Source organism: Citrus sinensis, chromosome 3 (assembly GCF_022201045.2).
Source record: "Citrus sinensis cultivar Valencia sweet orange chromosome 3, DVS_A1.0, whole genome shotgun sequence".
Classification (NCBI taxonomy): Eukaryota; Viridiplantae; Streptophyta; class Magnoliopsida; order Sapindales; family Rutaceae; genus Citrus; species Citrus sinensis.
Window position 1 is genome coordinate 27,677,980 of NC_068558.1, and position 65,187 is coordinate 27,743,166.

The 65,187-nt window shown below is 31.2% G+C and overlaps 3 protein-coding genes across 8 annotated transcripts; all 3 read left to right on the forward strand.

Annotated features, from left to right (window-relative positions):
• The first annotated feature begins 10,234 nt into the window (after positions 1 to 10,234).
• LOC102625624 (disease resistance-like protein DSC1) lies at positions 10,235 to 26,831 on the forward strand. Of its 2 annotated transcripts, none has more exons than XM_052437243.1 (5): positions 10,235 to 10,836; positions 21,545 to 22,616; positions 24,523 to 24,822; positions 24,947 to 25,939; positions 26,038 to 26,831. In XM_052437243.1, exons 1-5 carry the CDS (start codon positions 10,358 to 10,360, stop codon positions 26,536 to 26,538), a joined length of 3,345 nt encoding a protein of 1,114 aa, XP_052293203.1. In that variant the 5' UTR covers positions 10,235 to 10,357; the 3' UTR covers positions 26,539 to 26,831. The 2 variants fall into 2 exon arrangements, with proteins under 2 accessions (XP_052293203.1, XP_052293202.1); XM_052437242.1 differs by lacking the exon at positions 10,235 to 10,836 and adding an exon at positions 20,654 to 21,252.
• Positions 11,521 to 26,831, forward strand: LOC102625266 (disease resistance-like protein DSC1). 3 transcript variants are annotated; one of them, XM_052437245.1, is made up of 5 exons: positions 11,521 to 12,201; positions 14,116 to 14,415; positions 14,526 to 15,518; positions 15,903 to 16,449; positions 26,797 to 26,831. In XM_052437245.1, exons 1-4 carry the CDS (start codon positions 11,656 to 11,658, stop codon positions 16,401 to 16,403), a joined length of 2,340 nt encoding a protein of 779 aa, XP_052293205.1. In that variant the 5' UTR covers positions 11,521 to 11,655; the 3' UTR covers positions 16,404 to 16,449; positions 26,797 to 26,831. The 3 variants fall into 3 exon arrangements, with proteins under 3 accessions (XP_052293205.1, XP_052293204.1, XP_052293206.1); XM_052437244.1 differs by lacking the exon at positions 26,797 to 26,831 and having other exon boundaries at positions 15,903 to 16,911; XM_052437246.1 differs by lacking the exon at positions 26,797 to 26,831 and having other exon boundaries at positions 15,595 to 16,042.
• A 19,115-nt stretch (positions 26,832 to 45,946) lies between these two features.
• Positions 45,947 to 55,390, forward strand: LOC107177066 (disease resistance protein RUN1-like). Of its 3 annotated transcripts, none has more exons than XM_052436606.1 (6): positions 45,947 to 46,537; positions 46,711 to 47,791; positions 48,097 to 48,399; positions 48,486 to 49,429; positions 49,554 to 50,098; positions 55,242 to 55,390. In XM_052436606.1, exons 1-4 carry the CDS (start codon positions 46,035 to 46,037, stop codon positions 49,089 to 49,091), a joined length of 2,493 nt encoding a protein of 830 aa, XP_052292566.1. In that variant the 5' UTR covers positions 45,947 to 46,034; the 3' UTR covers positions 49,092 to 49,429; positions 49,554 to 50,098; positions 55,242 to 55,390. The 3 variants fall into 3 exon arrangements, with proteins under 3 accessions (XP_052292566.1, XP_052292564.1, XP_052292565.1); XM_052436604.1 differs by lacking the exon at positions 55,242 to 55,390 and adding an exon at positions 53,418 to 53,623; XM_052436605.1 differs by lacking the exon at positions 55,242 to 55,390 and adding an exon at positions 53,046 to 53,360.
• The last annotated feature ends 9,797 nt before the right edge of the window (positions 55,391 to 65,187 follow it).

Here is a 65,187-nt window from a genome sequence, read left to right on the forward strand (position 1 = left end):
ATAGATTTTTTCAGATATCTAGATCTATATAATGTTAAGTTTAATTATAATTTAAAATTAAACAAATTTACCTTATAAAATCAAATAAAATCTAATTGTAATTCAACAATCAAAAATTCAAACAACACTATTAGTCCATAAATAAAAGTACCACACATAAATCAAACATTCAAAATAATACAAATCCAAGTTTAACACCACCACAAGTCCACATTGGTTTCATTTTTTTCATTTAACTTATATATCTTTTAATTTAACAAATAATTAAATTAAAAAATAATATAGATCCAGATATCTGATTTTTTGGATGCACTTGTATCTAGATCCCGATCCGGATATATGAATCTTAATTTTTAACATCCGATATGTATTTGTTAATGTAAGGATGTTGGAGAAAAAGATCAGTTTTTTTAAATTTTTATAAAACTTTGTATGACTAATCTCATGCAATATATAGGAATACGTAATCTAAAAATCGTACCTTGAAAATTCGATTTGGCTTTTTCCTCTGAAATGATTTAAGCTCACAGATCACGATCCGTCACCACCACGTCTGTTAGATCACGATCCGTCACCACCACACTTGTTAGATCACGAATTGTCACCAATGATCTTCCAGGTTACGACTCAGGTTTGATCTGCACTTGACGTGTGGGCGCCTTTATCACTACTAAAGCAACTAGCACAAGAAAATTTTCTCTCAACAATTAAGAGAAAAATTTTTTCTCTGATCTGTATAAAGTGGCTGCCGTATTTTTCTTTAGAGAAAATAAATCTTTATATATCTCCCTTTAGTAAAAGTCCTAGGCTCCAAATAATAAAAATCAAAAGTCACGTTACTTGTTTTTTTCTATAGGGGACCTACTTTGTAAAATAACATAAAGCCCCTTACACACAAACTAATTAAATAGAGCCTCCAACTAAATGATATATTTAGGCTTTTGACCCAAATAGCTAGTTATCTTACTTATTAATCCAGTAGTGAGTGGTGCTGTCAATTAAATGAGCTAACCCGGGGATCATTTGGGAATATACAATAGTGGTTACAACAATTAACCCTGTAATTAAACAAGTCTAATCATTTAGTTACAACTCTACTCCACTATAAGATTGAAACTGACCTCCATAATTGTATGTTCGAATAATAATTCGTCCCAAGTCACATTGATTTCTTTATTGCATAATCCTTTGTACCACACCGTTAATTAATAAATTTATACATGATTAAGACAAATCATTCAATAAATTCATTACAGTCTATACCTAAATAAAGTACCCAACTTTATTTATCAAATGCGAACTAATTTTATTTAATCATAAAATAACTTGTATTTATATCTTCTGTGAATCCACATGGTGATCATATAAATACATTTAAAATGATTAAATGGATTTTAATCAAAATATTAATGCAATTAAGATATTTGAATAAAATACCTCATTTATTTTATTAATCAGAAAAATTATTTATTACAATTAAATAAACACATATGCTTTTAAAGAACATATTTTCCCAACAATCTTCTACTAGCTCTCAAAGCATATTTGGCATCTCACACATGCCCATGGATTCTAAGTGCAAGTTAAAAGGTTTTCCAGGTATGGCCTTAGTAAAAGGATCTGCCAAGTTTTGCTGTGACGCAATCTGAGTAAACTTCACATCACCTCTTTGCACTATATCCCTTATAAGATGATACTTGCTCTCAATATGTTTTTGTTTCTTGTGGTTCCTTAGTTCCTTAGATTGAGCTACCGCACCACTATTATCGTAAAATAATTTAAGGGGTGCAGTTATAACAGGTACCACCTCAAGATCTTGTAGGAACTTGTGGAGCCATACAATTTCTTTTGCAGCTTCGGATGCAGCCACATATTCAGCTTCAGTTGTGGAGTCTGCGATATAAGATTGTTTCACACTCCTCTAACTAATAGCTCCACTTCCCAAAGTAAACATATAGCCAAAAGTTGATTTTCTAGAATCCTTATCTAACATAAAGTCAAAATCAATATAACCCACTGGAATGTGTTCATCACCAGAATACATAAGTATATAACTTTTAGTTCTTTTCAGATACTTCATTATATGTTTGACCGCAGTCCAGTGTTCAGGTCCAAGATTATATTGATATCTACTAATCATCCCTACCGCAAAATAAATGTCTAGCCCAGTGCAAAGCATGGCATACATGAGACTTCTCACAGCTTCGGCATAGGGAACTCGTCTCATTTTCTCTATCTCTTTAGATGTTTTAGGTAATTGATCCTTAGATAATGTAATTCCATGTCTGAATGGTAATAAACCAGTCTTGAAATTTTCCATACTAAATCTAGCCAATATCTTATCGATATAGACCGCTTGAGACAAGACTAAAGTTTTATTCTTCTGGTCTCGTAGTAACTTGATACTAAGAATATAACTTGCCTCTCTCAAGTCTTTCATATCAAATTGTTTTGCTAACCAACTCTTTATTGTAGTCAATACTCCTATATCGTTTCCAATTAGGAGAATATCGTCAACATAAAGAATTAGGAAGGCTACATATTTTTCTTGAATTTTCTTGTACACACCTGGTTCATCAATGTTCTGAATGAATCCAAACGATTTAATCGCTTGATCAAATCTAATGTTCCATGACTGGGATACTTGCTTCAATCCATAAATGGATCTCTGCAACTTACACACCATGTGTTCTTGGCCTTTTTGTATAAATCCATTTGGTTGCTGCATGTAGATGTTTTCTTCAAGATGCCTATTAAGAAAGACAGTCTTGACATCTATTTGCCAAATTTTATAATCTAGTACTACAACAATGGAGAGCATAATCCTGATGGATTTAAGCATAGCAACCAAAAAAAATGTTTCCTCATAATCGATTCCCTCTTTCTGAGTAAATCCTTTGGCTACTAATCTTACTTTAAATGTTTCCACCTTTCCATCTACTCTTCTTTTTCTCTTGTAGATCCACTTGCACCCTACAAGTTTTACCCCATTTGGTGCATCTATAAGTTCCCAGACTTTATTAGAATACATAGATTCCATTTCTTGATTCATGACCTTTTTCCAAAATTCAACATCTCTATCTATTAGAGCTTCGTTGTAGCTAGTGAGATCTTGTACATGTTCATCTGAGATAACCGTATAGGTTTATCCCAATAAGATGTATCTTGCAGGTAACCTAGTTACCCTCCTACTACAACGAGGTTCTAAAAGTGATGGTTGTTCAGGGATAATCATGTGTTGATAAGCTAGTTGTTGTTACTCTTCCTGTTCTGTAACAGGCGTTGAAAGCTGAGCATCAACCTAATCACCTGACAGTTCTTGAAGTATTACCTTTCTCTTAGGTTTAAAGTTATTTATATAGTTTTCCTCGAGGGAAGTGAAATATGTGCTCACGATCACTTTCCTATCTTGAGAACTATAAAATAAACCTCTCTTTTTTCCTTTGGGATACCCCACAATCATACAAACCTCAGAATGTGAATCCATTTTGTCTGTCTTTGGTTTTAGCACATGTACTGATGATCCCCAAATACGGACATGTCGTAAACTTGATTTGCGACCTGACCATAATTCTATTGGAGTTTTAGGCACTGACTTAAATGGAACTAAGTTGAAAAGGTAAACTGTAGTTTCTAGTGCTAGTCCCCAAAAAGAGATTGATAATGACGAATAATTAAGCATAGATCTCACCATATCTAAAAGAGTTCTATTTCTCCTTTCAACTACCCCATTTTGTTTTGGTGTTCCCGGGGTAGTCAACTGAGATATAATCTCATTTTCAACCAGATACTCTTTGAAATCTCCTAAGAGAAATTGACCTCGATCAGATCGAAGTTTCTTTATGTTCTTATCTAATTGCTTTTCTATTTCAGCCCTATACTCTTTGAATTTCTCAAGAACTTCAGACTTGTGATGCATCAGATAAACATAATCGTATCTCGAGTAATTATCAGTGAAAGTGATGAAATACTCATAACCTCCTCGAGCTTGTATATTGATTGGTCCACATACATCTGTATGTACCAATTCAAGTGGTATTGTTGCACGTACTCCTTTGGCCGAGAATGGCCTTTTGGTCATTTTCCCTTCTAAATAAGATTCACAGAGTGGCAATAATTCATTTTCTAATGGACCCAAAAAGCCCATCTTTGATCGTTCTTTGTATCCTATTTTGGTTTATATGACCCAAGCGTAAATGCCAGAGGTAACATTAGTCGGAAAAAATATTTCTTTTCTTAGATAAATGTATATGCTCATCATTATTGATCACTGTGTCATGCATAGAATAGATCATTGGACTTAAATGATATAAATCATCTTCCAATGTACCAGAACAAATAAGTCTCTTATTATAAAAAATAGAAACAGAGGATTCAAAATTTACAGTGTACTCTTTTTTGACAAACAAGCTACTGAAATTAAATTAGTCTCAATGTCTAGAACATAAAGACAATTATTCAAAACTAAAGTCTCATTATTAAAAGATAATAAAACAAATCCAGTCTTCACTGCTGACACGCACTGTCATGTCCCTAACTGCAGCTTGATGCTTCCTTCACTTATTTTCCTAGTTTCCTTAAACCAATAAAGTGAATTACAAATATGATTAGTTGCTCCTGAATCCAACACCCAAGTGTAAATAGGATTCTGAACTAAACAGGCCTCAATTACAAAATGATTTTCCATACTTGATTTTACAATCTTAGGACAATCTTTTTTCCAATGACCTTTCCGTCTACAGTTGAAGCATTTGCCTTTCGGCTTGCCATCTTGCTTGATAGACGGTCTCTTTTTCCTAACTTTCTTTTTACCTTTGCCTTTCGACTTAGGTCTAGAAGAAGAAGCTTTTTCAGCAATATTTATGCTTCCCAGAGATTTCTCATCATGATAGGTCTCTTCAGCAGAATGAAGTTCGTTCATTAATTCAGTTAAGGTCATGTTTCTTTTGTTCATGTTATAATTGACCTTAAACTCTTTGAATGTTTCTGACAGAGACTCTAGCACTATATCTATCTGTGAGTTATCGTTGATTTGTGCTCCCTAAATCTCAGCCTCATTCAAATAGTCCATTATTTTGAGGACATGATCACGAACTCTTGTGCCCTTCCCCATTTTACTGTTCATAATTCCTTTCAACACCGCTTGTCTCGTGAAGCGAGTACTTTGCCCAAACATCTGTTAGAGACCATCCATTATTTCAGTGGCAGTCTCCAAGTTTTGATGTTTGGTCTGCAGAATATTAGAAATCGAGACTAAAATGTAGCATTTTTCCATTTCATTAGCCTTTTGCCATTTCTCATAAAGTCTTCTCTGATTTCTATGAGCATGGCTGGGTTAAGACATATTTATAATTTTCCACTGGAACTGGAGGGCATGGCTGGGTTAAGACATATTTATAATTTTCAGCAGTCAGGACAATGAATAGGTTTCTTTTCCAATCTATATAGTTCTCTCCAATGAGTTTGTTTTGACTTAGAATAATAGTAAGTGGGCTCAGGGAAGACATTTTCTAAAAAATAAAATATCCATGCATAAATAATTTGAAATAATATTCACAATAAATGACAAAAATGCATAAAACCATAAATGCATTTTAATTTATTGTAATGATAATCTAGTTCCGCTTTGACAAGCTATCCGTTGGGGAAGTCATGTCTATACTTATTAGACCCAATTACATATTGATTATTTACTTTCATGTAGAGACATGATAAATAGTTATCGTTATCTTTTTTGGGCCTAAATTTGTTAACAGAGCTTCGTTGGGAAGGTTAATAACAAATTTTAGTTTAGTGTATAACTATTGTTTCCATCTACGTATTTTTCATATCAATAGTCACCATTGGGGTGAATAATCAATTGAAAAATATTTCAATTTTATCTTTGAAGAAGTTCATCAAATAAAATATTTAATATATATACCCTCCGAATGGAGTATCACCGTATTATGAAGTCGAGGTATATATATAATTTTATTATTAAACTAACAATGTAGCCCGTGTGAAAATTATCTTGAATTTTTCCTCTCCCACCCAATATTTTAAAATTAGTTTTTCCTTTTAAAACATACATATTGTTAATTGCATGCTTCCTATAATATTATCTAGATGATATCTAATATTATTAAACATACGCAAATTTCAAACAATATAATGAAATTCATTATTAATGAATGACATGTATCATTATGCATAGAGTGACACTACTTATTCTATATGATATGTTATCATGGCATGTTATCATCCAAAACATAACATATAGAAAAACAATTAAATAATCTTAATTCATGACTTTCCTAAAATGAAAAATATATTAACCCTAAGCCTAATTTTCATTGGGCTTCTTATCAATGTCCATCTTCCATAAGCTTATCTTTATTAATGGACTAGGGGAAATTGAGCTTTTATATTTTTTATTGGTCTAATTTTAATTTTGAAAGGAAATAAATAAATAATTAAAAAAATTTATTAAAATAAAACTTTTGGACCAAAAATAAATTTAATGTGTTCAATTTTATCTATGTATTTCAATCCATTAAGCTCAATTGAAATTGGGTCTAAAACTATGATTCATTAAGTCCAAAATTGTTTTTGGATTTAAACTTAAAAAATTAGAAACTTTTCTGCCCGAAGGAAAAATTATGAAACTATAGGGATCTCCATGATAAAAACCATGAAACCCTAAAATCATATTTTTCTTTCTTTCTTCTTCCCCAGCCGCCATCTCCACAAACGTCCAGCCGTTGTTCACTGCCGCCTCGCCGGAAAACATACCAAACCCACGCGCGCAAGCAGAAGCCCTTTGCTTGCACTGTGGGCAGCGTTGCAGCACGTGTTGTTGGCAGCATGTACTGCTGGCCGCGCGCTGCTGCTCTGGTTCGTTACCGCAGTTTCCAGCAAGTTTCCCCAATTTTCCAGTGATTAATTTACAAATTTCCTAGGCCAATTTTGGCCTACAAAATTTCTATAACAGTAAACTAAATCAAGAGGGAAACATAATGATAATAAACCATCCCTCTTATTACAGATCCAAAGAAAAAATACAGTAGAGAATCTAACCATGAATTAAGACAAACCATAACATACTTTATTCATATATTAAACAAATAATATATATCTGAATAAATTGTGCCACTCTAATACATAAATTTCAAGATTAATTTCATACGAAATTCTTATATATTAATATGAGATGGCTCTGGTATTAATTATTGGAGAAAAAGATCAGTTTTTTTTTAAATTTTTATAATATTTTTTATGACTGATCTCATACAATATATAGGAATACGTAATCTAAAAATTGTACCTTGAAAATCCGATTTGACTTTTTCCTCTGAAATAATTTAGGCTCTCAGATCACGATCCGTCACCACCACGCCTGTTAGATCACAAATTGTCATCAATGATCTTCCAGGTTATGACTCAGATTTGATCTATACTTGACGTGTGTGTGCCTTTATCACTACCAAAACAACTAGCACGAGAAAATTTTTCTCTCAATAATTGAGAGAATTTTTTTTTTCTCTGATCTGTATAAAGTGGCTGCCGTATTTTCCTTTAGAGAAAATAAGCATTTATATATCTCCTTTTAGTGAAAACCATAGACTCCAAATAATAAAAATCAAAAGTCACCTTACTTGCTTTTTCTATAGAGGACCCACATTGTAAAATAATATAAGGCTCTTTATACACAAGCTAATTAAATGGAGCCTCCCACTAAGTGATATATTTAGGCTTTTGACCCAAATAGCTAGTTATCTTGCTTATTAATCCAGTAGTGGTGCAGTCAATTAAATGAGCTAACCCAGGGATCATTTGGGAACATACAATAGTGGTTACAATAATTAAGCCTGTAATTAAACAAGCCTAATCATTTAATTCCAACTCTACTCCACTATAAGATTGGAACTGACCTCCATAATTGTATGTTCGAATAATAATTCGTCTCACGCCACATTGATTTCTTTACTGCATAATCATTTGTATCACATCGTTAATTAAATTGATATCTCAACTGTCCAATCAATTTAATTACATCTTGTTCCTTGATACTTACTGGTTTTCTCTAATGATCATTTTTAACATCTGGCCAGAGAATTCTATGATCAAGTGCCGAAAACTTATTAAGAGATGTGTTGTACAAATTCTATATTGTTAATCTATAACTTCAATACTCATAATTGCTCCTACCAAGATACCGGGTAATCTTGACCACAAATGTGTGTTATGCCAATTAGTAACTCAAATGAAATAACAATTACAATCATGAAATCATAACTAACTCAAGATTAAGATTAAAGTAAAATTAATGCTTATGAGATTTAATAAGTCTGACAGTCATTTGAAGGCTAATTAAATCTCATATGTGATCCTGTTCAATGTAGTCGTACTACATCAATAAATTCATACGTGATTAAGACAAACCATTCAATGAATTCATTACAGTCTATACCTAAATAAAGTGCCCGACTTTATTTATTAACTGCGAACTAAATTTATTTAATCATAAGATAACTTGTATTTATATCTTCTGTGAATCCACATAGTGATCACATAAATACATATAATATGATTAAATGGATTTTAATCAAAATATTAATGCAATTAAGATATTTGAATAAAATACCTCATTTATTTTATTAATCAGAAAAATTATTTATTACAATTAAATAATTACATATGCTTTTAAAGAGAATATTTTCCCAACAAAGGATTCAAATTTTTCTATATCTGAATCTTTACGAATCTAGTTGGATCCAAATATTTTTACTATCCCTATACACAACCATAATTCAAGTTACGTCTATATGGGCCAACGAACTCTTTAGCACAATTTATGCACTCATAAATTTTATGAGTTCGAGTCTTAACAATGATTGTTGGAATTTTATCTTCTTTCTTATTAAATTAAGTAAGGGTAAAATTCTTTTCTGGTAATACAGTAGAGTAGATAATTTTCTAGTATTATATGAGAGTAGAAATTTAGGTAGGTTATATTAAATTTATCAAAGGATGATTCAATAGACTTTTGACTAAAAATATCTATAATTGCAACTCAATTTTTCTTCCAATTAAATTTAGTGGGGCAGATTTCTTTCTTGTTAATATGTTAGAACATATATTTTTCTGATATTATATCAGATTAAAAATTTAAGCTCTTTTATACTAGAGTTATCAATGGTAGTTTTAATAGATTTTTTTAAACTGTAAATATTAATAAAATTCTATTATTATATTACTGTATAAAAAATAAAAATAACAAAGTCACTTCCTCATCAACTTCGAAGTGAAGTTAAGTCTTTTGACCCAAACAGAACCAAAGAAACCATTTTTTCAATTAAAATCTTAAAATATTATTGAAGACTATCTGTGAGATGGTGTATTCTATAAATAATTAAATATAGTTGAATTGTAATTTCTAATTATTATTTTAATTAGAGATAGCCAATTTCAGAAAGTCAACACTTTATAAATGTGATTTAAAATCAAAATAAACCATTATCAAGCCTTAATCATAAAACTATACAATACAGTTAAAATGGTGAGGTGGTATAATTAAAGAGTAAAATCCAAAAAAAAAAAAATTGTCTGATCATTATTTGAACTAAAATGATCTACGCAATTACTTTCAAAAAAAAAAAAATGATCTGCATAATTATTTAACAGAGTTTAGAAGTGGGGATGGGACAATAAGAGAATAGGATCCTCCCTGCCCTCCATTATTTGTTTCTTTCCAGCTGCCCTCCATTATTTGTTTTGTGGCTGGAATTAGACTCGGGCAAGTTAACAAAACTGACCAATGAAATTATTGCATTGCTCACGGAAAATGAAAATAAGAGAATAGAATCCTCCCTCTAATGAGTTTTTATATAAATACGATTAAATTAATTAATTAATTATAAATTAATACTTGAGTTATTATACATCATATTAAGAGGAAATTTTATTTTAAAAATAAGATAAAACTGTTAAAAAATTCACTTATTAGAAGCTTCTAGAGTGGCAAACAGTTACTCTCAAATATACCCGAATAATAATTGGGGTCCTTATATTTAAAAACTTAATTTCTCTTTTAATTAAAAATAATTAAATAAAATAATTTTTTCTTATAAAATATAAATAAAATAGATATCATTTGAATATTAAAAAAATAATCTTTTTTTAATAAAATATAAGTACCAATAAACGTCCTTAAATGCTAGTGAGGCTTAATTATCTATTATGACATCACTGTTAAAACAATTTAAAAAGAACAAGCTTCATCTATAGTACGATATACTGTTCAGTCTCACGCTCAATTATTTTCATTTTCATCCGATCAAAATCTTTCATCAATTGGACTGTACTGAGTGCGTGCATGATGGCTTCTTCTTCTTCCTCTTCTAATCCTCGAAGCAACAAGCATGATGTTTTTCTTAGTTTCAGAGGAGAAGACACCCGTAACAGCTTTACTAGCCATCTTTATTCAGCCTTGTGTCAGAAAGGTATTGAAACTTTCATTGATGACCAACTCAACCGGGGAGATGAAATTTCACAGTCTCTTCTTGATACAATTGAAGCTTCAAGCATTTCAATTATCATTTTCTCAGAAAAGTATGCTTCTTCGGGATGGTGTCTCGATGAACTTTCAAAGATCCTCGATTGCAGGAAAGTGTATGCACAGATTGCGATACCAGTTTTCTATCGGGTCGATCCATCACATGTGAGAAAGCAAATTGGGAGTTTTGGGGTTTCATTTTCGGAGCTTGAAGAAAAATTTCCAGAGAAGATGCAAAGATGGAGGAGTGCTTTGACGGAAGCAGCCAATCTCTCTGGCTTTGATTCTCTTGTCATCAGGTAACAGTAACAGTCAATTTGTTTCCAATTTTGTAATTATTTTATTATGGTACTCATCGATATAAAAAAATTATGGTATTAAATATTAAATCATTTCGTGAAGATGATTAGGTTACATCATATCTTGCATAATTTTTATAATCGTTTTATTTACTCAAGTTCTAATACTGTTATATGACTAATTTAAAAGCAAAATATATATATATATCTGCATCAAATTAACAATTGGAACTAATAAAAAACACTCTGTTTTTGTCTCTTTTTGAACTTAATGCTATATTTTTTATTTGCTAGGAATGAATCTGAACTTATAAAGAAAGTTGTTAATGACATTTTGGAGAAACTACCCAAAGTGGTCCCATGCGATAGCAAAACGAGCTGGTCGGAGTAGAATCGAGAGTTGAGGAAATTGAATCTCTGTTGGGTGCTGCACCTCTATTAGGGATTTGGGGCATTGGTGGTATAGGCAAGACAACAATTGCTAGGGTGATTTTCAACAGAATCTCTAGAAATTTTGAAGGTTCTTGCTTCCTTGAAAATGTTAGAGAAGAATCACAAAAGCCGGGAGGATTAGCTTCCTTGCAACAAAAACTTCTTTCAGAAGTATTGAAGGATGTAAATGTGATTCCACATATTGACCTCAACTTTAGAAGGCTTAGCCGCAGGAAGGTTCTGATTGTTTTAGATGATGTGACTTGTTTCAACCAAATAGAATCCTTAGTTGGAAGTCTTGATCGGTTACTGCCTGAGAGTCGAATCTTAATTACCACAAGAAATAAACAAGTGCTTAGAAATTGCCATGTCAACCAAATATATGAGATGAAGGGTTTTGGAGATGATCATGCACTTGAGCTTTTTAACAGACATGCCTTCAGACAAAACCTTGTGGATGTAGATTATAAGGAACTGTCAGACAAGGTTATAAACTACGCTCAAGGTGTTCCTTTAGCTCTTAAAATTTTGGGTTGCTATCTATTTGAAAGGAAAAGGGAAGTATGGGAAAATGCAATAAAAAAATTGAAAAATTTTCTCCATCAAAATATCCTAGATGTGCTAAAAATAAGTTATGATGGCTTGGACAATGATGAGAAAAACATTTTCCTAGATGTTGCCTGTTTCTTTAAAGGTGAGGATGTATATCTAGCAAAGAAATTCCTTGAGGCAAGTGGCTTCTACCCAGAAATAGGAATAAGTATTCTTGTTGATAAGTCTCTCATTGCTATTAATCCATACAACAAGATAACAATGCATGATTTGCTGCAAGAATTGGGTAGGGAAATTGTTCGGCAAGAATCAACAAATCCTGGAAACCGTACTCGATTGTGGCATCATGAGGATATCTATGAAGTTCTTGCATATAATAGGGTAAGCATTTTTTTTTTTGGGATTGTTATTTTTTAATATTCTTGCATTAGTTACAAACTTGAAAGGCATATAATTATATACATAAGGAAAAAGCTCTTTTCACTCCTCCAAAATTTGATGTAATAACTCATTTCATTCTTTTTTTTTAAAAAAAAACAATATCGCCAAACACCCTTCGGATTAATTTACTATTAGTTTATTGCCATTTGAATATAATTCATTGAGGGTAAAATAAGATTGTCAATTAAATTGATGCTTCCAAATTTATTTTGACATTTTCTTTCTCTCCTTAAAATTTATTTATTTATTTTGACCTTTGCCACCACTCTTTTTTTACCATTATTTTTCCCCCATGTCGGTTCACAAGATAATTAAAGAGTGTATTTGTACAAATATGAATATTGTGTCTGTTTTTGGTACTTATCTAGGGTTAACAAAGCTTGAGAAGTTACTACCTCACGGTGCTAAAACAAAGAGTGAGGACACCAAAATAAATTAAAAATATGTATACATATTATACGTATTGACATGTAAATTATGTATACAAACGATAATGTACAATTTGACATGGTATCTATAATATATTGTTATATCCCAATCTAATCACAATCGTTAGTTGGTTTATTTGTTTTTAATACAATGAGAAAAAAACACCCTTTTCACCCTTAAGAGTTCGATGTAATATCTCATTTCATCTCAGTTTTTTAAACAATAGTACAAAACACCCTTCCATTAATTTATCGTTCGTGTACTACTATTTATAATTCATTGAAGGTAACATAGGATTTTCAATTAAAGAGAAAGATTTAAAAAAATAAAAGTTGATGCCTAAGTGAAAAGGAATTTTATCCTATCTCGAAAAATATGAAAATTTTGTATCTCTTTAACTAAAAATTCTATTTTGCCCTTAATGAATTATAAACAATAGTAAAGTAACGATAATTTAATGGAAGGGTGTTTTGGGCTTTTGCTTAAAAGAACAGAGATAAAATGAGCTATTACTTCAAACTCTAAGGGTGAGAAGGGTATTTTCTCATTGTATTAAAAAAAAAAAAAACTAAGGATTGTGATTAGATTGTGATGTAGCAATATATTATAGATACCAAGTCAAATTGTATATTATCGTTCATATACATAATTTATATGTCAATATGTATACATACTTTTTAAAGATAGTATTACTTGTACTGATATGTTTCTTATTAAGTTTGCTATTATAAGTTTTACTGAAAAGCAATAGCTATATAATTTGATATAACTTTATGGTTTTTTTTATAGGTTACAATTGAACACATAACTTAAACTTTTCACATTATTCATCAACTTTGTTCTTCTCTAAACACTGAATTTCCTCACCTTTCAATAGCCTTTCATTATTATTATTATTATTATTGCATCATTATATAATCTCTTCACTTTTTAGATCCTTTAGTTGCACTTAAAACTTTTCAGAAATTAAAGTTTTTAGAAATTAAAGTTAAATGATATTGTCATATTTGCATGGCACCCTGTAATAAGAACCTGTGGGAGCTACTCTTGATTCAGCGACCAATCCTTCGGACTCACTAACCAATCAAACTAGCTTGATGAGCAGGGTCTATTTAAATTAATTAGCCTCTTAGTCTTTTTTTTTTTTTCTTTTTTGAGTTTACCCCATAGTTCAATACAAATCTTAGTATTATTTCTAACCGAAAGTGAAAATAGATCCACTTAACAGAAATCATACATAGATTATTGTTAATGATTGTGGCAGTACATATTATAAATGCCACTTCAACTTGTATGTAAAAGTTTGTATCCTACATATCTTTCTTTGTGCATTTATAATAACAAGTTGGACAGCCTAACAATACCCATCAACTGAATTATATAATATTTGGTTTTAACTTTGTGGAATTTTTTTTTAAATATTAGGGAACTGAAGCAATTGAAGGCATGTGCTTGGATATGTCTAAAGTAAAAGAGATCCATCTAAATTCCGACACTTTCACTAAGATGCGTAAATTGAGATTTTTGAAATTCTATAGCTCGATTCATAAGGGAGAGAACAAATGTAAGGTGTCTAATTTTCAAAGCCCTGTATTTGCTGAAATAAGGTATCTTCATTGGCATGGATATCCGTTGAAATCTTTGCCTTCAAATATTGACCCAGAGAAACTTGTTTTACTTGAAATGCCTCGTAGCAATATTGAAGAACTTTGGAGTGGTAACCAGGTATGTATATATAGATATTAAATGTGCAATGTTTTAGTAACAATGTTTAATTATATATCACAAATGCTAATAATTAATGATTTTTCTTGGCCTCTTTTTTGCCTGAGCAGCATTATGGTAAGTTAAAGCGGAAAATCATCGCCGCCTGCTATACTATTACCAAATCTCCAAACCCCTCGTTGATTCCACATCTGAACAAGCTAGTTAGTCTCAAACTAAGCGGTTGCAAAAGCTTGAAAAGCCTTCCAGCTGAAATGTTTCATTTGGAATTTCTTAAAGAACTTGATCTTTTGGGCTGCTCAAAACTGAAGAGGCTTCCAGAGATGTCATCGGCTGTTAATATAGAAGAGGTAATTTTAAATGGAACTGCAATTGAAGAACTGCCTTCATCCATTGATTGCATCTCTGGGCTTTCTATCTTGGACGTTCAAAATTGTAAAAAGCTTAAGAGTCTCCCAAGCAACCTATGTAAGTTGACATGTCTTAGAGCTCTTATCCTCAATGGTTGCTCAAAACTTCAGCGATTGCCCGACGAACTTGGAAATTTAGAAGCTTTGGGTTACTTGCATGCTGAAGGAACTGGCATAAGAGAAGTACCATCATCCATTGTCCGTTTGAATAACGTTCGAAAATTAGATTTCAAGGGAACCAAGGGTTTATCATTGCCTATGACATTATCCTTAAGTGGCGCCTTACGAGGTCTATGGTGTTTGGACCTAACTGATTGCGGCATCACAGAGTTACCTGAAAATCTTGGCATGTTATCCTCACTTATAAACTTGTATCTAGATAAAAACAATTTTGAGAGAATACCAGAAAGCATTATACAACTTTCTACGTTGTTATATTTCCGCTTGAGTCATTGTGAGAGGCTTCAATCCTTACCAGAGCTTCCTTGCTCTCTGCTTGAGTTGGATGCACATCATTGCACGGCACTGGAATCATTATCAGGTTTATTCTTAAGGGATGAACCTTATCGTCCGTGTATTGACCTGAGCGATAATTATAAAATGGATCAGAATGTGACCAGAGGAATTCTCCAAGATGCTCTACAAAAGTTTAAGCATATGGCAACTGAACGTCGGAAACGGGTAGAGGAAAAGGTGTGTCTTTGGCTTTCTCTAGTCTCTTCTTCTTTTAATTTATTTATAAAATGTTAACTTTACGAGTAGAGGAAAGGTGTGTCTTTGGCTTTCTCTAGTCTCTTCTTCTTTTAATTGATTTATAAAATGTTAACTTTACCAACAAGCGCGTATATCAACTAGAATGAGGTTGTTTTAGCTTAACCAAGGTCCTCGGTTCGAGACTTGAAAATGCAGCTGCGTTAAATACTTGTTAGAAGAGCTTTGCCGCCCTAGTGGTCCTACCCAACTTGAATATGGATTAGTCGTGACCCAATGTGGTCTTCGAATACCAAATGGTTTAATACACCCAAAAAAAAATTAACTTTTTTAAAATTAATTAAAATTATGATTTTTGTGGTACAGATACCTTTTTCAGGATCTAAGGGTCATGTCTTATTACCTGGAAATGAAATTCCAGAGTGGTTTAGCTTTAAAAGCGAGGGATCTTCTATGACCTTGGAGATGACACCAGATTTCTTCAATAAAAACAGAGTACTCGGCTTTGCTTTTAGCGCTATTGTAGGATTTGGGGACCATCAAGATGTCAGAGAAGAGAGGTTTAGATTATTCTGTGAAATCAAAGTCAAACCCAAAGATTGTGATTCACATGTCATACAGAGACCTCTGGCAGTAATTAGATATGTAGAGTCAGATCACTTACTTTTGGGGGACGATTTCTTCGATGATAAGGAATTTTTTACTTTTTGGGAGAACAACTGGGTTCCTGTGGCTATCCAGTTCTATTTTAAAGAAGAATTTGGTTATGAAATTTTGGAGTATTGCCTTGTGAAAAAATGTGGGATCCATTTACTGTACGCCCCAGATTCTTCGGATTCAACAGAAGAAGAGGAACCATGCCCCTAAAGGATGGCATATGGCATGTGCTAGAAGACGTCCATCGCAGCACCTGGTACATTTCTGTAAATTACTCTTCCTCTATATGTAATTATTGTTTTCCTATAGCTTGGTTTCTTTGTTTTTCTATAGCTTGGTTTATTATATATTTATGTGATCAGTTTGTATGTCTCTCTACACTCTAGTAATGGTTTGTTTATGTCATATGTGCAGCTACCATTTGACCAAGACAAACTTTCTTGTTTATGAGGATATTGATCATAATTTTTGTAGCTGAAGTTAAAGTAAGAGTTAGAAAAGTTTCTTTTGATTCTTGATCAAAAGAAAAACATACGAGTTTGACAGAACCATCGTCATCTTTCATTGTACGTTTTCTATGTATTAATTGAAGGATCCCTCTAAGTTACATGCATGTACCTTACAACCCTCTCACATGAATAGTTAGTAGACCCACATCATTCACTATTCATGTGAGAGGAGTGTAAGATACATGTATGTAACTTAGCATTAGCCTTAATTGAATTGTTCTGACATGATTATCGTTGTTTGGACACTGTTACACATCGATTGAATGACTTGAACGATTTTATAATGTTTATAGATTGTTACAATAAGCAAAGAAATAATAGGAATTTAAAAAAAATACAATATGAAAAATCAACTGCCAATCTTCATAACCTAATTTAGGTGCTACAATACTTGTTATAAATGTTTCGATAGCATCTTATATAAAATGTTATAAGGAACTAAAGCACTTGCATCATTAAATCTAATCATAATTCAACAATTAATAATTCAACACTTAGCATATATAACATACAGCAACAATATAAACTAATAAATAAAAGTACCACAACATAAATCCAACATCAAGAATAGCATAAATTCAAGTTTAACACCACCACAAGTCCACATAGGTTGTTTCATTTTTTTCATTTAACTTATATATTTTTTAATTTAATAAATAATTGAATAAAAAAATAATACGGATCCGGATATTTGATTTTTTGGATGCACTTGTATCTAGATCTCGATCTGGATTTGTACGGATCTTAATTTTTAACATCCAATTTGTATTTTTTAATGTGGGGATTCCAATTTTCCTTTATCTCAATATTTACGAATTTGGTCAGATCTAGATATTTTTATTATCCCCATACACAGCCATAATTCAAGTTACGTCTATATGGGCCAATGGGCTCTTTGGCACAATTTATGCACTCATAAGTTTTTATGAGTTCGAGTCTCTGTAATGATTACTGAAATTTTATCTTCTTTCCTATTAAATTAAGGGAAAAAATATTTTTTGTTAATACAGCAGAGTAGCTAATTTTCTAATATTATATGAGAATAGAAATTTAGGTCAGGCTATACTAAATTTATCAAGGATAATTTGATAGACTTTTGACTGAAAGTATCAATAATTGCGACTCAATTTTCCTTCCAATAAAATTAAGTGGGGCATATTTCTTTGTTGCTAATACAGTAGAATAGATATTTCTCTAGCATTATATAAGAGTAAAAATTTAAGCTCTCTTATACTAAAGTTATCAATTGTAGTTTTAATAGATTTTTTTAATTGTAAATATTAATAAAATTCTATTATTATATTATTGTATAAAAAATAAAAACAACAAAGTCGCTTTTGCATCAACTTCGAAGAGAAGTTAAGACTTTTGAGTTTTGACCTGAACAGAACCAAAGAGACCATTTTTTTTAATTAAAAACTGAAAATATTATTGAAGACTACCTATGAGATGGTGTATTCTATAAATAATTAAATATAGTTTAATTGTAATTTTTAATTTTTTAATGGGTTAATTTTAGCATACCCACTTCGTGAAGTGCCAATCTTCAAATCGCCCCCCTTATTATTGAAAAAATTAAGTTACCCCCTAAAACTCGTTATCTTTAACCATTGACCGCCGTTGACTCATAAAAGTATGACAACACCCGTACCTTAACATAATATTCTTGTAACGGTATTGTGAGAATAAAAAAAAATGTTTATGTGTGACTAGTTATTGGAAAATGAAAAAAAAGTAGTTGATGTATGACTAATCATTGAAAAATAAATTAAAAAATAAAGGGTTAGAAATGAGTTAATGGGTCTAAATAAATTGATAATTTTCCTAAATTAGACATGTTAGTTAAATAAGTTACAAGACATGCCATCATATATAAATTACGATAATGCCATTTTCGTCTTTTTCTTTCATTTCTCTTCATCTTTTCTTACATTTTTTTTCTCATCCTTACTCCTTTGTCTTTTCCTTTCATTTGTTTTTTCCTCATCCTTACTTCTTCTTCATCTTTTTCTTCATTTTTTTTCTTTTCTTCCATGTACATGACTCCAGTAAATTTTTTTCTTTCCTTTCATTTTTTTCATCCTTACTCCTTCTTTTTTTTGTTTTATTTTTTTCTCATCCTTACTTTTTCTTCGTCTTTTTATTCATTTTTTTTCTTTCATGTATATGACTCCATTAGCATTTCTTTTTTCTTTCCTTTCATTTTTCTCATCCTTACTCCTTTCATTTGTTTGGTGAAACTCCAGTAGCATATTTCTTTTGTTATTTGATTTTCCTTTTTTATATCTATATTTTCTTTAAGTACCTTTACAAAGTGAAAAAAGAATAATAATGATAATAATAAAGAGACAGACTTCTAAACTACACAAATATTACAATAATAATGATATTTGGGATTACTTAATTTTATATTATAAATATTCTTTAATCTTGAACTAACCATATTAATAATAAAAGAATGAATTTATTTTATTATTGTTTATTATGTTCAGTTTGATGAATAAACAAAAGATTTGAAGAGTTCTAGGTTGTGTGCAATGACAGTGATTTTGGTGAGAAGGGTTTTGAAGTTTTAGATTAAGTTTGTGGTTGCATTTTTCTTTTGTTCTTTGATTTTTTTTTATCCATATATTTTTTTAAATACCTTTGCAAAAGGAAAAAGAATAATAATGATTATAATAATAAATATAAAAATGTAAAATGTTATTCTTTTTCATTTATAACTTTAATTAATTTCTTTATTTATTTTTAAAATAAATTTTTTAAATACAAAAAATTAAAATTTAATCAGTTCGAACAAAATTTGACATATAAGTGCAAAATGAAAATATTTTAAAATATTCAGGACGCATATCATAAATATTTAAAATATTTATGTGTGTTTTGAAAAACTTAGAAAGATTTGAGCTCATAAAAATTAACCCATATAAAGATTTGACTTTTTTCCATTTTTTTATTGTTAGAGGAATGCACAAATACCGTTTTACCCTTTTAGCCGTTAAAAATAACATATAAATAATGATTTTTGAGGGGTAGGTTAATGTTTTCAATAGTAAGGGGGGCGATTTGAAGATTGTCATTTCGCGAGGGGGTATGGTGAAGTTTATCCTTTTTTAATTAAAGATAGCAAATTTCACAAAGTGAGCACTTTATAAATCTAATTTAAAATCAAAATAAACCACTATCAAGCCTTAATCATAAAACTATACAATTCAGTTAAAATGGTAAGGTGGTATAATTAAAGAGTAAAATCCAAAAAAAGAAAAAAGAAAGAATTTGTCTGATCATTATTTGAACTAAAATGATCTACGCAATTACTTTCGAAAAAAAAAAATGATCTGCATAATTATTTAACAAAGATTAGAAGTGGGGTGGTCTTTTACTTTTGCCCCTTAGGAGGGGACAGTCATTTATCTTTCTTTCCAGCCGTCCTCCATTATTTGTTTTGTGGCTGGAATTAGACTCGGGCAAGTTAACAAAACTGACCAATCAAATTATTGCATTGCGCACGGAAAATGAAAATAAGAGGATAGGATCCTCCGCTGAAAGCATCTAAGTAGTAAGATTTAATTTTTCTAAGTCATAATGTACAAATAAGATTTAATTATTTATTAATTAATACTTGAGTTATTATACATCATATTAGAAAAAAAATTCTATTTAAAAAATAAGATAAAATTATTACAAATTTATTTATTAGAAGCTTCTAGAGTGATGAACATTTACTTTCAAATATGACGGAATAATAATTCGAGTCCTTATATTATAATATAAAAACTTAATTTCTCTTTTAATTGAAAAATAATTAAATAAAATATTTTTTTTAAATATAAGAAAAATAGATATCATTTGAATATTAAAAAATAATCTTTTTTTAATAAAATATAAGTACGAATAAACATCCTTGAACGCTAGTGAGGCTTAATTATCTATTATGACATCACGGTTTAAAAAAAATTAAAAAGAACTAGCTTCATCTATAATTCGATATACTGTTCAGTCTCGCGTTCAATTATTTTCATTTTCATCCAATCAAAATCTTTCATCAATTAGACTGTACTGAGTCTGTGCATGATGGCTTCTTCTTCCTCCTCTTCTAATCCTCGAAACAACAAGCATGATGTTTTTCTTAGTTTCAGTGGAGAAGACACCCGCGACAACTTTACTAGCCATCTTTATTCAGCCTTGTGTCAGAAAGGTATTGAAACTTTCATTGATGACCAACTCAACCGGGGAGATGAAATTTCACAGTCTCTTCTTGATACAATTGAAGCATCAAGCATTTCAATTATCATTTTCTCAGAAAAGTATGCTTCTTCGGGATGGTGTCTCGATGAACTTTCAAAGGTCCTCGATTGCAGGAAAGTATATGCACAGATTGTGATACCAGTTTTCTATCGGGTCGATCCATCACATGTGAGAAAGCAAATTGGGAGTTTTGGAGTTTCATTTTCGAAGCTTAAAGAAAAATTTCCAGAGAAGATGCAAAGATGGAGGAGTGCTTTGACGGAAGCAGCCAATCTCTCTGGCTTTGATTCTTTTGTCATCAGGTAACAGTAACAGTCAATTTGCTACCAATTTTATAATTATTTCATTAGGGTACTCATCAATATAAAAATTATAGTATCAAATATTAAATCATTTCGTGAAGACGATTAGATTGCATAATATCTTACACAATTTTTATAATTGTTTTATTTACTCAAGTTCTAATACGGTTATATGACTTGTTTCAAAGCAAAAAAATCTGCATCAAATTAACAATTGGAACTAATAAAAAAACTCTGTTTTTGTCTCTTTTTGTCTCTTTTTGAACTTAATGCTATATTTTTTATTTGCTAGGAATGAATCTGAACTTATAAAGAAAGTTGTTAATGACATTTTGGAGAAACTGCCCAAAGTGGTCCCATGTGATAGCAAAAACGAGCTGGTCGGAGTAGAATCAAGAGTTGAGGAAATTCAGTCTCTGTTGGGTGCTGCACCTCTATTAGGGATTTGGGGCATTGGTGGTATAGGCAAGACAACAATTGCTAGGGTGATTTTCAATAGAATCTCTAGAAATTTTAAAGGTTCTTGCTTCCTTGAAAATATTAGAGAAGAGTCACAAAAAGCGGGAGGATTAGCTTTCTTGCAACAAAAACTTCTTTCAGAAGTATTGAAGGATGTAAATGTGATTCCACATATTGACCTCAACTTTAGAAGGCTTAGCTGCAGGAAGGTTCTGATTGTTTTAGATGATGTGACTTGTTTAAACCAAATCGAATCCTTAGTTGGAAGTCTTGATCGGTTACTGCCTGAGAGTCGAATCTTAATTACCACAAGAAATAAACAAGTGCTTAGAAATTGTCATATCAACCAAATATATGAGATGAAGGGTTTAGGAGATGATCATGCACTTGAACTTTTTATTAGACATGCCTTCAGACAAAACCTTGTGGATGTAGATTATAAGGAACTGTCAGACAAGGTTATAAACTACGCTCAAGGTGTTCCTTTAGCTCTTAAAATTTTGGGTTGCTATCTATTTGAAAGGAAAAAGGAAGTTTGGGAAAATGCAATAAAAAAATTGAAAAATTTTCTCCATCAAAATATCCTAGATGTGCTAAAAATAAGTTACGATGACTTGGACAATGACGAGAAAAACATTTTCCTAGATGTTGCTTGTTTCTTTAAAGGTGAGGATATATATCTAGTAAAGAAATTCTTTGAGGCAAGTGGCTTCTACCCAGAAATAGGAATAAGTATTCTTGTTGATAAGGCTCTCATTGCTATCAATTCATACAACAAGATAACAATGCATGATTTGCTGCAAGAATTAGGTAGGGAAATTGTCCGGCAAGAATCAACAAATCCTGGAAACCGTACTCGATTGTGGCATCATGAGGATATCTATGAGGTTCTTGCATATAATAGGGTAAGCAATTTTTATTTTTTTGGGGATTGTTATTTTTTAATATTCTTGCATTAGTTACAAACTTGAAAGGCATATAATTAATATACATAAGGAAATAGCTCTTTTCACTCCTCCAAGATTTGATGTAATAACTCATTTCATTCCTTTTTTTTAATACAATATCGCAAAACACCCTTCGATTAATTTACTATTAGTTTCTTGCCGTTTGAATATAATTCATTGAGGAAAAAATAAGATTGTCAATTAAATTGATGCTTCCAAAATTTATTTTGACTTTCTCTTTTTCTCCTTAAAGTTTATTTATTTATTTTGACCCTTGCCACCACTCTTCTTTTACCATTATTTTTCCCCCACGTCGGCTCATAGGATAATTAAAGAGTGTACTTGTATAAATATGAATATTGTGTCTATTTTTGGTACTTAAATCTAGGGTTAACAAAGCTTGAGAAAGTACTACCTCATGGTGCTAAAACAAAGAGTGAGGGCACCAAAATAGAATTAAAAGGTATGTATACATATTATACATATTGACATGTAAATTATGTATACGAACGATAATGTAACAATTTGACATGGTATCTATAACATATTGCTATATCACCATCTAATCACAATCGTTAGTTTATTTTTTTTTAATACAATGAGAAAAATACATTTTTTTCACCCTTAGAGTTTAATATAATAGTTAATTGCATCCCAGTTTTTTAAACAATAGCCCAAAACACCCTTCCATTAATTTATCGTTAGTTTACTACTATTTATAATTCATTGAGGGAAAAATAAGATTTTCAATTAAAGAGATAAAAAAAATTTCATCTTTTTCAGGATAGGATAAAATTCCTTTTCACTTATGCGTCAACTTTTATTTTTTTAAATCTTTCTCTTTAATTGAAAATCTTATTTTGCCCTCAATGAATTATAAACAATAGTAAACTACGGTAAATTAATTGAAGGGTGTTTTACACTATTATTTTAAAAAAACTAGGATAAAATGAACTATTACATCAAACTCTGAGGGTGAAAAGGGTATTTTCTCATTGTATTAAAAAAAAAACTAACTAATGATTGTGATGTAGCAATATCTTATAGATACCATGTCAAATTCGTTCGTATGCATAATTTATGTGTCAATATGTATAAGATGTATGCATGCTTTTTAAAGATAGTATTACTTGTCCAGATCTGTTTCTTTGTAAGCTTGCTATTATAAGTTTTACTAAAAGCAATAACTATATAATTTGATATAACTTTAAGGTTTTTTTATTGGTTACAATTGAACACATAACTTGAAAATTTTCACATTATTCATCACCTTTGTTTTTCTCTAAACACTTAATTTCCTCACCTTTCTTTCATTATTAATATTATTATTATTATTATTGAATCATTATATAATCTCTTCACTTTTGAGATCCTTTAGTTACACTTAAACTTTTCAGAAATTAAAGTTTTTAGAAATTAAAGTTAAATGATATTGTCATAATTGCATGGCACCCTGTAATAAGAACCTCTGGGAGCTACTCTTGATTCAGTGACCAATCCTTCGGACCCACTAACCAATCAAACTAGCTTGATGAGGAGGGTCTATTTAAATTAAGTAGCCTCTTTCTTAGTCTTTTTTTTTTTTTTTTGAATTTGCCCCATAGTTCAATACAAATCATAGTATTATTTCTAACCGAAAGTGAAAATCGATCCACTTAACAGAAATCATACATAGATTATTGTTAATAATGATTGTGGCAGTACATATCATAAATGCCACTTCAACTTGTATGTAAAAGTTTGTATCCCATATATCTTTCTTTGTGCATTCATAATTACAAGTTGGACAGCCTAACAATACCCATCAACTGAATTATATAATATTTGGTTTTAACTTTGTGGATTTTTTTTTTTAAAATATTAGGGAACCGAAGCAATTGAAGGCATGTGCTTGGATATGTCTAAAGTAAAAGAGATCTATCTAAATTCCGACACTTTCACTAAGATGCGTAAATTGAGATTTTTGAAATTCTATATCTCGACTCATAAAGGAGAGAATAAATGTAAGGTGTCTAATTTTCGAAGCCCTATATTTGCTGAAATAAGGTATTTTCATTGGCATGGATATCCGTTGAAATCTTTGCCTTCAAATATTGATCCGGAGAAACTTGTTTTACTTGAAATGCCTCATAGCAATATTGAACAACTTTGGAGTGGTAACCAGGTATGTGTATCTTAATATGTATATATAGATATTAAATGTGCAATGTTTTAGTAACAATGTTTAATTATATATCACAAATGCTAATAATTAATGATTTTTCTTGGCCTCTTTTTTGCCTGAGCAGCATTATGGTAAGTTAAAGCGGAAAATCATCGCCGCCTGCAATACTATTACCAAATCTCCAAACCCCTCGTTGATTCCACATCTGAACAAGCTAGTTAGTCTCAAACTAAGCGGTTGCAAAAGCTTGAAAAGCCTTCCAGCTGAAATGTTTCATTTCGAATTTCTTAAAGAACTTGATCTTTTGGGCTGCTCAAAACTGAAGAGGCTTCCAGAGATGTCATCGGCTGTTAATATAGAAGAGGTAATTTTAAATGGAACTGCAATTGAAGAACTGCCTTCATCCATCGATTGCATCTCTGGGCTTTCTATCTTGGACGTTCAAAATTGTAAAAAGCTTAAGAGTCTCCCAAGCAACCTATGTAAGTTGACATGTCTTAGAGCTCTTATCCTCAATGGTTGCTCAAAACTTCAGCGATTGCCCGACGAACTTGGAAATTTAGAAGCTTTGGGTTACTTGCATGCTGAAGGAACTGGCATAAGAGAAGTACCATCATCCATTGTCCGTTTGAATAACGTTCGAAAATTAGATTTCAAGGGAACCAAGGGTTTATCATTGCCTATGACATTATCTTTAGGTGGCGCCTTACGAGGTCTATGGTGTTTAGACCTAGCTGATTGTGGCATCACAGAGTTACCTGAAAATCTTGGCATGTTAACCTCACTTATATACTTGTATCTAGATAAAAACAATTTTGGGAGAATACCAGAAAGCATTATACAACTTTCTACGTTGTTATATATCCGCTTGAGTCATTGTGAGAGGCTTCAATCCTTACCAGAGCTTCCTTGCTGTCTGATTGAGCTGGATGCACATCATTGCACGGCACTGGAATCATTATCGGGTTTATTCTCAAGTAATGAACCTTATCATCCGTGTATTGACCTGAGCGATAATTATAAAATGGATCAGAATGTGACCAGAGGAATTCTCCAAGATGCTCTGCAAAAGTTTAAGCATATGGCAACTGAACGTTGGAAACGAGTACGGAAAAAGGTGTGTCTTTAGCTCTCTTTAGCCTCGTCTCCTTTTAATTTATTTATAAAATGTTAATTTTTTAAAAATTAATTAAAATTATGATTTTTGTGGTACAGATACCTTTTTCAGGATCTAAGGGTTATATCTTATTACCTGGAAGTGAAATTCCAGAGTGGTTTAGCTTTAAAAGCGAGGGATCTTCTATGACCTTGGAGATGACACCAGATTTCTTCAATAAAAACAGAGTACTCGGCTTTGCTTTTAGCGCTATTGTAGGATTTGGAGACCACCAAGATGTCAGAAAAGCGAGGTTTAAATTATTCTGGGAAATCAAAGTCAAACCCAAAGATTGTGATTCGCATGTCATACAGAGATCTCTGGCAATAATTAGATATGTGGAGTCAGATCACTTACTTTTGGGGGATGATTTCTTTGATGATAAGGATTTTTTTACTTTTTGGGAGAACAATTGGGTTCCCGAGGCTATCCAGTTCTATTTTAAAGAAGAACCTGGTTATGAAATTTTGGAGTATTGCCTGGTGAAAAAATGTGGGATCCATTTACTGTACGTCCCAGATTCTACGGATTCAACAGAAGGAGAGGGACCACACCCCTAAAGACTGGCATATGGCATATTCTAGAAGACGTCCATCGCAGCAGCTAGTACTTTTCTGCGAATTACTCTTCCTCTATATATATATAAAGGATCCCTCTAACATACATTTAATGTATGTTAGGGTTTGCCATATATAAATATTACTTTCCTATAGCTTGGTTTCTTTGTTTTTGTGTAGCTTGGTTTATTATATAATTATGTGATAAGTTTGTATGTCTCCCTACTTTCTAATAATGATTTGGTTATGTCATATGTGCAGCTACCATTTGACCAAGAAAAGTTTCTTGTTTGTGAGGATATTGATTATAATTTTTGTAGCTTTAGTTAGAGTTAGAAATGTTTCTTTTGATTCTTGATCAAAAGAAAAATATACAAATTTGAGAGAACCATCGTCATCTTTCATTGTACGTTTTCTATGTATTAATTGAATCGTTATTACATGATTATGGTTGTTTAGACACTGTTACACATCGATTGAATCACTTGAATGATTTTATAATGTTTAGATTGTTACAATTGGATAGCATTAGCTAAATAAGTAAAGAAATAATAGAAATTAAAAAATATATATATATAAAATCAACTGGCAATCTTCATAACCTAATTTAGGTGCTACAATAGCTAATTACAAATGTTTCTATTGCATGTTATATAAAATGTTGTAAGGCACTAAAGCACTTCCATTATTAAAATATTACGAAAGACAAACTAATAGCAATTTCAAATTGGTACAGAAAACTGACAATGGCATTTCTCTAAGGCTCCGAACTCTCTATATAACAAAATAGTAGCATTTCTGGTCTGCAAATGTATAAAAGGTGATTCCATATATGTTTTTTGGATGTTATGTATTTAAAATTCGTGGCAGTCCCCTCTACCTGTTTAGAGGAGGGGAAAAAATAAATCACTTGACGTTGCCTAAAATGTGAGCACATACCATTGGTAGCATTTTTCGGATAGCGTCGTGTTTATTGCCGTGTGAATACAGACATAATTCCCTTGTGATAAGATATTATGTTCTCTAATTTCTTCATGTAGATGGAAGCGATCGACCTCTTTGATTTTCCTTGTTTGAATTCTAGGGTAACTAATGTTTGATTTTCCATGTAGCTAGCATGAAAGACATTCTTTTGTATTCTACATGTTATCCCTAAATCAATTGATGACCGATCTGGGACCACCAAGATCTCACTAAACACTGTGGTTATTGATTTAGAATTAGCAAATTGAAACACAAAAATGGCTTAAGCAAAAACATGCAAAACAAGGGCACAAATCTTTTTAAGTGGTTAGACCTGGAGTTGGCCTACATTCACCGAAGAACAGAGCAGTAATTTTATTTCGATCACAGAGAACAAGTTACAGGACTTATGATGAAGATACAAGCTTTCTATATTTCATAGTCAAGGCCCCTGAGACTATATATACGGATCTGGAGGACCCTAGAAAGATTGCATGTTGACCAGCTGCGTTTTTGGGTTTGCTGTAACGCTCTCATAAGGACAATAACGGCTTTGAACCGGCCTTGAACCACGTGCTGTGCTTGTGCCTTGAATAAGTAATCAAAATGATTCCCTCATCTAACGTTTTGAGCTAATGTATTGCACGTGGAGAAACATGTGCACTAACTAAATCAGACGACATTGGATGGAAGTGGTCTGTTCCATTCAATCTTCCAAACATTATAGGGGTGGGTAAATCGGGTTTCGATTTAGGTTGTTTGGGTTTTGGTTGAGTTACAATCCGATCGAGTTGGAGAATTGAACTCAATCGGGTTGAAAATGCCAACCCGAACCTAACCGAATTTAATTCAGTTTGGTTCGGTTCAGGTTCATAATTTGGATCGGATTGGGTTGGTAATTCGGATTAAAATTTCGGTTCAGGTTAATTCGGGTTAGTTTGAGTTAGAATAATTCAATTTTAAAATTCGGGTTAGAATGGATTGGAACAATTTAATCTGAAAAATTCTGCCAGCAACCATTTAAAATCCAAAATTCTCAATTTCAAACATCCTTAACAACAAATATCAACTACAAAGCACCCTTAATAACATTTCAACAACTTTTTTTAAAGTTAACAAAACATAAAACATATAGTCAAGTACAATAAAGCTACTAATTACAAATCTAAAAATTAAAATGACAAATGGCAGTCATGATTAAATATCTCCACATGACAAACAAGACTAATAATCCATCTCCAACACCATCAATACTCAACACAACGCCTCCAAATTAGCAATAATTAACCACCCCCGTAGCAAAATTTCGAGCAACAATAGATAGAAAATGAAGTAAATCAATCCATTCTAAATTAAACAAACAACACAAATTAATTAATAAATAATAATAATAATAATAATAATAATAATAATAATAATAATAATAATAATAGCAGCAGCAGCAACTCACAACAATAGTCAACAGCAACAAACCCACTCCAAATATCAGTACTAAGGCCATCTCTAATGCTTAACACCATTTTGGTGTAACACCAACACTAAAAATGTACCTTTTTTACACCAAATTACTATTTTATCTCTAACCCATTTACACCAAATTTTACACCAAAAAGAATATTCTTCTTTTTATTCTATTAATTCTCAAGAATTAATTCAATTAACACAATAAATATTACTATTAATATAGATAATTAAGTAATAAGTAATTTTATATCGATTAACAAAAACAAATATAGAAAATTATTAAATTTGCCAAGCATCTCAAAATACTTCCAATAATATTGGCCAATATTTTGATGATATTGGAGGATCTAATAATGATCTCCCACATTACTAAATAATTGTTCTAATTTATGCTAGTAGTAGTAGCTTTTTTAATTTGTGTTAATTTAATTTTGTATTTTTAATTTTGTAATATGTAATCCTGTAATTAATGTTATTGGCATTTTATTTTTATTATTAATTTTGTTGTTGAATATTTTATTTAAAATATTAGTATAATATTCAAAAATTAAAAAATGAAATTAAAATAATAACAATAATAATAATAATAACTTAAAATATTATATAAAATAAGACAAATATGTAAATAAGAAAAAATAATAAGGATATTTGGGACTTTTTTTTCCTATCACCAAATGAATAGTGTTGCACCTTATTTGGTGTAATACTATTCATAACACCATTTTGGTGTTACATTGGAGAAGCATTTTACACCAAAAATGGTGTAAAAGGTGGTTTGGTGTTAGGTTTAGTGCTACATTGGAGATGCCCTAAGTATGGACGGGTGCCACAATCCTTGATCGATGGGAAGCTTAACAATGCTGGCAAAGGGTGGTCGTGTGGGGCTGAGTGAGCCGCGAAGTAAACGGCATGGCGCGGCTGCAGGCTACTTGATTAATGAAGGAGTGCTGGCTGACGGCGAGTTGGCTGTAGTGAACGACTGCAATCGGGCATCTACTGAAGCTGGACGGCTACGGGCAACTGGCTTCCGACTGTCGTCATCGTGGCCTTGTCTTCACTGTTTAGGGATTTGGCGATTTGCTTTTGAGGCTTGCTAGGTAACGAGAGTGTGAGAACAAAGAGGGGGATAACAAGAGTGTGAGAGATTTTTTTTTAATATACAGTTTTTTTAATTTTTAAAAGCTAAAAGTTATTAAAAGAAAAATTCAACCCATTCGGATTTAAAATTCGGTTCATGTTCAACCCGAACCAAAATTTAACCCGAACAAGTTGATAGTTTGAATCCATTCAAGTTTCACACATTAACCTGAACCAAACCGAACCTAAAATAAATTTCGGGTTCGGTTCGGTTCGGATTAACCCGATCCGAACGCCTACCCTTACCATACAACATGACAATCAGATCAAGGCTGACAAGTCATACACCACTTAAATCACCAACTGACACTTTCAAGTTCATATTTCAACACTATAAAACTAGTTTTCTCAAATAACATGGGGATCTTGTATAATAAGGTTGTCGAGGATGCTATCTCATCGGTTGAGAGTAGTTACTGAATTAATAATATAAGCTTGTAAATGTGAGTTTGACCCATGGGCTTCTATATAAGTCTCCTAATGGAGTAATTAAGATAAGAATATAAGGCTTGATGTTATAAATTATTAATTTATCACAACTCGATAGATAGCACATAAGATGCCATATAAATAAGTATTTTAACTAATGGTGTGTTTACTTCATGGAATGAGAAAGAAGGAATTAGAATGAAACTCACGTTTACTTGACAAAATGTAATTTGGGAATGAAAATAAAATGAGTGGGCCCCATATAATTTGGGAATAAGAAATGAGAATGAAACTCATGTTTACTTGGCAAAATGTAATTTGGGAATGAGAATAAAATGAGTGGGCCCCATATAATTTGAGAATAAAGAATGAGAATCTCATTCCCATGGGGGGTTGGGAATAAAAATGAGGGAATGAAAATGAAATATATGTTTACTTTTGTATTCCTCTAATGTTTTCATATTTCTCAAATTACCCTCATTCAAATCACAATTTATTTTATTATTTTAAATGCCATTAATAATAATAATAATTACTATTATTATTATTAAATTTTATTAACTTTATTATTTTAGTTATTATTAATTATTTTTATTAATATTATCATTATTAACGATAAAAATAATAATTAATAAAAATAATTAATTTATCATTATGAACAGTATTATCATTATATTGTTATTGTTGTTATTATTATTATTATTAAAAATAATATTAACAGAAATTAATAATAACTAAAATAATAAAGTTAATAAAATTTAATAATAATAATAATAAATGTTAATAATGATAATATTAATAAAAATAATATTAACAATAATTAATAATAATTAAAATAATAAAGTTAATAAAATTTAATAATAATATTAATAAATGTTAATAATGATAATATTAATAAAAATAATAATAACAATAATTAATAATAACTAAAATAATAAAGTTAATAAAATTTAATAATAATAATAATAAATGTTAATAATGATAATATTAATAAAAATAATATTAACAATAATTAATAATAAATACAATAATAAAGTTAATAAATTTAATAATAATAATATTATTATATATATTATTACGTAAATGTAATGATATTTTACTTTAAAAAAAGAACATTTTTTTCAAGTAATATTAATATGTTTTATGAATATCTTCTAAAAAATAATATATTAGAAAAATATAATGCATCTAATATTTAATATTTTTAAAATAATACTCACAAATAATCTCTTTTGTGTATTAATTCATACAAACTTATGTGAAATTAATTACTTTATTTGATCTTTTGTATTGCGTTAATTTTTTTAATCTTTTGTAATTAATTGTTTCATGATTAATGTCATTATTATATGTATCAATTTAAACTAGAAAACTATCAAATACACCCTCAACAAGAATTTTTTTTTTTACTTTTTTCATTCATGAAAATATACTTATATAACTAATACAAATCAAAGTAATATTTAAATATAATTAAATAAAATTAATTATAGATTAAATATTATTTTCTTAATTTTATGCTATAAATTTAATGATATTTTACTTAAAAAAATATCATAACATTGTTTCAACTTATATTAATATGTTTTATGGATACCCTCTAAAAAATATTGTATATTAGAAAAATATAAAGCATCTAATATTTGATATTTTTTAAAATAATAGTCAAGAATAATCTCTTATGCAAATTAATTCATACAAACTTATGTGAAATTATTAAATTAATTACTTTATTTAATCTTTTGTGTTGTATTAATTTTTTTTATCTTTTGCAATTAGTTGTTTCATGATTAATGATATTATTATAAGAATTTTTTTTAATTTTGTTAATTATGATCATTATTAGCCATTATTAATTTATTAAACTGAACTCTATAGTAGATGTTTTATTATCAAAATGCATATATGGTCTATTTATATACGAAATTATTTATAATTTTATTTAATAATAATAATGAACATAAAAGATAGAAGGAATCTTTAACTCTTGTTTCGCATATGAGTATACCTCATATAGCTAGTTAAACAAAGAGGTTGAAAGACAATCGGCCACCCCTTATGATCGAATAACATTGTAAGTTACAATTTCAACTGTTATTCACATTGTATTGTAGACATTAAGGGGTAGGACATTGACACACTCATGGTCTAGTCAAATAGTCAAAAGACCTTCTCATTTTTATATTAGTCAAACTAGACCTTTTTAGATAATTATGTCTTTTGACTATAGTGACCCAATTGTATTCCTTTGTACATAATCATTTAAAAAGAGATTTATGTGGTAATGTTATATTATTTTCGTTAAACATAGTGTTTTACTTATAATTATATAATTAAATTCAATAAATTTGAGTAATATTACACTTATATAGTGTTACACGATGTGTATACATATATTAATATAAAATTTATTTAAAAGTGTTATAGAATTATTCCATGATGGATAGAAAATAAAGCTATGTAATTCATTTGGAATACTTTATTTATAGAACAGCTAACGTGGCATCTTATGTGTTATCAATTGATTGAGTTGTATTACTTATGAGAATTTAATAGCATACATATGCACATGACAACAAATAATTAAATAATTATTGACACAGTAATTAGATACAAAATAAGTAAAACAATAATATTATTGTAATAATATTAAAGTAATTTAAATTTTAATAAATTAGAAGCAGGAGAATTTATCGCGTAAATGAAAAACTAATTTACCATTTTTTTCGTGTAAAGTTGAAAATTTTTAATTTTTTCTTTTGTTTTAGTTTTCATCGATGTAAAGGCGGTGGCTTACTGCACTCGAATAGAAAGAAATTCTAAAATAGCTATAACATTATCGCCCTTTCTCATCACGAAACGCGGAAGGGCTACGTTGCCACGGTGATTCCATACCCCTTATAATTTGTCTTTTACCAAATTGACCGTTAGATATTATCCCAGGGCTCATATTGATACTCGTTGAAGGGAGGATGTAACCTGACATACAGGTCATCAGCCAGTCACCAAAAGTCTAACACATTTTTTGTTTAAGAAAACAAATAATTTCATAGCAAATGCGTAACAGGTAAATCAATTAAAAAGCAACAAATTAACATGCAAGTGTAGGTTGCATGCACGTATATCGTCATGACAAGAAAATTTTAATTTATTTTTATCCGTGCAAATGTCGTTTGGACCAGAATTCATGGACAGATAATTTATTTTAATGCTACAGGTTTTTTTTTTTTTTTGGGTTGGGGGGAGGGGCAATTAAAAGTGAAAAAAAATAATTGGACTTAACGATGTGCATAAGCTCTTTGTTTGTGTATGTGTGTGTGGTTTTTTTTTTTTTTAATGAGACTGTAAGATTTATAATTTTTATTGTATGTTAGAGTTTTTTAATTAATTTGTAAATAAATAAGTTGATAAAAATTTCAATGTTTTGCTGATATCAATCTAGACACTATAGTCAGTTGAAGTTAGTGCAAAATTCCGAACAATGGAAATGAGTGATTTCACTACTGGAAGTAGCGAGATATAAATTTTGGGCATTATTTAAAAAAAAAAAATTTTGGGCATTATTTAAAAAAAAAAACCGTTGAGGTAGATTAGAAAATAATGTCAATGTACCGTGTAAGGAAATATCATTTATAAAATCGTTAAGGGGAGTTGAATGAAAATATGGTTGATGAAGTAAGTTAAATACATTCTTTATTTCATAATATGATACATAAAAACAGGTAGCACCAAACTTAGGTGAGTGTGGATTAAGTCACTTGAAATTCTTGATTAAAATCTAAGGTCATGTTTGGATGGTAGGATTAAGTATGAGATTAGACTAATTTTGAGATTAAATATTTATCCCATATTTAACAACCTTAGTTGGATTTGACTAAGAGTGACTAAATTTGAATTGAATCCTATAATTATGGGATTAGTAATCCTAATTTACACATGGGTTTAGTTGGGATAAGATTAAAGAAAAAAAAAGTTGTCCACTTATGAGACTTTCATTTATATCATTATTTTTTATTTATATCTAATAGTAATTAATTAATTTTTATTTGTGATTTACTTAAAAATGTATTTCTTATTTATTATCTATGATCTAATTAAATTGGTACTTCTACTAACTCTTGAGATTAAATTTTCATTAGCTGTATATTTAATAATTTATCAATAAAATTAACCATTTAATAATTTATTGCATTATTGATTGTATTGAATTTAATCATCACTAAAAATTATTAAAAATAATCATGAAAATTAATAATACCATTAATTATTTGATTTTATATAATATTTCTTTAAATATTAGATAAAAATTAATTAAATATTTAATTTTTTATTAATTACTGTTTAGATTTATTTTAATTATTGTTATAAAATTTCATAAATAATTGATATTTATATTTAACATAGTCTAATCCGAAACTCTACAAAACATAAGACAATATAATATAATTCAAATTAATCCCAATATAGTCCAGTTTAATCTTAATAATTAATCCAATCCAATCATTCGTGCCAAATGTACCCCAAGACCATAATGTTGTAGGTTTTTAAAATGAATGTATACAATCAATCTTTTGATAGAGGTTTAAATGAGAGTAAGGATGTTTGTGTGGCATGCAAATTATTATTATTTTTATTGTTATTATTTGTTAAGTTAATGATAATTCTATATAAGATAAGAAAGGTTAATGATTACTCCAGCACGTAAATCCATATAATCCGCAAGTGTTGAAAATGATGCAAAAAAGCTTGGGTATGTGTAGTTATGTTTAATACCTTTTGACATCACATAGTTATTAGAAATTAATATAGTTAAGCAAATATCAATTTTGAAGCCAAGGTCTAGTTCCAGTAGTGGAGAGTGGTCCTCTTGAGATTGAAGTTTTGGATTCGAACTTCACTAAGTATGCGAGTTAATTAAAAAAAAAAATAGCAACTACCAATCTTCTTTGGTAGTAACAATTGAAAATAACAAAATAATTAGCATAATAATGATATTTGATCCCCTCAATTTATCGTTTTCACCCCCACTTTCCAATTGATTCCATATATTTCTAAATTTACCTTTTATCTATCACTTTCTAATTTTCATCTTTCAAAAAAAAAAAAATACTTGCTCAGTTTTTTACTGAATAGAATTGTAAAATTATTGAAATATGAATTAAAGATAATGATTAATAGAACCAATACAATTGAAATTAAATATAACTTTTAAAAGTTGATCCTATTTCATCAATTTCTGATTTAAGAAGTCCATCTAATATCCTTGAATAAGATTTCATAATAATTTGGTGCTCAGTGGTCACAATCATCTTGAATTCCAGAGCTTTAACCTAGAGTGTTGTCTCTCTTCTCAATATCTTTAAAATATTAGCTTCCCCCCCCCCCCCCCCCCCCCCTTTGTTTTTTGCTTAGTTCATCGTCTTCTGTATTTAGTTTATCAATCTCTCTAGTAGCCTCAACCCTTAATCATCTTCTTTAAATAACTTGATAAGGGATCTACTCAATTTAAAAATCGATTGCACAAAAGCAAAGCACTAGATAATTGTAAGCTGATGCCATATAAATGCACCATCTTACGGCAAAGAAGCAGAGCACTGCAGAGGCAATATTAGCAACAATATTAAATCCAAAAAAGAGAAACCAAAAAACAAAACGGCCATAATTCCAAATGCTAGGTGTTGCAATTTGTGTGATCAAAAATATCAATCAACACCAAACTGCAGCCCAAGATCTTCAGATCAAACCAACCAAGATGCTTACAAGATTTGATTACGACTAAGTTTAATCAATTTAGAGACAAATTGAAAATTTAAATTGTGTAAACAAAGAATCAAGAACAAAATAATATAACGTGGTTCAGTTGATTTACATCAGCTTACATCCACGGAGAAACAATATGATCAGCTTTTATTAATTTTTGTAAGGAAAACAACCAAGCTTTATAGAGTACAATACAGCGATCAAGAAGTCAATCTGACGGATCCTAACTTCTCTCAGCCTCTCACAGAATACTCTCTTGTTTGCTCTATCAGAATTAGCTGTTTTAACAGCTCTTTAACTGATTTCATGAAGCCTAGAAGCTCACGCTTTGTTCACGTGAAAATAATAACCTTTAACGACTTGGCTTTAACACGTGACGAGCTTGTGACTTACTAAAGCTGAAACGACATCTCTGGAAGTCGTTTCACTTATACAAGTTCTTCCCCGAAACACAACACTCCCATGTTGTATTGGTCAGTTCTGATTTGCTTCATTAGCTAATTCAACAATTCTCCACCTTGAACAAATCAGCCTGATCAACATTGTTCGTCTCCCTGTGTGTGTCAGCAACCACACAAACCAGCCATGTTCAAGTAGAACTTGAGCTTGACTATTGAAACCACTTTTGTCAGCATGTCAGCAAGATTACTGTCTGTATGGATTTTAACCATTTTCACAACCCCTTTGGACACTTCATTCCTTATGAAATGTAGCTTTATATCTATGTGTTTCATTTTTTCATGATGAGCTGGATTCTTGCTTAGATAGATTGCGCTTGAACTGTCACAGAATAGTTCAACAGTCTTCTGAGTTAATCCCAGTTCTGCCATTAGACCCTTCAGCCACAAGGCTTCTTTAACTGCTTCTGCAGTAGCAGTATACTCAGCCTCTATTGTTGACAAGGCAACAGCATGTTGTAGGCTTGCTTTCCAGTCAATCAAACAACCATTGAAAATGTACATGTAGCCTGTTAATGATCTCCTTCAATCCAAATCTCCAGCAAAATCAGTATCAACAAAACCACATATTCCTTTGCCTTTCCCATATGATCTTCCATAAACTAATCCATATTCAAGTGTGCTTTTGAGGTACCTCAGTATCCACTTTGCAGCTTTCCAGTGGTCCTGTCCAGGTGATACCATATACCTACTTACCATACTGAGAGCATGTGATATATCTGGCCTAGTCAAGACCATTGGATACATCACACATCCTACATCATTTGCATAAGGGACCTTTGACATTTCATCATTCTCTTTATCTGACTTTGGACATTGTAAGCTTGAGAGCTTAAAATGTGCAGCAAGTGGGGTTTTTATAGACTTACAATCTGTCATGCTAAAATTTCTAAGTACCTTCTCCAGATACTTTATTTGTGTGAGAAACATAATTCTTCTTTCCCTGTTCCTTCTTATTTCCATTCCTAGGATTTTCTTAGCTTGGCCCAAATCCTTCATGTCAAATTCAGAATTCAGCAACTGCTTCAGGGCTTCAATCTCAGCTTTAGACTTACAAGCAACCAACATATCATCTACATATAATAACAAGTATATGTAGAGATCTGTTTTTACCAACTTGTAGTACACACAGAAGTCAAAATTGCATCTCCAGTATCCATGTGATAGCATAAACTCATCAAACCTGAGATACTACTGCCTTGGGGACTGCTTCAAACCATATAGTGACTTTTTCAGCAAACAAACACAGTCAGGCTTCTTAGGATCAATATACCCTTCAGGTTGAGTCATCAAAATCTCCTCTTCTAGTCTCCCATGCAGAAATGTAGTCTTGACATCCAGCTGATCAAGCTCCATGTCATTCACTGCAGTTAATGCCAATAACACCCTTATTGAAGCATGTCTGACCACAGGTGAGAAGACTTCTTTAAAATCCACTCATTCCTTATGTGTATATCCCTTAGCTACTAGCCTAGCTTTGAATCTTCTAGGTTCAGTAGCTGGAAGTCCTTCCTTAACCCTAAAAATCCATTTGCAACCCGTTGTTTTTTTGTTTTTGGTCTTTTCAACCAATTCCCAAGTATTGTTCTTATGTAGTGATACTATCTCATCATTCATAACTCTTTGCCATTCAGACTTATGAGGGCTATAAATTGCTTCAAAGTAGTTCTTAGGTTCATTTACTTTTATTTCATGAGATGTAACTAGAGCATATGCTATTAAATCAGCATCTCCATACCTCTGTGGAGGTCTTGTTTGCCTCTTTTTTCTGTCCTTTACTAACTGATAATTATGTAGCTGAGTTTGTTGTTGTTGTTGGGGCTGAGTCTGAGTTTTAGTGGATTCTTCCCGGTCTTCACTACTGTTTCTAGAGTTTCCATCATCTTCAGATAGCTTGTGAATGATCTGCTCCACCTCAAACTGATTACTGGTCTTTTCATCCTCTCCCTGTTGACTATCTCCAGCAGGTTTCTTATTATCCAGTACAGCCCCTTCATTGAATATCACATCTCTACTAAGGATACATTTTGGTGGGTTGAGATCAGTGCACCATAGTTTATAGCCCTTAACCCCTTCAGGGTACCCAATGAACTGTCCTTTAAGTGCCCTTAGTGTCAATTTATCTTGTTCGATATGTGCATATGTAGGGCAGCCAAATACCCTTAAAACATCATAGCTTGCTGGTTTACCATGCCATAATTCAAATGGGGTTTTGTAATCCAGAGCAACTGAAGGACTGAGGTTTACCAAGTAACATGCTGTTAGTAAGGTTTTTGCCCACAGACTCTTAGGGAGCTGTGCTTGAACTAACATACATTTAACTTTATCCATCAAGGTCTTATTCATTCTCTCAACTAATCTATTTTGCTGAGGTGTCATTCTCACTATTTTGTGTCTAGTTATTCCTTCGTGTGCACAGTAGCTATCAAATTTTTTATTGCAGAATTCAAGACCATTATCAGTCCTGAGTTTCTTCACCTTCATTCTAGTCTGATTCTCAACCAATGACTTCTATTCTTTGAATTTTTCAAACACCTGATCCTTGTGCTTCAAAACATAAACCCAAACTCTCCTTGAGAAATCATCAATTATTGACAAAAAGTAGCTATTACCACCGAGTGAAACTATTTGAGCTGGCGCCCAGAGATCTAAATGTATGTAGTCTAATATTCCACAGGTGGTGTGAGTTGAACTTTTGAAACTACTCCTAGTTGTTTTTCCTAGTACACAGCCTTCACAAAAATCCAGTTCAGTGATCTTCTCATCTTAGTACCCCTTGTTTCTGCAGTTCCATTAGACCCTTAACACTCATATGCCCAAGTCTCAAATGCTAGAGTTTGGTCTTGTCTTTTTCAGACTCAATAGAGACACTAGACAATCTTGTAATAGCTTCCCCATCCAGGACATATACTCCATTCCTCTTAGTACCCTCCATAACAATTCTAGTTCTATTAGAGAAATTAGAGTCCTCTTTAGGTCAGGGACATGCCTAACTTCTCTAAATTCCCAGATTTCCCTATTTTGCAATTTAAGATTCATATTCCCCATACCTATGATTCTACAAACTGCATTGTTTTCCATCATTATCTTCCCTCCATCAATTTCTTGATAATCAGAAAAATAAATCTTATATATGAAAGGTACATCTAGAGTCAAGGATCGATTTGCCTCTCTACATGTTCTCAGTTGCCACACAAACTCCAGCTGACTCATATCTTTCTTCTTCAATTGTTGCTGCATCGCCATGTTGACTCTTCTTTTTATCCTTTATCCCAGGACAATCCTTTTTGAAATGCCCTTCTTTGTGGCATTCGAAACACCTCAGATTCTGAGACTTTGCCTTATTCTTATCTTACTTCTGTTTCTTTTTTCCATCACCCTTGCTAGCTTTACCCTTTACTATCAAACCTTCACCATTTTGCATACCCCTAGCCTTTTACTGTAACCCCTTTGTATTTAGGGCTGCCTTAACTTCATCTAAAGAAAAAGTCTGTCTACCATACATGAGGGAATCAATAAAATTAGAGTATGATTACAGCAATGAACTCACCAGAAGCAGTGCTTTACCTTTATCATCTAACCCTTCATCTATAGTCTCCAAGGTATCACAGACTTTATTGAATTCGTCAATGTGATCATCAAGAGAGGATCAATGTGATCATCAAGAGAGGATCCTTCACCCATTTTTAGGGTAAACATCCTCTTCTTGATATATAATCTGTTTGCTAGAGACTTTGTCATGTACAATTTTTCAAGCTTTGCCTAAAGCTCTACAATTGTCCTCTCCTTGGCAACCTCCCTTATTACAGAGTCACCAAGACTCAATATAATGGTGCTTCTGGCTTTCTTGTCAATCTTAGTAGCCTGCTCAGATGTTCTTGATGATGAAGTTTCTTTTCCTTCTTTCTTGGTAACAAGTTCAATTGCATCTCCTAGCCCTTGTGTGATCAGCAAAGCCTCCATTTTCACCTTCCACATATTAAAGTCATTCTTTCCATTAAACTTTTTCCAAATCAATCTTCGTCATTGCCATACTTGGATCTAATTCTCAAGACCAAGCTCTTATACCAATTATTGCAATTTGTGTGATAAAAAAGATCAATCAACACTAAACTGCAGCCCAAGATCTTCAAATCAAACCAACCAAGATGCTTACAAGAATTGATTACGACTAAGTTTAATTAATTTAGAGACACATATTGAAAATCTGAATTGTGTAAACAAAGAATCAAGAACAAAACAATATAACGTGGTTAAGCTGATTTACATCAGCTTACATCCACAGAGAAACAATATGATCAGCTTTTATTAATTTGTAAGGAAACCAACCAAGCTTTACAAAGTACAATATAGAGATCAAGAAGTTAATCTGACGGATCCTAACTTCTTTCAACCTCTCACAGAATACTCTCTTGTATGCTCTATCAGAATCAGCTATTTTAACAGCTCTTTAACTGATTTCATGAAGCCCAGAAGCTCACGCTTTGTGCACGTGAAAATAACAATCTTTAATGACTTGGCTTTAACACGTGATGGGCTTGTGACTTACTAAAGCTAAAACAACATCTCTGGAAGTCGTTTCACTTATACAAGTTCTTCCTCGAAACACAATACTCCCATGTTGTATTGGTCAGTTCTGATTTGCTTCATTAGCTAATTCAACAATTCTCCACCTTGAACAAATCAGCCTGATCAACATTGTTCCTCTCCCTGTGTGTGTCAGCAACCACACAAGCCAGCCATGTTCAAGTGGAACTTCAATTTCAAATTAGACATTCATGCATTTGCATTTGATTGTCTACACATACGATGTGATCTTCATAAAATCCCCTACCATACGGCTTGTAACGACCTATCTTCTTAGTTGAATGATGCGGGACTCAATTGGTACTTTCTCTTGTATAATCTCAGCTGGCTACCATAATACAAAAAAAATCGATTCATGTTTCTCTTTATTTTGTTATTAATGACAGTAATCCCTTACTATCAATATTCCCAAAAACAACCCTAATTTCTTTGAAAACCTAACTCAAACGGGTCGTGACGGTAACCAGCCTCCAACGTGATTTTAGGGAATAAGGATTGAAACTAAAATTCATGAAACTGTGTTTGAATAAACTTTAAAGTGACATGAGATATTGTAGCAATCAAATTCAAGAACATAGTTGATAGTGATTGAGAGCTAGATGAAAAATTTTTTAGTTCAACCTGAACAAAATGTAAAAACTTTTTTATAGAGCTTGTATGCGGCTGCACAACTACCACATTGAATGGAGTTTTTTTTTTTTTTTTTACAACAGGGCTGAATGGAGGTCGCTGGATCAGAGAAGAAAAAGTATTGACACTAGAAAAGCCGATAGCACTTAACTTGTTTTATCTGACATATTCTATTTTAGCTACTGGATTCCAAGGTTTTCAATCCAACGATAGTTTTTATAAAAGATAAAATAAAAGGATTACTTATCACCATTACAAAGTAGCTGGACCCCACAAAATATCTATCGCATTTCCCTCATTCAAAATCAACAAATTATTCTCCCTCTTCTTTTTATCAAAATCTAGAATTAATCTTTTAAAATTTTCTTGATGCAACACCCCTTCTCCCTTCAACAAACCTGAACAATATACCTAACCTAATTCTCCCTTAAATATTGTTTTACCAAATCCTAGCCCTAACCTCAATATTATTTAGTCAAGTGTACCTTGAAAGCATCTAAGTGAGTTTTGTTTTTTCTTTGGTAGAGAAAGAAGGATTAGTATTTTCCTATTTCCCTCAACAATTTTTATTCTCTTTTCTAAATTTATCCTTTATCTTTCTAAATAACTTGTCCTAATTTAATTTTAAAAAGATTAAAACATAATATTTTTTTTTGGAGAAGCATAGCAATTGCATGCACTGTTACCTATTATTAAAGCTCACATATACATACGATCAAGTTCAAGAGATTTATTAAGTAATGAAGATAGAAAAAAAAAAGACTTAGATTATGGTCCCAAAATATTGGAAAAAATTAATGGCTGCAATAAATATTTTTTTAGTATTATATGGTAAGTTGATACATGCTAAAATAGTAAAGGGTCAAACATAATTCATCTTATTAATAATATTTTTTTTGGTAATACAAGTAAATTTATAATTTAATCCAATAATTGGAATGCTACAAAGTTAATGGGAACGTTTAACACAAAAATAGTGGAATAATAGTTTAAATACATGAACCCATGAGGATGAAAGCATAACCAAAATTATGGACTAATCTAACCAAAAATAAATTATAAAAAATAAACTTGTTACTTAACCCAAGTAATTGGAATCTTACCAAGTTAATGAGAAAATTCAACATAAAACTAGAGGAATAACTAGCTGAAATACATGAAACAATAAGAGAGAAAGTGAAACAAAAATTAGGAACACATCCAACAGAAAATAAAAGTCACTTAGAATCTAATCCAAAATATTGGTATTTAATGAAATTAATAGGAATATCAAACACAAAATTAGTGAACCAATAAGTTGAAATATATGAACCTATAAATTAAAAAAATAAACCAAAATCAAGAACTAGTCTAACAAAAAACAATTGGTATTTAACCTAAATAATTGAAATCTTATCAAGTTAATTGGAATATTAAATACAAAACTAGTGGAATAATAGTTAAAATAAATAAACCCATAAATGAGAAAGTAAAACCAAAATTATGGGCTTATTTAACCAAAAATAAAATTATTAACGTAAATTTGGTACTTCATCCAAATAATTGGAATATTACCAAGTTAGTAGGAAACATTCAACATAAAAATGATAGAATAATTAGTTGAAACGTGTAAAACAAAAGGAGAGAAAGTTTAACCAAATTTAGGTACTTATCGAACGAGAAATGTATTTACTTGGAATCTAACGTAAAATATTAATATTTAATGAGTTTAGTAGGAATATTGAACACAAAACTAGTGGATTGGGAAGTGGAACAAATGAACCAATTAATAAGAATGTTTAACCTAAATTAGGGGTAGATGAAATTAGCTTGGAACGTCTACCTAATATATTGATTTTTAACCAAAAGAATTAGGACATGATTATTTTATATTTTTTTAACATTCACTTAAATTAAAAATACTTTCTCACACAAATATCTTTTTACTAATTATTTATAAATTTCCTTCATTTTTCATTTTATTTTGTAATAATAAAAAAAGTTTTTAAAGCAAGATGAAAAAGATTGGGGGTCATAACAATATGTTATTATTTTCTTGAAAGTTGATATTTCATAAAATAAAAGGGGGTTCAAATATATTTTGCCTTATCAATATTATTGTTAATAAAAAAATGAACTTGGAACGCCAATATATAATATGGGAGTCTAATTGGAACAAAAAAGGGGAACATGAAGGTTGAAATTTTAGAACCGAAATATGAGAAAGTTTAACACAAACTAAATACCTATATATAATATTGGAATTTGATTAAAAAAAAATGGAAACATGAAAGTTGGAATATTAGAGTCTAAAGATGAGAAAGTTTAACCAAAATTAGAGACTTATTTATAATGTTGAAATTTGACCAAAAAAAAAAAATAGGAACATGAAACCCAAAATTGGTGATTAATTAATTGGAACTTTATAAACCAAAAATGAGAAATTTAACTAAAATTAGAGACTTATCTATAATGTTGGAATGTATAAAAGAAATTGAATATAAACAAAAACTAGTGGTTCAGTTAATTGGAACTTTAGAATCCAATTTGAGAAAGTTTAAACAAAACTAGAGATTTATCTATAATAATGGAATTTAATAAAAAAAAATTAGGAATATGAAACCCAAAACCTGTGGTTAAATTAGTTGAAATTTAGAACCTAATATGAAAAAGTTTAACTAAACACTAGAGACTTATGCATAATGTTGAAATTTGACCAAAAAAATAGGAACATAAACCCAAAACTAGTGATTAATTAATTGGAATTTTGGAACCCATATATGAAAAGTTTAACCAAAACTAAATGCCTATCTATAATGATGAAATATGATGAAAAAATGGGAACATTTTAGAATTAAATAGTTTAACCAAAGCCTGTAGTTAAATTAGTTGGAACTTTAGAATTAAATATCAAAAAGTCTAACCAAGACTAGAGACTTATGTATAATGTTGAAATTTGACCAAAAAATAGAAACATGAATCCCAAAACTAGCTATTAATTAGTTGGAACTTGGAAGTTCAGAATTAGCATGTGAGAAAGTTTAACCAAAACTAGATATTTATCTATAATGTTGGAATCTGATAAAAAAATCAGAACATGAAAGTTGGAACTATAGATCCCAAAAATGAGAAAGTTTAATCATAACTAGAAACTGATGACATCAATTTGGAACAGCTACCCAATACATTGGTATTTAACCAAAAGTGTAGGAATATAATTATTTTATAATTTTTCATAATTTATTTTATCATATTTAAAATGAAATCCACCAACATATTTTGTATCATTCAATATCTTATCTTCATTTATAATTTTCTTTATTTTAATTGAATGGATGAGTATAACCGGTAAAATACCGGCTTTCCAGGTCGCAAAAGCAGGCTGTATGTTATACAGCACTGCACAGGAGGATGACCTGAAAGGTGAAACCGAAAATATTCTATCAACTTTAAAAAGGATGAAGAAAAAAAAAATCGGTGAAATTGTCACGCGCTTTCTGGGAAGAATCAAAGAAAGTGTTTGGCTATTACTTTTTTTTTTTTTTTTGTGTCCCCCCCAAAGCTTAACTTAGTTGAATGGAAATTAAATATTTAAATGGTACCAAAAGGTATTGAATATTGATGAGGTGCCAAATTTTGAATTTTTCTATTTTTTTATACCCAATTTTGAGTCAAAGTTCAGATAATTACTTTTAATTAATTAATTTATTACCAAAAAAATAAGTACTTTGTTATCAACACAATATCTTGAAATTCCCAGCAACTATTCATATAAGGAGCTTCCAAGAAATTATAGGATGGACATGAAAGAGGAAAAAGAAATTTGTTGGACCCACCGTCTTGAAATCTCATTTGATTTCCAACTAATTTTCGCGGCATATTCACGATAATCTCCGCGTTTTACTTTTTATCATGACTGTGGGCTACTCGGTGCCATCGCCTCATTGAAATTGTTGTATCTACTTTACAAAATAAAAAAGAAAAGCAATAAATAGCAGATGGTAATCTACTTTACAAAATTATTATCACATCCCAAATCAATTTTCCAATCATCAAAATCTCTAATCAATTGAACTGTTTCTTTAAGTTGTTATGGCTTCTTCTTCTTCTTCTCGTCCATCCAGCAGTTTGAGTTTGATAAATAATCCTCGAAACAATAAGTATGATGTTTTTCTTAGTTTCAGAGGAGAGGAAACCCGTGACAGCTTTACTAGCCATCTTTATTCAGCTTTGTGTCAAACGAATATCGAAACTTTCATTGATGACCAACTCGTCAGAGGAAATGAAATCTCACAGTCTCTTCTTGATGCAATTGAAGCATCAAGCATATCAGTTATCGTATTCTCTGAAGGGTATGCTTCTTCCAGATGGTGCCTCGATGAACTTTTAAAGATCCTCGATTGCAGGAAAGAGTATGCACAGATTGTGATACCAGTTTTCTATCGGGTCGATCCATCACATGTGAGAAAGCAAATTGAGAGTTTTGGGGTTTCATTTTCGAAGCTTGGAGAAAGATTTCCAGACAAGAAGCAAAGGTGGAGTAGTGCTTTAACTGAAGCAGCCAATCTCTCTGGCTTTGATTCTCATGTCTTCAGGTAACAGTCAATTTATCACGAATTTTATAATTATTTTTATTTACTCAAGTTCTAGTGTTATATAACTAATTTCAAAGCAAATAATTCTGTATCAAATTAAACATCGGAACTAACTAAAAACTCTCCTTTTGATCTCTTTTTGAACTTATTACTATGTCTTTTGTATTTGCTAGGAATGAATCTGAACTTATAAAGACAGTTGTTGATGAGATTTTGGAGAGGCTGCTTAAAGTGGCTCCATTTGATAACAAAAATCAGCTAGTTGGAGTAGAATCAAGAGTTGAGGAAATTGAATCTCTATTAGCTGCTGCACCTATATTAGGGATTTGGGGCATCGGTGGTGTAGGCAAGACAACAATTGCTAGGGTGATTTTCAACAAAATCTCCAGAAATTTTGAAGGTTCTTGCTTCCTTCAAAATGTAAGAGAAGAATCGCAGAGCCCTGGTGGATTAGCTAGGTTGCAGCAAAAACTTTTTAAAGAAGTATTGAAGGATGTAAATGTGATTCCTGATATCGACTTCAACATTAGAAGGCTCAGCCGCAGGAAGGTTCTGATTGTTCTCGATGATGTGACTAGTTTCAGTCAAATAAAATCCTTAATCAGAGGTTCTGATTGGTTTCTGCCTGAAAGTCGTATCATACTAACCACAAGAGATCAACAAGTCCTTAAAAGTTGGGTTGTGAAAGAGAGAGACATTTATGAGATGAAAGTATTAGAACACAATCATGCCCTTGAGCTTTTTAGTCGACATGCCTTCAAACAAAACCGTCCTCGTGAAGCAGTTTATAAGGAATTGTCGGAGAAGGTAATAAATTATGCTCAAGGTGTTCCTTTAGCACTGGAAATTTTGGGTTGCTATCTATTTGGAAGGGAAAAGGAAGTTTGGGAAAGCGCAATAAACAAATTGAAAAGGTTTCCTAATATGGAAATCCAAAATGTGCTCAAAGTAAGTTTCGATGATTTGGATGATGAAGAGAAAAATATTTTTCTGGACATTGTTTGTTTCTTTAAAAGGGAAGATAAAGACTTCATTATAAAATTTCTTAATGCTTGTGGCTTTGATGCACAAATAGGAATAAGTGATCTTGTCAATAAGTCTCTTATTGTCATACACAACAACCAAATAACAATGCATGATCTGCTACAAGAAATGGGTAGGGAGGTTGTCAAGCAAGAATCTGTGAACAATCCAGGAGAACGCAGTCGACTGTGGCATTACGAGGATATTATCGAAGTTTTGACCTTTAATACGGTAAGTATTTTTTTTTTTAAAATATATACATTATAATATTATTTGGAATGGTACTGGATATGTATTCTCTGCTGATAATTATACATAAATAGATGGGTTATAAAATGAATAGAAGAGTGACACTAATAAAAGGAAAAAGTTTGCAATGTCAATTTGTATATAAAAGTTTGTAGTCAAACATATATGTTACAATGTTTTTTTTTTTTTTTTGTCCTACACGTCGGTTTACATTTGCTACCTAACAATTACTATCAACTTTAATTTATAGATTTGATTTTAATTTTATGTCATTTATTGATTATTAGGGGACTGAAAAAATTGAGGGCATTTGCTTCGATATGTCTAAGGTGAAACAGATCTGTCTATATTTGGATACATTCACAAAGATGCATAAATTAAGATTTTTGAAATTTTATAATTCAATCTCTGAGGGAAAGAGCAAATGTATGGTATCTAATTGCCAAGGTCCTATACTTGCTAAAGTGAGGTACTTTCACTGGGATGGTTATCCATTGACATCATTGCCTTCAAATATTTATCCAGACAAGCTTGTTTTTCTTGAAATCCCTCGTAGCAATATTGAACAACTTTGGGACTGTGGTTTCCAGGTATATGTTAATATTTATTGAATTTCTTATTGAGCATTTGATTATCGAATGATTTGTCATCATGGCTACCTTTTTTGTCCGAACAGCATCATGGTAAGTTCAAAAAGACAGTCACCGCTGTCTGGAATTTTTGTGCCAAAACTCCAAGCCCCTCGTTGATTCCACATCTGAATAACCTAGTTAGCCTCAATCTAATCGGTTGCCCAAAATTGAAGAGGCTTCCTGCAGAGATCTCATCAGCTGGTAATTTAGAAGAGATACGTTTAAATGGAACTGCAATCGAAGAACTGCCCTCGTCCATCGAATGTGTCCCGAGGCTTTTGGACTTGGATCTTCAAAATTGTAAAAGGCTTAAGAGTCTCCCAAGCAGCCTATGTAAGTTGAAATCTCTTAAGAGTCTGTATCTCAATGGGTGCTCAAATCTTCAAAGATTGCCTGACGAACTTGGAGATTTAGAAGCTTTGGAGTATTTGCATGCTATGGTAACAGCTATAAGAGAAGTACCCTCATCCATTGTCTGTTTGCACAATGCTCGTGATATTTATTTCAATAGAAGCAAGGGTAATCAGCAGATGGGTTTATCATTGCCGATCACATTATCTTTAGATGGCTTGTACAATCTAACGTATTTGGATCTATCTGATTGCTGCACACAGAGTTACCTGAAAATATTGGTCAGTTATCCTCTCTAGAATATTTGTATCTATCGAAGAACAATTTTGAGAGAATACCAGAAAGCATCATACAACTTTCTGAGTTGTCATCTCTCTACTTCAATAATTGTGAGAGGCTTCAATCTTTACCGAAGCTTCCATGCAGTCTACATAAGTTGTTTGCACATCATTGCACGGCAATGGAATCATTACCAGGTTTATTCCCAAAAAGTTATGAATCTTATCCGCCACTTATTGAGCTGAATGGCAATTATAAATTGGATCGGAATGTGATCGAAGGAATTCTCGAAGATGCTCTGCGAAACATTCAGCATGTTGCAACTGCACGTTGGAAGCACATGAATGCACGGGAAGAGGTGCGTCTTTAACTCACCCATCTCAATTTAATTATATATTTTTTCTCTTTTTTTCTCTTTTCAATTTTTTGTTAGCAATTTTTTTTTTAAAATAATGATTTGTGTGGTACGATATCTTATCCAGAATTTGAAGGTTTTGCCATATTACCTGGGAATGAAATTCCAAAGTGGTTTAGCTTTCAAAGTGTGGGATCTTTGATAACATTGAAGACGCCACCTGCAGGTTGTTTCAGTTATAAAAAAGTAATCGGTTTTGCTTTTGGCTCTATTGTATCATTTCGAGACCATTATGATGATGTGTTTGAATTGTTTTGTGACATCAAAGTCAAACCCAAAGATTGTGATCCGCATGTGATACAGATAGATCTGGACCTGTATTGTTATGTAGAGTCAGATCACTTAATTTTGGGGTACTACTCGTTTGGTAATGACGATTTAAATAGTTTTCGGGATTGCGTTATTGAGGCAGTTCAATTCTATTTTAAGAAAGATCAGGATGACTCTGAACGTTTGGAATGTTGCGGGGTAAAAGAATGTGGGATCCATTTATTGTACGCCCCAGATTCAACGAAGACCCAAGCGGAAGTTTCAATAATCAACAAGAAGAGGAGCCACAACCCCAGCAGATGACTGAAATAATCTTGAACCATCATCCATCACATGCAGCTGGTACGTTTCTGTAAATTAATTAATCTTCCTATATGTAGCTTATTTTGCTGGCTTGGTTTCTTTCTTTTGTATGCGTTTTCAATTCTTTTCTTCAGTTTCTAAATACAATTAATTACTAACCGAAATAATAAGGCCAAGTAATGAAAGAGCAAGCAAAATACACACACTTCATATTCTCCAAAATAATGAATCAATGGTGGCAGACCCAAAAAAAAAAATATTTATCATGGCTAAACTATACAACAACTAGATGTAAAAACTGAAATTTTATGGGTTTATGAGTTTATGGAAGTTGTTTTAATAGATTCAATTAGAGCTAAACTAAATAATAATAAAACCACTTATTCGGTTTATTGTGGACTTTAATTTTTTTAATTAAAATGTGGATTTTTATAATTTTTATAAGTTCAAAATTTATGTGTTTATGAATTTATGGGACTATTTTTAGAGATTCAATGGAGTTATTTTAATAAATTTCACATAGGCTAATTAAAATCTTAAGTAATTTTTTCCTTAATTTTTAGAATTTTTTTTCAACAGCAGTGCTTGGGCCCGCACATCATGGGCTGAGCCACCAGTGCATATGGTAACATCCTCATGTATCTGGGTACCTGAAAAAATGGTTGCCCCCTAGCCTGATTATATATACTAGGGCACAAATATTCAATGCTAAAAACTAAAAATCCTCAGCAATGAATTTGCAAGAAGCAACATCAATGTAAATGAATATAGAAATGGAAATTTGTTTTTGTTAATTTTTTAAATAATTTAACTTATATATTAAGGTTATTTTAGGTATTAAAATTGGTTTATGGAGTAAAATTTTAAATTTTAAATGTTCTCCTCATATTTTTATCTACATTTCTACATGCAAAAAAACAAGACCTAAGTTTCTATTCTTCCATTCTACTATTATATTTCTTTGTACCTTTTTTTTAAAATATCTGTATTTACCATCTTGTTTAAGAAATAACAACTATTTTTGTGGATTTAAGTTATCATACGGTCTTTATTTAGATAAAATTAATTAGGTAAAAATTTATCATTGATCTTTATTGCTGAGATAAAAAAATATTCTTTTATATTTCAAGTTTAAAAATGACTAAGTGATGGGTGTCGAAGCCAACAAAAATAAATTCCTACTCTAAATAAATTGTGTATAGTGATTGAGCAGGGTCGTGTCCACAGAGATCGGTAATTATTTAAATCCTTTTGAAACGTAAAACGTAAAATGGGGGAATTGTTGACAATAATAAAAATCAAATTAAAATAACAAGAATGCAAATTAAAGTTGTAATTCAAATTGGAGAAAGCTCTGGTTGAAGGAATTAACTCAGCTTGATTCGACTACTGATCATTGATTCAAATATAGATTATTATTATTACTTATGAATAGACCGGTTATAGCTACTGAGACCCTCTAATAGCCAATCTCTCCTTAACTAGTCGATAACCAAGGTACGACCGTTGGTTATTTCCCTAATCAATAGACAACCCTAGATACGATCATAGAATTTAATCAATTGACAGCCTGAAAAACCAGAGAGACCCAAATCCTAATCAACACATATGATGATTCATTTAAATTAGATTGTTTATTCTCACAACACAACTCTCTGCTATGTTATTTGTCACAAACATTAAATTCTTCATACGATGAATCCTTTAATTGACAATAGATTGAGTTGATAATTAAATAGTGGCCAATTACCTAATTAACAAACATAATCATGAAAATAATACAGAGAATAAACAAATACCCAAAAAGCAATAAAACAATTAAAGCACAAGAAAGATCTCACAGTAGTGATGAATCAAAGCTTCGTTATCCTTCAACCAGAAAAATAGGTTTAGTTCTTCATAGAGAGAAGAGAAAAATTAGATCTAGGGTTTCTTTCTTTTTCTCCAATCCAAAATTCCCTCTTTTTCACAATAGATTCCTCCCTTAAATACTTTCTCTCTCTTCTCTTTTAGAATTCTATTTAAAATAAAATCCTAATATCTGAAATATTAAATTCGTAATTACAAAAATAACCAAAAATACAAAACACGTTAAACTAAAAACTGCAGGTCCGCAGTTGACAGCACGCGCCCACGCCTTATCAACAAAGTTCTTCTGACGCTCATAATTTCTCCAAGAGAACAATCATCCTTAAACATCATCTTATAGCTCAATTTTATCATCAATCAATAGAATTGCACCTACAAAAGTAAAACACAAGTAAATCACTATTATTAAGTGCAAAACATTGATATTAAGGGAAGTAAATAATGCAAAACTAGTGCATAAATTGCACTCTAACACTAAGTTCGCTATAATTGAACTTAAAGGATTCTTTACATCTTATTTATTGTCACCGAAACCAAATTTCTAATTCCCTCACTAGCTAATAGAGTACATATTAATAATTAACAACAAAAATGTAAGTAATGGGTGGACCGTAAACACCTTAACTTATATTTCTATAAGTTAATTTTTGTTGGGCTTGAACTAATAATAACGCAAATAAATAATCAGCTCTATATAGAAAGCAAATTTTTAAAATGAAAAAGGAATCAGTTACCATTTCTTTGCAAGACTCACAAGGAATAGAGGAAAGTAAATGGGAAAATATTCAAGTCTTGGGAATTTTAATAAAAATTGGGTTTGGGGAACTATTCTAGAGTATTTCCATCCCTAAATTTATCTAGAAACACCCATTAGAGAGGAATTTAAGTGTAGGAAGTGTAGAGAGAGGAATTGAGTGAGTGGAAAGTGATTCAAGCTTTCAAGTTGGTTTTCTCACCAAACGGAGTAAGATTTTTATCATTTTATCTTTATTTGAAGTTGGATTTCATGGGAATGAAGGTAATTTAAAGATTAGTATACTTTATTTATAATTAGGGTTTCTAAGAAATGGGCAAAGTTGGTCTCAAGCTAATTTTTGTAATTGGTGGTTTATTTTAGGTGCACAAGGGCACCCACAAGTCATTGTAGAGCTGGAGACATGTAGCCCTTACAATTATTTCGATTCACTGTATAATTAGCTTATAGTTTTATATTATGTTTAGGTACTTTATGGTTAGTAATGAAATTGTTGATAATGTGGATGATTTATTAGTATTATGATATATGGAAACTTAATTATTGAGGCGGAGTATGGAATTTTGAGCATAAGTTGTAATTTATGGCTTTGAGGGTGTTATAGTAATTTTCAACTTACAAGTATGAATTCGAGAGTTGTATGTTATGGGGTAAATATTCATTGCGAGTTATATCTTATAAATTTAGTTGTATTTCATGCATTTGGAAAGTAATTATGCCATTTACTTGATATAGGAGGAACATCGAACATGAGTCAACCCGCTTACGTCGACGATAATCAAGCTTGACCATCATCATTATGAGTGGAATATACTAAACTTGTCTTTTATATTTTTATTATGATATCAATTTGGGTAAAATAAAGTATTTTTACAATGTCCGATTTAAGTTTTTCTAGAAATAGAAATTTTATTTGCATGTTGATGTGTTTATTAAAGGTGCATGTTGATTGGTTTTCCAATTTTTCTTACATATTTTGGTTATAAATTAATGCATGAAGAGTATTTTAATGAAAAGGAATATAGATTTAAAGTATGTTTAAAATGTTAATATATAAACGTGTTGAATTAGCTGATGAAGCAAATCAGAAGAGACCAATATGACGTGGGAGTGTTGCGTTTTGGGGAATAACTTGTATAAGTGAAACGACTCTGTGAGTTGTCGTTTCAGCTTTAGTAAGTCACAAGCCTGTCACGTGTTAAAGCCAAGTCGTTAAAGGTTGTTATTTTCACGTGAGCAAAGCGTAAGCTTTTGGGCTTCAGGAAATCAGTTAAAGAGCTGTTAAAACAGTTGGTTTCTACACGAGAAGGTGAGGGGTATTTTCTAGAGAGGTTGAGAGAAGTTAGATCGACTTCCTGTTCTCTGAATTGTACTCTGTAAAGCTTGGTTGAATTCCTTACAAATCAATAAAGCTAATCATATTGTTTCTCCGTGGATGTAGGTTGATGTAAATCAGCTGAACCACGTTACATTGTTTTGTTCTTGATTCTTTGTTATCTAAATTCAGTTTTTCATCTGTGTTTCGAATTGATTAAACTTAGCCGAAATCAAATCTTGTAAGCATCTTGTTTGGTTTGATCTTGAGATCTTGGGCTGCAGTTGGTGTTGATTGATCTTTGTTTTGATCTCACCAATTGCAACAAAACGCACATAAAATTTTATTTTTTCAAAATATTAAACAAAACCCTTTCCCTCTTCTAGATACAAAGATAAGTATAGAGATTCAGTTATAGAGATACAGTTGAGATAGAGGCCCTTCATCTGAGCACACATTAGGATTTGGGCCTTGTGTTTGGATGCTTCTGCTCTATTTTATGCATGTAGTATGATGAGACATATAAGATGGCACATCATTTTCATTGGTTTACCTGTTGTTGGCTTGTAGCTTCGAGCATGATAGTACACTTTTTTTTAATTACATGAGATTATTATTCAAGAGTACAACTCATATTACATGAGATTACAACTGATATTTACAAATCAAACTATTACTAAGACTTTACATCGATTCTTATGAAGTACCGTCAAGATTTTTACCCTCTCTAATATTCGAGGGACGTCTACTCCACTCACATTTTAGAAGTGAGAAGACTACCTTCACTCAAATTAAAAAAGGAAATTAAACTCTCACAATGCATTGTGGGGACTCGAACCTGTGACCTCACAATTGTGAGGTTTGGATTCTAACCACTAGGCTGAAGCCTAGTGGCGCATAATAGTACACTTTTAGTGCATTATTGCACTGTCCGTAGAATGATTAGGTTTGACAAGGTTATTCCTCTAGGTATTTGTTTAATGACAAATTTAGAATCATTTATTTAATTATATTATCTTTTGATATGATTTCCAAAATTATTAGGTTTAGTATCATGTATTCCTTTTTAATGCTAATTACTTGATTTAAAGATTAAACAATTTACTTATGTTATTACATATAGCTTGGTGAAATTGTATATTACAATAATATAATTATTCTAAAATAAGTTTACTTTCAAAACTTATTATCCACTCAAGAAGTTTTATACTCACTCCATTTTATTATACTTTTCTCCCTCACAGAAGATTGCAGGTACACCAGTTGATCGAGCGACTATAGTTATTTTGGGTTTTGACCATATGATAGTGACATAGATGATATTATTAGGGCATTTTTATCACCTCATTTTGGATTGTATAATTATATTATAATTTGATGATTACTGATGTTTAATGTATGTTGCCATTAGCTATGATATATTTTTTCGATACTTTGGAGATGTTGGGTGATATTTGATGAGTTCATTTAAGTATATTATTTACTATGATGTGTGGTATTATGGTTAATGGGGCTGAAGTTGAACAATGAAGTTGGTTGAATATTAAATTATTTTGAGAGTGCTTATATTATAGATTTGTGTATTGGAAATATAAAAAACATAGGGAGATTATAACGAATTTTTAACAAAATCGTTATTGATAAGTGTTGGGGGACTTACCATAAGATTTTTAGGTATCCAATCCAAAAGACTAACCTTTTAGGTAGAGTGACCTACTACCTTATAAACCCAAGCATCTCCCCTTTACTAGCCAATGTGAGACACAACTCAACAATCCCCCCCTCAGACGAAACCACTGCCGGACTCCGGTTCTTTCGTCCGACACACCTGAATTGTTCCACCACGACATTCCGACTACTAGGGTCTAACTCTGATACCACTTGTTGGAGGGACTTAGCATAAGATTTCTAGGTATCCAACCCAAAAGACTAGCCTTTTAGGTAGAGTGACCTACCACCTTATAAACCCAAGCATCTCCCATTTACTAGTCAATGTGGGACACAACTCAACAATCTTCCCCCCGGACGAAACCACTGCCGGACTCCGGTCCTTTCGTCCAACACACCTGAGTTGTTCCACCACCACATTCCGGCTATTAGGGTCTAGCTCTGATACCACTTGTTGGGGGGACTTAGCATAAAATTTCTAGCTATCCAACCCAAAAGACCAGCTTTTTAGGTAGAGTGACCTACCGCATTATAAACCCAAACATCTCCCCTTTACTAGCCAATGTGAGAAACAACTCAACAATAAGTTTATCTAAATCACGCTAGATGAAACGTTTCCTTAAGAGTTCACGACGGGCCGGACATTTCATAGACTCCACGCATTATTATCACATGATGATCGCTATCCTTCATATTGTTGCGGTGGCTTGTGACCCTTATATATATATATATATATATATACATTGTTGATTTTATTTTCGCAAATTGTAAAATGAGCGTGTATTTTATCCTCTGCAGTTATTCTCGTTATTTTCTGTAAATGATAGCTTTGGAAAAAGATAAAATCGTTTAAATTTTAAAGAACAAATTCTTCACATATGATATATTACAAGCTCCGCCTAAGTTACAGATATTGTTAGTGACAGCTAAGTAAGTTCAACTGTTGGATTTGGATAGAAATGCAATGGTAATAATAGACTGTCAGAATAAAAGTGGAACCGGATGAAAAGGTTTTTATAAAAAGAAATAAACTTGCTTCTTGTATTCCTCTCTCTTTCTCCACACTACTTTTGGACTATTTTCTCATTAGCCATAGAAATGAAGCAAAATCTGGAATCATGCACAAACTTTTCACACCCTAAATTATGTTTAAAAAATTCCCACAGGAAATTGTTAAGGTTATTAATGATGATGTCAAAATTTCTTTGTCCCGAAAGATTGTCCACTGTAAACATAAGTTTCTTTTGAAGAATGTTTGCTTATAATGAAATAATTATTTCATATGTCAATGTACAAGAGTTAAGAATAATTCCTACACACGAGTTATTCTCACAAGAAACTGTAATGTTGAAACAAAAAGGTAATGGAATTTGCCTTACATGTATGAAACATTAAATATGTTGAAAATATTGTACTATTAATAACATTGCAAATATCTTACATGTCTTTCTGGTCTTTAATTAATTGGCCATCTGAGTTCAAATCCTTAAAAAGTATGAAATTAAAATATTGATTTGATTTTTGCCTATCGTTCTAATTTTTTTTTAAATAATAGAATTTCTTTTAATAATGAAAAAAATTAATTATAACTCATGTATTCTTTTTTCTTATAACAATAGTAGTGTTACCTTATGTGAGACATATTAAGGTAAGTATCTTACACATATGACAATTAATACAATAAACCGTAATTTTATTATTATTATTATTATTAGGTCATGCCTTTGGATATGATTGATAGGGTATGTTTTAATCTTGATAAATAATACAACACATTTAAGCTATTATTAGGAGAAAAGATAGAGGTTAATTGGACTAAATTATGTGTACTATTCTAGTCCCACATTTGGATTGCTAAATGATTATGGGTTACTCATCTAATGATAAGATTTTATTTCAGTTTGATAGGATAAGTTGTCTCATAGATACAAGTGAAATTACTTGAGACTACACTATGAAAATGTCTATTTCACTTAAAAATATTTTTTTATTACTCATTTATAAGAAAAATAAAAAAAATGAAGTAAAAAAATTTTAAAGTTGATTTATAAAATTAAATAAATACTAATCAACAAAAACTATATGTCTTACTTATATAATTATATACATCATAATTACTAATCCTATTAAATAATTGGCTATTTAAAATAAAGTCATTTATTTAACTAATTAAATAAATATTAATATTTTGACATCAAGATTATGTCGAGGAAGAGTTCAAGTAGTTTTACCACGTCAAAAACAAGGATAGAGATTTTCATTTTTAATTCATATGTTGTTTAAAAATTTGCAACCGGATAGGAACCGGTAAAGCCGCTAAATTTCCTTAAGCTTCATACACGGGGCAAAATCTGATTTCTTTACTTCTCTTTTTAAAGTCGGTTTGTTACATAATCTATAAGGTAGCTAGCTCCGATATCACATTGTAAAATCCTTTTTAGCTTTATTTATTCCCAATAAAATTCAAATGAATTTTCTCCTTTCCTTGATTGTCTTTGACATTTCTCAACAAGACCCATCCTTTAGCGTGGTTATTATTATTTTAATTTTTGTTTTCAGGGTGGTCATTTTGTTGAACTTGAAATAAATGATTTTATTTATGTTAAGTTAATTGGCATTAAAGATGGTGCTGCAACAAAATATGCAATAGATGACTGGTAATACCTATTATTTAGGTGCGGATGAGGGTTGATCCGTACGTCATGTATAGTCATATCAATCATTAGGTTGAGATAAAAAAAAAATAACTTATTTAATGTGCAGTTTAGAGAGATTATCAATTTCAACAAAGGAAAAATTGATAATCTCTCGAAGAATAACTTCCATGTACTCTGCCCTCAAGGGCGTGGTCGGGTCGGTAACAGCATGAAGTTTGTAGCAGCTGACCACCTGGGTTCGAGCCTTGGGGGAGGTAAGGGGAAAATAAAAATTATTTGGGTTTGACCCACCCCCTTACCTTAAAAAAAAAATTCATGTAATTTTGAAAAATTATAATTTCAATTTCAGCCAAATATAAATATAAATAAAAATAAACTGCACATTAAATAAATTATTATTTTTTAATCTCGACTTAATGAGTGATATGACTATACATTACATATAGATCAACCCTCATCTGCACCTAAATAACAGGTATTACCAATCATTAATTTCAGTTAAGGGAAAATTGATAATCTCTCTAAGAATAACTTCCATACTATATGGAAGTTATTCTTAGAGAGATTATCAATTTTTTCTTTACTGAAATTAATATATGCTGCTTACTTTCTACTGTTTTGATAACCTCTAATAACCTCTTTGGCATCATAGTTTTACAGTATTATTCTTATTTATAAATATATTTTTATTCAGATTTATTATAAATTAAATAAATTGATATCAAAATAAAAAATTTAAATACTAAAAATAAGAAAAATAGGTTTCATGTGAATAAAAAATTAATAATAAGATTTTTCCTATTATTTTTAAATATTTTTCATATAATAAAAATATGTTTTATATTTTTATTATTTTTTGAACTTAGTTGCTGTAATGTTTCGATAGGCCTGAATCTAAGCTTATAGACGAAATCTTCAAAGAAGTTTTGGACTGGCTAGATGACACATTTCAAACTGAAAACAACAACCATTTGGTTGGAATAGAATCGCGCACTGAAGAAATTGAATCTGTATTAGGTGTTGGGTCGACCATGAATATTTGCAAATTAGGGATTTCGGGCTCTGGCGACATAGGAAAGATAACAATCGCAGGTGCTATTTTTAATAAAATCACTAGACGTTTTGAAGGTTCTTACTTTGCTCATAATATTAGAGAAGCAGAAGGAACTGGAAAATTAGCCTGACTTGCTGAAGGAACTTCTTTCTACATTATTGAATGATGGAAGTGTGAAGAATTTCCAAACATCGGCCTCAATTTTCAAAGCAAAAGGCTTACTCGCAAGAAGCTTCTAATTGTTTTCGATGATGTTCATCATCCAAGACAAATAGATTGTTTAATTGAATGCCTTGATTGGTTTGCTTCTGCGAGTCGAATAATAATAATATCAAGAGATAAACAAGCGCTCATAAGTTGTGGGGTCAATAAAATATATCAGATGCAGGAATTAGTACATGCGGATGCTCTTAAGCTTTTCAGCGAATGTGCTTTTGAAGGAGATCATCCCAAGTAAAATATGCAATAGCGCTTAAAGTTTTAGATTGCTTTCTATTTGGAAAGAGAAAAGGGGTGTGAGAAAATGCAATCAGTAAACTGGAAATAAATGGTTCCTCAATTTGGACATTCAGTAGGCCTTAAAAACAAGTTAATGATGGCTTAGATGACAAAAAGTGAAGAATGCTTTTTATGATATTGCATGTTTCTTTGTCGGAGAGAATAGAGATATTGTAAAAAAAATGGTGGACGCGATTTTTTTGTGACATTAGTAATAGATGTTGTTATTGATAAGTCTCTTATGACTACATCAGACCATAATGCAATAAGAATGCATGATTTGATGTGAGATGTGGGCAGAGAAATTGTTTGGCAAGAATCCATCAATGATCCTAGAAAATGTAGTTGATTGTAGCACGACAAAGAGATTTATGAAGTTTTAATAGAGAACACAATGTGCAACAATGATTCTTCACTCTATTTTACTTAATATTTTATTGGAACTTATGTGTTGTTTTAAGTTTGTTTTTAAATATAACGACATAACTAGTAAGATATTAAAAATAATAATAAGGCTTAACATTAGAGGAACGAAAATTAAAAATCCATAAAAATGATTTAGTTAAATCCATCACCGTTTAGATCTTCTTCTTCTTCTTCTTTTTCTCCCCTTTAAAATGACTGTGTATCATTTCGTTGACTTCACGGACATTAAATATATCATCCTAGTTGGACTAAGATAAACTCACAAGTACATTATTAAGCCCTATCATTTAAAATGAACCAAAAATTTACTTCTGTCTTTGTCTCTATCATGTTCCTATCATTATCTTTTTCTCTTTTTTTACTTCACTAATTTTTTCAAATTTAAATTTTGCTTCATCTACGTCCGTAACTAAATTTTACCATTTCTAAGTTGATGAAAAATGAAAATATTGACATAAAGTAAGAACACAATTACACACCTGCGCCAGAATAGGTCACATTAATGGTTTAAAGTTCATTTTATCATTGTTATTAATTCTTTTTCACAAAGTTAAAAGTTGAAAAGAGTTTTTCACGTTCTTCATCACATTGGTTCTCCCCTTTTACACTTAATTATTTCAGCACCCTCAACAATCATTTCATTATTATTATTATTACTATTATTGCTATTATTTGCACTCTCCGCAAAGCATTTTTTACATTACTGCATGACACTCTGAAAACACTAATATTTTATGTTAATTCTTAAATTAATAATAGATTTTACTTAATAAAGATACCATTTTATATATTTTTTTTAAAAATAGCCCCATGGCCCAATGCAAATTAATTGTAATACTACTATTTGAAAGAGGAAATGAATTCATTTATCAGAAACCTGCAAATTGATTTTAAAAATTTGTAGCAATATATTATGTTTTAACAAGATTTTGGGGCAAATGAAAAAAAAAAGAGCAAACAAAAACCTAACTAGACACAATAAAACTTGTATTAGGGAAATAGGGGTGCCTAGCTAAATTGGGGTTTGCTACCTATTTTGGTCTTCTAGAAAGCATGAGGGAGAATAGAAGAAGCCAAGTGGTTGAGATGAAGTCTAGGTCTAGAGAGAGTTGGCTTGAAAGGCTGTTTTTATCTTGGAAAATTGAAAAAAAAGGTTAGAGGTGGAGCTGACAATGGCTTGCAACTACACTCTGACGTTTAAGTTAGTTTCGGGACTATTTTTTAAGCATCAAGAGCTTGCAAGTTGATTATGGCCGCTAAAGGTTGAACAAAGTCTTAGTCTTGTGTCGTGCGTGTATTTTTTGATAGTGAGAAAAATAGAACATGAGCGTCTTTGTGGATAAATATTAAGATATACATACCCTAGTACCATTCCAATGTTGTTTAATACTGCTTTGTCACATTTCAAGTAAAACAAGCTTCTGCGAATGAGTATTTGAACAGTAATGATTTCGATAGATATCTATGTGGTGTGTGCAATCTCTAATGCTATAGGTTTCAATGTGTAAGTGTACACAACAAGTAATATACTGATGAGTATTTAGATCGTCGCTATAGGGATTGATATCATCAGATTTGCTATAGCAATCTTTAACAGTACAATTTTATTTTAAATGAAAATAAAGCAACTAATGAAACTAATAAATGAATTAAAGTAAAAATGCAATAACTAAAATAAAATAAAATAAAATCTCATGTCAAACACAAGGATAAAACCAATGAGAATGAAGTAGTTGAGTAGATAAACTCACTTAATAGCATTAACTATTTTTCAATTATCGTACTGTTGCTACAACGTCTACCACAACACTGGAAAAAATCTCTTATGAATCCTCAGTTGTCACCTGTTGGATCTTTTATATCTAATGCAACCTAACAATGATAAATTGTTACGCCAACATTAAATATAGCATTAAAACCAAATATTTTCTTAATGAGATCTATTAAGTCAGACCATTTTCAAGTTCTTTCTTAGTTAGTATCCTTAAATGGGTGGTCAACTAAAATAGAGAATAAAATAAATATAATAAAGACAAAATGCTATAGCAAACACAGAGCAATGCGCATATATCAGTCAAACATCCATTAAGATCATTTATCACTCAACTAATAGAATTTAGTTTATGATTTGCGATAGACAAATAAATAAAAGAGTTTTAGCCATCAAATACATCCTCATGAATAAATAGAAAACAAGAAAAGAATAAGAAGAACTGATTTCTAATTGATCTTTACAACTTTCTCCTCTGTTAACCTTCAATCTCTCTCTTGAGTTCTGTTTTTCTTTTATTTTTCTACGGTTTTTCTCCTTGGGTGTGATGGCTCTCTTTTTTTCTTTGCATGTGTGCTCCTTTTATGGCTTAGAATTAGGGCAACTAAAAGCCTAGGGCGCGCATCTTCTAGTTTTGGAAACTCCAAATCGCAATCTTCCAGTTATCTCGCGCTAAATCTTCTCTATCAATGTTCCAGGATTGCTACAGCAATAGTGCTACAGCAATAGTGCTATATCATCTGCACTATTCCAGACTTGTTTCACTTCTTTTGTAGAAAAGTTTTTTCCTTATTTTTGCAAGCCTATTTTAGTAGCATTCATTCCTTGAAATTTGAGCTTCCAATCACCTACAATTATGCATATGACCTAAACACACAAATTATTCTAAATCAAACAAAATTTATTAAAAATAAACTAAAATGGATGTTCATGCAAAATATAATTAAAATGTAATAAAAACATGTCATATACTCTCTAAGTATTGCTGATTCAAGTCTAAAAATGTCGTGATAACTTTCATTTCATAGACTTATCATCATGCCAGTGAAAATATCTCGCTTGAGCAAGTATAAGACCTTGGAAATTAGACAATTTACATTCGTACTCTCTATCATCTATTGAGCTATAGAATTCTAAAAATCTCAATTTACAATTTTTTGTGAAAGTATTAGGATGTAGATGGATATATTTCAATTTAGACATATCCAATCATATGCCCTTAGTTTATATCCAAACATATGTCCTTAGTTTTTTTTAATCCCTTAATAATGAATGAAAGACCATGCAGTTAAAATCAAATTTATATCTATAATTGAAGTTGGTAGAAACAAGATTGTCAAACTCATCATGCAAACCTACAAGAAACATAACCATATATAAAGGTAACAATCAGTATAAATATTAATTAACTTAATCGTTTCTAATTAATAATTATTTGTAAATTACACGAATTGTATCATTTCTTTTTCTATGTTTCACACATGCATATAAATTGACCATATCTACTTATACATGAAGATGAGAGAATTTTATCTTCTCTATATTGTCTTTGAATTTTTTTTTGCATTTATAATATACTTTAACTATATGTTGAGATGAAGTAAAAAGAAACAAAAACCTAGCTAAACACAATAAAACTTGTATTAAAGTGATTGGGGTACCTAGCTAAATGGGAGTGTGTTGCCTATCTTGGTCTTCTAAAAAACATGAGGAAGAATGGAAGAAGCGAGGCGGTTGAGATGAAGTTTAGGTATGAAGGAAGTTGGCTTCAAAGGCTATTTTTATCATGCAAAATAAAGAAAAGAGGTTAGAGGCGGAGTCGGCAGTGGCCGACAACCACACTCCGACGCTTAGGTTAGTTTTAGGATAACGTTTTAGGCGTCAAGAGCTTGCAAGCTCTGGGCTATGGTAGCTAGAGATTAAAGAAAACATCTGCCTTGTGGTATATGTGTACTTTTTATGAGTGAGAAAAATATAACCTGAGCATCTTTTTGTAGAGTGCCAAGAAGTCCCTGATTGCTACGCCACTTGGGTATTTTTTTAGCATTCTTTGCTGCTATGGCAGAAATATTTCAATTTTTTAGCTCATTTGACTATTTAGGCCCTTTAGAGTATGCTTAGAGAATAAGTTGGAGATTATTTTCATGTTTTGTCTGTAGACTTAGCTAGGTGGTCTTGCATGCCTCTGTAGAGACTCTTCAGCAATTGGGACAGATGGTCCCAATTGTCCTAGTGAGCTACTTTTTACATTTGTTGCAGGCGCGACAGCTTGTTGTCCATTCATTTTTAGCATTGTATTATTTTATTGATTCCTTATTTTGTGCAAATGATTTATTCATTCTTTTTCGATCATAATGACTCCTTAAGCACTGACATTTTTGGAATTTTTTCTGCCTTTACGTGGTGTATCTTGCATATCATTTTGATTATCTAGTGTACCCGGCATAGGCCAATATCCTCCTAATGACTTTTTACTATTATAAAACTATATATCGACATGTGGTACCCTATTACTAGTCTTTCATTTTTTCCCTAAACAATATCCCTGAAGTTTCTTTATGGTGAAAGTATTTGAGGCATAAAAAACTCTTGGAATAATTATAAATGACACATGGCGATATTTGGCCTTTCTTCATGGATAATCGGTTAAGAAAGGGGTACCTTGCTTACTTTTTTCTTCACTGACCACACAGGTTTCCACATATGCCCCATTTGCTTGCATTGTGAAGAGTAATTGTTGTTTAACTGAATAATAGGCCTTAGAGGAAAGAAACACGCACGTGGGCTATTATTTGGCAAAAAAATTTATTTCATACACATTGTTCAATGAGAATGTGGAGTCTTCCTTAACTAATTTAGAGGGTAGCATGCATAGCCTCAAGTCTCCTGGTAATATAATTCCAAGCCATAGCAGCCCTAGGACCTTCTAAGCAGTCTCTCGAGAAAATTATTGATAGAGAAGTTGATCATAAGACCAATAAAAGCACTATCCCAACATTTTTGCCCCGCTGGCTAGGTGACCCTAACCAACTTATGATTTTGTATGAGAAGTCCTTATTTCCTTCCTTGAGGGATCCTCGATTTCCATTTGATGAACTTCATGGCAACCTTCCAAG

Excerpts from the sequence above, each read along its gene's own strand:
- LOC102625624 (XM_052437243.1), top strand. The coding sequence starts at position 10,358 with ATGATGGCTTCTTCTTCTTCCTCTTCTAATCCTCGAAGCAACAAGCAT. Across the intron at positions 22,617-24,522 it reads AGGTTCTTGCATATAATAGG|GGAACCGAAGCAATTGAAGG; the intron begins GTAAGCAATTTT and ends TTAAAATATTAG. Across the intron at positions 25,940-26,037 it reads GGAAACGAGTACGGAAAAAG|ATACCTTTTTCAGGATCTAA; the intron begins GTGTGTCTTTAG and ends TTTGTGGTACAG.
- LOC102625266 (XM_052437245.1), top strand. The coding sequence starts at position 11,656 with ATGAAGGGTTTTGGAGATGATCATGCACTTGAGCTTTTTAACAGACAT. Across the intron at positions 14,416-14,525 it reads AACTTTGGAGTGGTAACCAG|CATTATGGTAAGTTAAAGCG; the intron begins GTATGTATATAT and ends TTGCCTGAGCAG. Across the intron at positions 15,519-15,902 it reads GGAAACGGGTAGAGGAAAAG|ATACCTTTTTCAGGATCTAA; the intron begins GTGTGTCTTTGG and ends TTTGTGGTACAG.
- LOC107177066 (XM_052436606.1), top strand. The coding sequence starts at position 46,035 with ATGGCTTCTTCTTCTTCTTCTCGTCCATCCAGCAGTTTGAGTTTGATA. Across the intron at positions 46,538-46,710 it reads TTTGATTCTCATGTCTTCAG|GAATGAATCTGAACTTATAA; the intron begins GTAACAGTCAAT and ends TGTATTTGCTAG. Across the intron at positions 47,792-48,096 it reads AAGTTTTGACCTTTAATACG|GGGACTGAAAAAATTGAGGG; the intron begins GTAAGTATTTTT and ends ATTGATTATTAG.